This window comes from Eucalyptus grandis, chromosome 3 (assembly GCF_016545825.1).
Source record: "Eucalyptus grandis isolate ANBG69807.140 chromosome 3, ASM1654582v1, whole genome shotgun sequence".
In the NCBI taxonomy this organism is placed as follows: Eukaryota; Viridiplantae; Streptophyta; class Magnoliopsida; order Myrtales; family Myrtaceae; genus Eucalyptus; species Eucalyptus grandis.
In genome coordinates this window covers 5,935,480-6,007,568 of record NC_052614.1, presented here as the reverse complement: position 1 = coordinate 6,007,568, position 72,089 = coordinate 5,935,480, and the positions used below count along the sequence as shown (strand labels likewise).

The window sequence follows — 72,089 nt, the reverse complement described above, 5'->3', positions numbered from 1 at the left end:
CAGTCCAGCTCAGAAGCAGAAGACAGCAAGAAGTTCCAGACTTCGTGGCCCGTTTTCAAGCCCTTCCCGGCCTCCGTTGGTGTCGCCGCTTGGGGTTTATCGACCGCCTTGGTGTCGTGGTCGCCGTGAACTCACCGGCGCGCAAAACCGGTGAGTTTATCCTCTAAACCTTGCTTAGTAAGTTAATCATGCTTAAGGGGTGTTTAGATTAGTCTAATTAGGTTTAGGTGGTTAGATTAGATTATTTTAATGTAAATTAGATTAGTTGTATGATTAGTTTAATGGATGTTTAATTAGGGCTAATTGTATGTTTAAATTAGTGTAATCTAATTTAAGCCCTAATTAATTATTTTTAATTAAATAATTATTTCGATTTTTTTTTAAATATTATTTTATTATTTTATATTATTATAATATAGTATTTAATTATTTAATTTTCGGAATTAAATTTAATTATTTAATAATTTCGAAAATTATGCCGGGATGGCTTGTCGTTAGAATTTCGCGCCGATCGCAAAGAATGTCGGTCGGTTTGTATCAATTGTATGCGTAATTGCGAAATTGAGTGAAAATGATGATTATGGTTAATTATTCCAAAGTGAGGAATTAAATGAAATTGGAGAAGTTTTGGTATTTAACTTGAAAATACCCGGTGTTAGTTTCTAGCATCGTGATTGGTTTGTATGGCCGCTTTGAATCGATTGGATTGATTGATTGATTTAATTGAGGTATGGATTGGGTTATTGTTGAATTGATAGCTTTGGCGAGCGATTGTTTATATATGTATCAGCTTGGTCGAGCAAATATTATATACATATACGCTAAAATTCAAAGAGCTATCTATACGCTACGCCCTTCGTGAGCTATCTATACGCTACAGCTTCAAGGTGAGCTATCTATACGCCCAGCTTCAAAGGAGCTATCTATACGCTAGGGTCCACCCGAGCTATCTATACGCTACGCCTTCAAAGGTGAGCTATCTATATGCTACAGCTTCAGCGAGCTACCGTCTATATAATATAGCTTTGAGAGGATTTGTCGTATTAACGACGGTTTGATAGACGGTATGGAAAGATAGATAATGGGATTGAATTGAATCATTGTGAATGATCAATGTGATTGAGAATTGAATTGTGCTGACGTGCAGGAAGGACTGAGGCAAGGTAAGTCCTCTATTCTCTTTGTGTGGCTAGAGCACCCTGGGGCTTATTTTCTTCCTAATTGAGTTTTAGAGGGTAGGACTCATCCGAGACATCGTCTCATCCCGGTTGTGGGATAATATTTCAGGTCCCTAGATGGCGGATCCTCCGGAGCTTTTTGGTAGACCAAAGTGAGGGTCACCGAGAGGATTTTTTGACTATGCCGATCCCGGAAGTCATTGGGTCTATGAGCTTGTGGTGACTACCATCCGGGTTGATGAGAACCTTCCCGGTAGGGTCCTCATCGATTTAGAGCGTGGTATCGCTATAGACCCGATGGATTCTTGGATGGCCCTCTCGGTGTTTTGATATTCCCCCAGTATTATAGATGCCGCTCTAGGTGAGAGTGCTTTGTTGATCCTCCGATGGGTTGGTGGAAGACCCGATGCCCCGATGCCCGTGGAGCCCGAAGAGCCGGCGAATGGACTGTCTAGCTGGTCTTAGGACAGCTTTGTTTTTGAGGACCGATCTTCTATAGATCTTTTGTTAATAGCCTAGTCCTGTAAATTGACTGGTTGATATGTATAAAGATGTGTGGTTGGTTTTGAAAATGTGATCCTGCTTTTCTATCCCAATTGAGTTTTGTCTCGGGGATTATTTATCCGCTTCCGCATGTGTAATTGAAAAGAATGGGTCGGCGACGTGTCCCGGGAAGTCGCATTTCTATCGACCACAAGTGGGATGTGCGCGTGCTCGAGGTTCGGGCGTGACATCCCCGTTTAAGTGGTATCGAGCGGGTCTGTGATTGGAGTGATAAGGTGCGATGGTTTATGGGATAGTTAGTAGGAATGACTTTGATTTCATGCTGGTGCATGTGATTTCTAGTTGATTGGTAAATTGTTTGGTAGGTCACTCAATTCTAATTCAATGTGAATTGGAAAGCAGGTATCTGTAGAGAACTTGCGTTATGAGTGATCAGGAGAGAACTCCTAGGAAGAAGACCATGAGTCTAGTCACTCGGGGGAGGACGCCAACAAGGGTCGGTACCCGAGGTGGACGTGGTCGAGCGCAAGCTGAGGCTAGCGCTAGTGGAGTAGCACCACCTCTTGTTGGTGCCGGGGTAGCAGCCGGTGATCCGAGGATCGACGGGATCCCGCGATGCTTGAGGCCATGGGGAATCGGTTGGATCGGCGGGCTCGAATCAAGCCGCCGCTATTACCGCCGCCGTTGCTTTGCCGCCACCGCTACCGCACCCGCTTTGTTGCACCCGCCGCCGCACCCGCCTGCCGCGCCCGTTGTTGCACTCCGCCGAAGTCCCACCTAGGGATGTGGTCGCTGGGAGACCAATGCATAAGTTGGTGGAGCATTTCCCGGAGGTTGAATCCACCGGTTCACCGGGTCGGAGACCCCGCTGATTCTTTGGACCAAGGGCTTAGAGAAGGCTTTTGCACTTTGCTAATGTGCATCAAGTGGAGAAGGTAGCTCTTGCGGTCTACCAACTAGAAGGTAATGCTGAGATTTGGTGGGAAGCCGCGAGAGACACAGTATTCCCTGAAGGCGTAGTTCCAGAGTGGAACGCCTTTCTCGAAGTTTTCAACGACAAGTACTTTTCTGAAGCTGCCAAAGAAGTGAAGATGGTAGAATTTCAGCGTCTTCGCCAAGGTACTATGACCGTAGACCGATGAAGCGAAGTTCACGGAACTATCGCGGTATGCCCCCGAATTGGTCGAGAATCCGGTGAACCGAGTTAGGAGGTTCAGAGATGGGCTTAGGCCGGAACTGAGGAGTTCGCTGATACTACTGAACTTGGGGAACTACAATGACTTGTACAAACGAGTCCAGATGATTGAGAGAGATCAAAATGAGAGAGCCGCCGCATCTGGGTCGCGGTTTGGGTCGAATAGAGAAGGTAATCGGTTTGGGAAGAAACCGATGTATGGAGGAAAGTATCATGTTCCGCCCAATAGGAAGGGTGGAATTGGGAAGTCAACGCCAAATCGGGGAATGGTGCATGTCGCTTCAGGAAGGCGACATGGTACAGCCCCATGTTATATTAGGATGGGTGCTTGCTACGAATGTGGCCAACAAGGTCACCTAGCCAAGGATTGTCCTAGAAAGCAGAGAGGACCGCAGCAGTTACCGCCGCTTCAGTTGGGTCAGAATAGGGGGTTTGTGCCGCAGATCGCACCACAGGGTGGACCGATTAGACCTCCAGCTCAGGGAAGGACGTATGCCATCACAAGAGGACAGGCGGAGGAAGCGCCTAATGTGATTACAGTACGGTTTCGTTGAACGACCATGCTGCTTATGCTTTGTTTGACCCCGGCGCCACTCATTCTTTTATAGCCGAGCGCTTTGTTAAGCTGATAGGATTAAGTCCTGAATTGTTGGAGTCGATGGTTAGCATATCTACACCATTAAAGGATAAGGTGTTAGTTGCATTGGGTTGTTCTCAAGTTGCAAGTTAGTGATTGGTGAGCGAGTGGGGAAATAGATCTGATAGTCCTAGCCATGTATGATTTTGATGTGATTATTGGCATGGACTCGCTCACCAAGCAACGAGCTAAGATGGACTGTTATCGTAAATCGATTCAGTTTAACCCATTAGGGGGTGAGAGTTTCGAATTCATTGGGAGTCGAGGAGGACCCTCGATTGCTCTGATCTCGTCGCTTGAGGCAACCCGTTTGTTAGACGGGGGTTGTCAAGGTTACTTGGCGACCCCGTAGATACGACAATCGAGGAGCTGAAGCTAGAAGATATATCGCTGGTTCGAGAATTTCTAGATGTGTTTCCTAAAGAGTTGCCAGTCTACCGCCGAGAGAGAGATCGAGTTTGTGATTGAACTAGCACCCGGACAGAGCCAATCTCTAAGGCTCCTTACCGGATGGCGTTGTTATGAATTGAAGGAGCCGAAGGTGCGAGATGCAAGAATTGCCGGATAAGGGATTCATACGCCCTAGCGCATCGCCTTGGGAGCACCCGCTTGTTCGTGAAGAAGAAAGATGGTTCGTTACGTCTCGTGCATCGATTACCGTCAACTCAATCAAGTGACGATTAAGAACAAGTATCCACTTCCGAGGATTGATGACTTGTTTGACCAGCTTTCAAGGAGCGTCGATATTTTCAAAGATCGACTTGAGGACGGGGTATCATCGCTTGAGAATCAAGAAGGAAGACATACCAAAGTCAGCGTTTCGTACTCGATACGGCCATTATGAATTTACTGTAATGCCGTTTGGTTTGACGAACGCTCCAGCTGCTTTTATGGATCTGATGAACCGTGTGTTCAAGGAGTATCTAGATCGTTTGTAATTGTGTTCATCGACGACATCTTGGTGTACTCAAGAAGTCTAGAAGATCATGAAAGACAAGATTGAGGATAGTGCTACAGACTCTGAGGAATCATGAGCTGTATGCCAAGTTCAGTAAGTGCGAGTTTTGGTTAACTCGTGTGGCGTTTCTAGGTCACGTGATTTCAGGTGAAGGAATAGCAGTGGACCCGTCCAAGATTGACGCAGTGATCAACTGGCCGAGACCGACGACAGTAACAGAGATCAGAAGTTTTCTGGGTTTGGCAGGGTATTACAGAAGGTTTGTGGAAGGGTTTTCAGTATTTGCGTCGCCGTTAACTCGTTTACTGAGGAAAGATGAGAAGTTCGTGTGGACAGACAAGTGCGAGTGTAGTTTTCAAGAGCTTAAGAAGAAGTTGACTACCGCACTGCGTGCCGACCATACCGTCTGGTCCCGGGAGGTTATGAGATCTACAAAGATGCGTCTTTCTGGGCTCAAGGTTGCGTGTTGATGCAACATGGTAGAGTTGTTGCATACGCGTCCCGTCAGTTGAGGCCTAATGAATTGAATTACCCGACGCATGACTTAGAACTTGCAGCTATCATCTTCGCTTTGAAGATTTGGAGACATTATTTGTGCGGAGAAAGATTCCAGATCTTCACTGACCATCAGAGTCTTAAGTATTTATTCTCTCAGAAGGAGTTGAATATGAGACAGCGTCGTTGGATGGAACTCTTGAAGGACTATGACTGTGATATTCTGTATCACCCTGGAAAAGCAAATAAGGTCGCTGATGCTCTAAGTCGGAAGTCTTCAATAGCTCAGATGGTACTCAAGGAATGGAGATTGATCGAGAAAGTTCGAGATTCGGGTTTCAAATTTGAGGTAGGCCACCTTTCGAACCTTATGGCCACCCCTCGAATTGAGCCGGAAGTTCGATCGAATCAAGACGCTTCAATGGACAGATCCGAGAGATTCAGAAGATTCTGCAAGAGACAGAAAAGAAGAATGCTAACTTTCAGATTGCTGAGGATAGAACACTGAGGTTCCAAGGACGATTGTGTGTACCTGACGATGTGGAGCTTAGAGAGGAGATTTTATCGAGGCTCATCGTAGCGATTCATGAGATTCATCCCGGGCAAGACGAAGATGTATCGTAATCTGCGTCAACATTATTGGTGGTCTCGTATGAAGGCGGACATCGCCAAGCATGTCGCCAAATGTCGACTGTCGGCAAGTAAAGGCACAAAGACCGTAAGCCGGGAGGACTTTGCAACCTCTCGAGATTCCTGAGTGGAAATGGGAACATATCACGATGGACTTCGTGACTGGACTACCAAGGAGTCAAAGAGGAAATGATTCGATTTGGGTAGTGGTCGATAGATTGACGAAGTCGGCTCACTTCATTGCAGTACGAAAGGACCTTAGTTTGGATAGACACGCGGACCTGTATGTGCGTCAGATCGTTCGTCTGCATGGAGTGCCAGTGACGATTACTTCGGACAGAGACCTGAGATTCACGGCCGCTTTTTGGAAAAGCTTGCGAGTGCTTTAGGTACGAAGCTGCAGCCGGTGATGACGGCTGACTATCATCCTCGACGGATGGCCAAAGCCCGAGAGGACTATTCAAACCTCGAAGACATGCTGCGAGCTTGCGTCTGGATTTTAAAGGGAGTTGGGAAGAGCAGCTTCATCTCGTCGACCCGCCTACAACAACAGCTTATCGCAGAGTATTCGATGGCACCTTTCGAAGCGTTGTATGGCGAGCATGCGTAACACCCGTGTGTTGGGATGAGGTTGGTGAAAGAAAGCTTACAGCCCCGAGTTAGTTCAGCACGGAGGCAGCGGTTGCGTGATCGAAGCGGTGCACCGCTCAGAGTCGTCAGAAAAGCTATGCAGACAAGCGTCGAAGACCGTTGGAGTTCCAAGTTGGTGATCACGTTTTTCTAAAGGTGTCGCCAATGAGGGGTACTTCGCGCTTTGGAAAGAAAGGAAAACCGAGTCCGAGGTACGTAGGTCCCTTTGAGATTCTAGGAAAGAATCGGGATTCTAGCGTATCGTCTTGCATTACCGCCGAGGTTGGCGCAAGTGCATGACGTCTTTCACGTGTCGATGTTGAGGAAGTATGAGCCTGACCCGACCCACGTGCTTAATTTTGAGGAATTGGACGTGGACGACAGAGTGTCGTACGTTGAAAGCCCGGTTCAGATTGTGGATCGCAAAGAGCAAGTTCTGCGCACCAAGACCATTCCATTGGTCAAAGTGGTCCAACAACACCACGGCACCGAAGGAGCAACCTGGGAAAGTGAAGAGTCGATGAGAGAATTGTACCCCCACCTTTTGATTCAAGGATTGTAATGGATTAAATTTCGAGGACGAAATTTTTATAAGAGGGGAAGAGTTGTGACATCCCAAATTTCTGATTCTGTTTTCAATTAAATGAGACGGACTTTTCATCGACGTGCTTATAGTTCAATTCTCTCGAGCTGATCACTCACGAGATAACTAGTCTATCCGTGAAGCCGTTAAGGAATTTAAATGCAATAGGCTTGAGAATCTGACCATGAACCGACTGCTCGACCGTATAAATCTGCAAGGATCAATACGACACTGTCAGAATCGAACAGAGATCAGTAATAGGTCGATTCGACTGAGATATGTAATTAGAGTGTGGGTGATTCCACCTGATTTCAATATCCTCGTCGACCGGCACCGAACCGATTATTCTGGCTGTTTTGGGTACCCTGTGTCCGTATTTGAAACCTTGAGATTTTCACGACAATCGGGAGTCGCTAATGTGTCGAAGATTTATGTCGTGGCTTGAAAATAATCAACCACGGTCAATTGCACTGAAAATTTCCTAAAAGCTACCCGGTAGATTAGGACGCGCTCAAATCGCGCCAGATTGAAATTAACCGTGATTTTAAACCCGGATTCAGAAATTGAAGGTTCTGGCATGTCACAATTCATTTTAGGAACGTCGACTCATCTCCAGAAGATTTTTCTACAAACCGAGATTTTTGGCGGAAAAGCAAAGTAAGGCCGTTTTTGTTCGGGATTGTCAAAGGGCCGTTTTTAATCAAATCTTCGGGATGCAAGTTGGATCATTTGGCAGGGAAATGTCATGAGAAGGCCGAGGACACATGGACCGATTTATTTGAACTTCAATTGAGCTTCAATTGATTGGAATTAAGAGAGAATTGAATGGATTGAATGGGGGAATGTCCAAAATTCGTAGCTCCCATGGCACACCACATTTTTGCACCTATTGCTGCTTGTAGAGGAAGATTGGAGGAGAGAGAGAGTGGCTGAGGTCATGTGGTGTCATGGTGGGGCAAAGCCAATGAGAAGATGGCAAGTGTTGAGCTCTAGAGAGCCCAAGGAGACCCCACTCTTCAGCAGCTTCTTCTCCCTTAATCCAAGGCTTTCTCCATTGTTGTTGTCCATCTTGAACTTCAAAGAACCAGAGGAGATCAGCCCTCAGCCGCCCAAGACCGTCGCTTGCTCGCCGGACCTCTTTTTCCCCTTGTTTTCCCCTCGTTCCAGTTTCTGCTCCAGCCGACCTTTCGCCAAAGATCCGAGTAAAAAGTTAACTTCCCGATTGAATCAGCGAACGAGCCACCCATCGCCGCGAAGAAGACATCCAGCCCGTTCCGGAACACCTCACCGCTCGCCGGAACGATTCTCCGGCTGTCCCGTACGGCCGCCCGAAGCCGCCGCTCGCCGGACCGTCTGGACTGGCCTGGTTCCGCCTGTTTCGCTCGTTTCGCGGTTTTCAGCCATTTTCTCCCCATTTCTACCCTACCTCCACCCATACCAACCTCCAATAAGATTTCCTTGACCCCGGAGCCGCCGGTTGCCAGCCACCCGCTTGCCAGAGCTCCGATCAGCCCGTTTTCGCCGTTGAAGTTGCTGGTTTCTTCTCTGCAGTTCAGTCCAGCTCAGAAGCAGAAGACAGCAAGAAGTTCCAGACTTCGTGGCCCGTTTTCAAGCCCTTCCCGGCCTCCGTTGGTGTCGCCGCTTTGGGGTTTATCGACCGCCTTGGTGTCGTGGTCGCCGTGAACTCACCGGCGCGCAAAACCGGTGAGTTTATCCTCTAAACCTTGCTTAGTAAGTTAATCATGCTTAAGGGGTGTTTAGATTAGTCTAATTAGGTTTAGGTGGTTAGATTAGATTATTTTAATGTAAATTAGATTAGTTGTATGATTAGTTTAATGGATGTTTAATTAGGGCTAATTGTATGTTTAAATTAGTGTAATCTAATTTAAGCCCTAATTAATTATTTTTAATTAAATAATTATTTCGATTTTTTAAATATTATTTTATTATTTTATATTATTATAATATAGTATTTAATTATTTAATTTTCGGAATTAAATTTAATTATTTAATAATTTCGAAAATTATGCCGGGATGGCCGGTCGTTAGAATTTCGCGCTGATCGCAGCAGTCCGGTCAGTTTGTATCAATTGTATGCGTAATTGCGAAATTGAGTGAAAATGATGATTATGGTTAATTATTCCAAAGTGAGGAATTAAATGAAATTGGAGAAGTTTTGGTATTTAACTTGAAAATACCCGGTGTTAGTTTCTAGCATCGTGATTGGTTTGTATGGCCAGTTTGAATCGATTGGATTGATTGATTGATTTAATTGAGGTATGGATTGGGTTATTGTTGAATTGATAGCTTTGGCGAGCAGTTGTTTATATATGTATCAGCTTGGTCGAGCAAATATTATATACATATACGCTACAGCTTCAGTGAGCTATCTATACGCTACAGCTTCAGTGAGCTATCTATACGCTACAGCTTCAGTGAGCTATCTATACGCTACAGCTTCAGTGAGCTATCTATACGCTACAGCTTCAGTGAGCTATCTATATGCTACAGCTTCAGCGAGCTACCGTCTATATAATATAGCTTTGGAGAGGATTTGTCGTATTAACGACTGGTTTGATAGACGGTATGGAAAGATAGATAATGGGATTGAATTGAATCATTGTGAATGATCAATGTGATTGAGAATTGAATTGTGCTGACGTGCAGGAAGGACTGAGGCAAGGTAAGTCCTCTATTCTCTTTGTGTGGCTAGAGCACCCTGGGGCTTATTTTCTTCCTAATTGAGTTTTAGAGGGTAGGACTCGCTGAGACATCGTCTCATCCCGGTTGTGGGATAATATTTCAGGTCCCTAGATGGCGGATCCTCCGGAGCTTTTTGGTAGACCAGTGAGGGTCACTGAGAGGATTTTTGACTATGCCGATCCCGGAAGTCATTGGGTCTATGAGCTTGTGGTGACTACCATCTGGGTTGATGAGAACCTTCCTGGTAGGGTCCCTCATCGATTTAGAGCGTGGTATCGCTATAGACCTGATGGATTCTTGGATGACCCTCCCAGGTGTTTTGATATTCCCCCTGGTATTATAGATGCCGCTCTAGGTGAGAGTGCTGTTGATCCTCCAGATGGGTTGGTGGAAGACCCGATGCCCCCGATGCCCGTGGAGCCCGAAGAGCTGGCGAATGGACCTGTCTAGCTGGTCTTAGGACAGCTTTGTTTTTGAGGACTGATCTTCTATAGATCTTTTGTTAATAGCCTAGTCCTGTAAATTGACTGGTTGATATGTATAAAGATGTGTGGTTGGTTTTGAAAATGTGATCCTGCTTTTCTATCCCAATTGAGTTTTGTCTGGGGATTATTTATCCGCTTCCGCATGTGTAATTGAAAAGAATGGGTCGGCGACGTGTCCTGGGAAGTCGCATTTCTATCGACCACAGTGGGATGTGCGCGTGCTCGAGGTTCGGGGCGTGACACTGACTCTCTTCTTCTCTATCTCTAACCTCTTTTTTTGGTCTGTTCTATATCTAAACTTTGCTCTCATCAACTTAGCTTGTGGCTCGTGGACATCAAGAGTCGGTCGTTTTATACAGTGTCAATACTTGGGTTATGGAATCAAGCTGTTCCCAGATTTCCAAGATCCTCCTTCCACGTCTCTTGTTCGGATTATTCGTTTCACCATACTCAAAAAATTGTCACCTATGTTCCCTATGTTCACGATATTAATTTATTAGCCAATAATGAAATGAGAGAATAGAATACACTTAACGTGAAGGAAAAAATATGATACTACAATTTCAATATAAGATCCGAAAGTTTACATATTATTTATCTATAATAATATGGAGAAACTTGACAAATGTTAATGGGCATCACAAGCCCAATCTAGTGTAAAAGTCCTAATACTGAGTCATTTTATTTTTCATGTGGCATTTTCTATGTTAGAAGAAAGTGTGATTAAATATATAATTATATTATGTTGGCCACCGCCAGCTATTCTGTTATTAAATGAAGACGTGCCGTACTCAAAAAGTTGTCACCCAATATTTAATTAAATGGTCAATGGTTCCCTACGTTCACGATATTAATTTGTTAGCCAATAATGAAATGAGAGAGTAGAATACACTTAACGTGAAGCAAAAAATACGATATTGCAATTTCAATGTAAGATCCGAAAGTTTACATATTATTTATCTATAATAATATGGAGAAACTTGACAAACTTTAATGGGCATCACATGCCCAATCTAGCGTAAATAACGCGACTTGCATCTGGTCTATGTTCCTAGGAAAGTCCTATTAGTGAGTCATTTTATTTTTCATGTGGCATTTTCTATGTTAGAAGAAAGTGTGATTAAATATATAATTATGTTATGTGGGCCACTGCTAGCTATTCTGTTATTAAATGAAGGCGCGCTATACTAAAAAAGTTGTCACCCAATATTAATTAAATGGTCAATGGTTCCCTATGTTCAAGATATTACTTTGTTAGCCAATAATGAAATGAGAGAGTAGAATACACTTAACGTGAAGCAAAAAATATGATTCTGCAATTTCAATGTAAGATCCAAAAGTTTACATATTATTTATCTATAATAATATGGAGAAACTTGACAAACGTTAATGGGCATCACATGCCCAATCTAGCGTAAATAACGCGACCTGCATCTGGTCTATGTTCCTAAGAAAGTCCTATTAGTGAGTTCATGTGGCATTTTCTATGTTAAAAGAAAGTGTGATTAAATATATAATTATGTTATGTGAACCACTGTCAGCTATTCTAAAATGAAGGAAGATCTCTATTGAGACTGAAAGCTAGTAGAAGAGAGCAGAGAGCAGAGTGCTGTGACTGCCACTTTCACAACTGATGAACCTTTCTCCTCAACTCCTAAAGTTCGGCCAAGACTCTGCTCAGCCTCGGCCACGTCCAACCACGCGCCGGCCACGACACAACCACTACTCGACACCTGCCCGAGTCGCCACTGCTAGGTCGGCTCAACTCCTCTAGTCGAGAGCCCCACTCCTGGCCAGACACCAAAAATGACGACATAAAGAGAGGCCGAGACAAAACGACACCACGAATGGCCGCAAAAACGCCGGACAGGATTGGCCCCCAGAAAACCTAGCGAACGCCACACGTTCACTGGACTTGAACATGAACAAAGAAGACGGACAATGAAATTCACATAGGCATTTCATCGAACACCCGCTATACAAGAATAGAAAGAGGAAAATCAAGCCGATTAAAGCTCGACTCCACGCCTACAGTTGACACCACAACAGACAATAAGGCTTGCCAACACTCGAGAAAAGGAAAGAAAAGAAAAGGAGCTGGGCCAAGAGGAAGCTTGGGCCGAGAAAAGGAATAGAGAAAAGAAAGGGTCGGGCCTGGCAGGGGGAAGGAAAAGGAAGGAGGCCAGCTGGTATGTGGGCCGAGCCTTAGCGTGCCAGGTCAAGCCGGCTGGTTCCGGCTTTTTAAAAAATTATTTTCTTTATTTTCTTTTCTTTTTTCTCTTTCTTTTTAACTAAATTTTAGTAGATTCTATTGCTATTAATGCCAATACTCATAATATCTATATGCTTTGCAATTTAATGAAAATTATTTTGCTCAAAGGCTAAAAATTTATTCATAATTTTAGATGCAATTAGTAAATGATTAAACGGATCGTTAAAATTTGGATGTTAACAGCTCACAATTGTTTATATATTAATTTTTTATTTAAAGAGTGGTGGTATTTAAGAAAGCAAACATGTTTAGAATGTTAATAAATAACGGAGAAAGTTTAATTTCCTTAGAAGTTATGATCTGATAATTCTTATTGTAGTTTCACCAATTACAATTGAAATTCTCATCAAACAATTAGCTTAATTATAATGTTGCTTCTATATTTTAATTATGATTTCATTGACCTGCGCGAGGAGAAAAACCTAAGATTAGTACCTCATCAATGTTTGTCCGTTAATGGTGGAAGAAAGGATGAAAGATGCATTTGGACTAATATATTAGTGGTGGAAAATGATGAAAGGATCATTTGCGATGGCAAAGGATGAAATGATGGGTAACTCAGCAGTGTCTATCGATTAGTTGTGGAGGAAAGGATGGAGACATGTACACTGATGATGGTGATTGGTCCAATGAAGAAACAATAATGCAGAAAAGCATCCATTTCTATGACTAAAGAATTGATAACTGCTTAGTTAAGGCCTAACTCAGGTTAGGTTAATGAGCACCATAGTCTAAACTGAACTCCTCTTTCTTCCTCATGATTTGGCGATTTGGGTCTTTGCTAAGGTTCTAAATTGTTTGATCTCTAGTACTAAAACTCAACTGTTGATAATTAAATATTCCAGTGAAAAGTTTTGTTTCCATCACCAAAATCCCAAGACCATGGACATGTCAAGAACCAAAATACGACTCACTGTGAAAAGAAAAAAAAAAATGCTTAGATATAAAGACTCACCCTCTAGCACCATTTATTGAGAATAATAGACATTAATGGAATCCCTTCAGTCCAATAAATTTGGAGTTAGACCCCCTGGCATTCAAAGAGAAGGAGAAGGAGAGAGACTAGGAAGCACCAACACTTTTCAAGAATTTTCGTGTAATGTGTCCAACATGCTTCGACATGTAATTAATAGATGTTAGAAAATCCAATAGATGGTCAACTCTCCCGATATGCAAGTCTAGAATTTTAACACGTATGGAGCCAATTTTAAAAATTTTCAATAATAAGGGGTTAAAATGTAAATATCTAAAAAAATAAAAATAATAAAGGGAAAGAAGAAAACTTAATCTTCTCTTTTCTCTAACTTTCACTTAACATGACTCACAATTTTTCGTGTAAATTCATTTTAGGCTTTTTTATTATTATTTTTTTTTTTTGTGAATTTGAATCAAATTAATTTGATTGAAATAATTATAAAAATGACAATTTATTGTGTATATATAAAGAATATACATTTAATATGCGTGTCCAAAATGTCGAGATTCTTTATTTTTTGAGAAATGCCGTGTCATGTTACACATTGTATGTCCGTGTCGATGTTACTTTGAAGAGAAATCGAGCTTTCGGTGAAAATGAAATGGACTTTTTATCTTGCCAAAAGGGCAGTTGCCAGAGACAATCACAACATACAAGTTTCGAAGAAGACCTCGCGTAGAGCTGGAAATAGCAAAATAGATTTTGCTAATTTAAACCATAGCGTAGGGTAGAGATTGATCCGAAGACGCTGGGCTTGGTCGGAAGGTGCATTTCGACATCAAATGCCACGATTGCGCTCGCCACAGCTAGCAAAAACACTCGGCGAGGGTCTTTAAAAGACGATACATGAAAAGTCAAGGCTTATTTTAAACTAATAATCAATATTTTTAAATTTATCTTCTTTTATTTTGGGTTAATATCATGAAAAATAAAAATTTAGTATTCTTTTGACAAATTTATTCCAAATTAATATTTTGACCCTAAAAATCCTATATTAATACACTAAGAATAAATTTACCTTCTATTAACTTCTATCAAATTTAATCATTAAATTTACTGACTCAAGTGATGCATGGTGACGGGTTGTGGTCCACATGGAAATCCATAGGATAAATATCACGAAAAATTCTAAATTGACACATTTATGACAAATTTAATGATACTCATATGACAAATTTAACAATATACTTATGACAAATTTAGGATTTTTTGTGACATTAACTTTATGGATTTCCACGTGGACTTGCCACATCACCATAACATGTCATCTACGTCAGCAAATTTAACGAAAAGACTTAACGGTAGTTAATAGATGGTATAATTGTCATAAGTATATCAGTTTGGAATTTTTGCAATAAAAAAAATTAGTTTTGAGTACATTTGTATGTACTAGTTCCTAATTTTTGATGGTCACATAATTAATTTGAATTAAATTTATCATAAATATATCAATTCAAGATTTTTCGTGATATCAATCATTTTGTTTTTTTTAATAAGGACAACGTAAGAGCTTTGATTTCAATGGAAAGACGCTCTTCTCGGCACATGTGCCGGACTTTACTATGATTTTTTATTGTGATTGTGATTTTGGGGTTCTATTCAGGTGGGCTTTAACCAGGGATGGGTCGTTCTCTTTTCTAGGTTTGTCTTCTTTTTGGCACCGTAGATGAGATTGACTCATTTAAAAAGCAGCTTTAGGTAAAGGCTTCTCATTATTGAAATGAGGAGTGCTTTGCCAATAAGAAGATATAGGGTCCAAGTTAAGCCCAAGACTAATATTTCAATAAATAGAATATCATCCAAAATTGCTGTTGGAGACACAAATTTACATTTTAGAACTATGTGATCTGGATTCAATTTTTTCTTTTCAAATTCGATTAGCTTGATTAATTTTCTTTTATTTTTGTATGATTTCATTGCTTGTTCGAGTCTCACGAATCACGTGCAAATTATTCGAGTTAGAATAACCAACAAAAGCCAAAAGCATGAGATTAATCGGCTCTTGGGGTTTACAGGACCTTTACGTCATTTTGATGCCTCTGCACCGAAAGATGTCGGCACAGCCGGTAATGACGGTCAGTGAGAATTACACATTTCCTCCGCAATAAACTCAGACTCTGTGTTCTCTTCTTTTCTGGCTCATAACCTCGAGGTGTGCATGAAGAAGATCCGTTGAAATACCTAAACGGGTACCGAAGCGATCTGACAGTGTATCAAACATGATGGTCGAAGTACAGTCCAAGAAACTGGTCGAGCCATCTGCTCCGACGCCGAATCAAAGTCGAAAGCTCGGCCTGTCCTTCATTGACGACCTTTTATTTTCTGAACATGCCGGCATCATTTACTACTATCGAGCTCGCGAAAGTACGCACGAGATCCATACGCTTCAGAGGCTTCACCGCTTGGAGGAGTCGCTTTCGGAAACACTAGCCCTCTTTTACCCTCTAGCCGGTCGGTACGTCGAAGAAGAGCTCTTCATCGACTGCAACGACCAAGGAGCGGAAGTTATCCAAGCCAAAGTGGATGGCACTCTAGATCAGCTCCTCCAGGGAGATCTTGACCATGACCTTCTTAACAGCTTGTCGAAATTCCCGCCGCCAGCAGCAAACAATCCACTGGTCGTAGTTCAAGTGAACAGCTTCAATTGTGGCGGATTAGCGATTAGCCTGCGCTTTTCTCACAAGATAGGCGACATGTACACCATGGCCATGTTCATGAACTCGTGGGCCACAGCATGCCGGAGCGGAATCCAGGAAGTAGTCCCGCCAAATTTCGAGCTGCCATCTCTATTCCCGGTGAAAGAACCCGCACTCATACAATGGCCCACACTCCCCTTCAGAAAAAAATTCGCACTGGCTAGACTCAAATTCAGCGGCCAAGCCCTGTCGAGAATGAAAGCCGCTTCCGATGCTTCCGACTCATCGGATTCAATAGCTAATAACAGCCAAAGGTCACGGGTGGAAATCGTGTCTGCGCTGATATGTAAGGCTCTTATCACCGTTGATCGCGTGACAAAAGGCCTGCTGAGGCCTTTTGTGTGTTCCACAGCTATCAACTTGCGTGAAAGAGTACAATTAAAGACGCCGACGAACGCGTGCGGCAACTTCTTTGCTCAAATCACCACTCCACTTGCTGTAGAAGAGACAGAGCCCTCTTTCAATGGAATACTGAATCAGCTAGGCAACGCGCATAGGAATGCCAAATTGAAGTACGCCGCGATAGCAGACGCTGGTGTGTTGTGCTCGGTGGTGGCAGATTCGTTCAGGGAATTGGTGAGTGTATTAGGCAGAGATGGAGCAGACGTGATTCTAATCGATAGCTGGTGTAGATTCCCGCTCTACGACAGTGATTTTGGGTGGGGAGCCAGACATGGTGAGCAACTCAAGCCCTCCTCTGAGGTCGGTTGGTCTTGTGGATAGTCCAGTTGATGGTGGAATTGATGCTTGGATTACTCTAAACCAAGATGAGATGGCTCTTTTCAAGCAAGATCCTGACATTGTGGCTTGTACTTCCTAGCCACTTCTTCCCAGGAATGCTCTTAATAAAAGTGGGTTTTTGTCATATTCTGCTTATTTTCTGAATTTTGAATACTTTTGGGTTTGCATAACAATCCAAAAGATAATCTTTCTTTGTTATCATGTCCTATTATGTCAGCTTAAATTTATGAATTGTGAGTTTTCAATATTTATTCTGAATATTCATTTTGAATAGTCTATTGATTTCAATTTGGGCAGTTAAAAATACCATGGATAATAATAGAAAATACTTCATCTTTTGTCAAGCAAGCATTTATCTTCCATCAAGTTATATGACACACAAGGAGTTTAATCCAAATGATCTCATTGGTTTCGACAATCATGTTCATGTGGTGATGACTCAATCGATAATCATGCATAAGATAACTTAATAATACACATTATAACTAAGAATGATGTATAAATTGGTTTCCTTTTTGTATACATAAATGTAAACAGAATTAGTACCTAAGTCTGCTCATCTAGCAGAGAAAGGCAAGTCCATACTTTAATACAACTACAAACAGATTGCAAAATTGTGGCCTTTTCTTGGCAACATTGACGCATGGTCGTAATCCAACCAAGCGCCCAACCAAGTACTTCGTGACTTTCCGCTTGGAAGCTCGTACCTCATCAAGTCCTTGATGCATGAGGCGAGGTCGAGAACTTAGGCTAAGATCAACCTTGGAATATATCTCTTGGAGACAAATTTAGCTATCACCAATCCAGCAGCTAATGAAGCTCCGAACAAAGCATGTAACCTCACGCAATAATACTTTGCCATGAAAATTGATCGCTTGTCCTTTACGATGACATTTTGAAGAAAAAGGAACATCATTACTCTTCTACTTAAATATGTAAACGAAGCACAAAATATATATTCGACAAAGCTAATAACCTGCCCTCAAAGAAAAAAAGAAAAAAAACTCAGCTTTTGTGATGTTCTCTGCTTACCTCATGATTCTCGTCCACAAAGCTAACGACCCGGTTTCCCATAGGTAAGGTCAGAAGGCACAGTATCTGGAGTAGATTGTCATCAAGATGCAAATTAGTACAACAGAGTAAGAGATTTAGGAAAACACAGATTATTTCAACATATCCTTGAGGATGAGATACTAAGAGATTTAGGAAATATGCAGTCAACAAGACACTCACAACGCAACTAGAGGGAAGATCTCTGCTGAGACCGAAAGTTAATAGAAGAGAATAGAGTGCTGTGATCGCCACTTTCACAACAGATGAACCTTTCTCTGTGCCAAGCCTAACCTGCACATGAAATTGCAGCATTAATGTTTGAATTTGTTTCACCAAACCTCATACTACAAGGGACAACTAAGTCACCAGAGGGGATATTTTCCCAACTGTCGTATCTTCTTCCACCTGAAAAGATAAAATGACCGACAGTGAGCCTTAAGTTGAGAACCCGAGAATTTCAAGAAACTGTGGATCAAGTCGAAAGTACCTGATGAAAATGACTGCAGAAGAGTATTAAAGAGGTTGTGAAGCCAACAAGGAGAGACGCGCACAGAACAGTTCCAGTTAAGGGAAGATAGTTCACGCTACTGTCAAATGAAAAACATAAAAGGGCACCTGTCATGATAGTGGAACAGCAGATTTTGGGACGAAAATCAAGTATAATTACCTGTTGTTGCCCATTAACCAGTAAAAGCCCGTAGTAGCAAAAGGTCCAAATGCTGCGAAGCACAAGGGCTCTCCAAGTCCATGGTAGCTTAATCGAAATGGTGGACACTGCAGATGAGACAATTTTGGGTAAATGTGAAAGAACAGTCTCCAAGATGGATCAAGGGGTGATCAAATTTTTAAATACGAAGTTGTGCCCTTTGAACATCAATCTTATACTTTCAAGCTCACAAGATCGGCTCAGATGCTTGAGCACTCCAACTAAAGAAAGTACAAGTTTATAAGACACTTCACACTACCTACCTGATATATATAACCACAGACGATAGCACAAGTCAGTAACAGCATCGCACGTAAATGTCCTGCCTCTAGGGACACCCATGTCAGACCTATCAAGCCAAGAACAAGAAACATATAGGCTGCAAGAAGAGTTCCTGTTCGGCTGCCAACATGTATACAGAAAAGCAATTGACAACAGTTAGATGTGTGATAATAGGAAACGTAAAGGATGCAGAGGCAAATAGTCAACTGATCACCTTCCGATCAGGTTCACAACTGATTCCCTCTTATTTTTATCTGCTCCTGTATCGAAATCATAAACATCATTGCTGCGCAAGTACATGTAAGGTCTTCAATACCTGAAATGGAATTGGATCTAGTGGTACAAATTTGTAATGATATGATGAGTGTAGCCCTTGTGCTTTAAGATTCTGCAATTTTTCCCCTTTTTTTTTCCAGAAGAAGTTCCTACTCGGTGGTTTTTAACCACTGCAGTTAATGTACTCCCCAAAAAATGATTGCCATATATCTAGGAAGGGACACTCAGGCACAAATTATTAGATTAGACATCACTCCGCAGTTCCCCCAGACCAAGAAAAAATCAGTCCATGAATAAACCACCACATACCATGAGCCAATAGGATCCAAAAGCGCTGGAGTACACACGGAACAAAACAATTAACACACAAAATATCATTTCAAAGACAGTCAGACCAGCTAATGCAGTTCCCACAGAAGGGAGCACATATGGATGCCACAGAACAAAAACCATGAACAATCAGCATCTGCCTCATGCGTGACATGAAATTTAGAAAATGAATAAGATATTCTCAGACTAAAAGAAACACTCTATATCAGAGGAGTCAGGCAATATCTTCATCCAATCAAGGTGAAACTGCTTCTTACCACTTAGTCTAAACACAAGATAAACGAGCACTTTACTAACCTTAAATTTAGCCAAGTGATCACAAGAATTGAGGAAACCAAGAGCACAAAGTAACGCGTTGCAGGGAAAGTGCTTGACTGCAGATAGGCTGATGCACTACCAATCTGTTTCAAAAGATATAATCCAGCAATAGAAAATTCAAAAGAGGTAAAAAAGTAAAACAATGTCATGCTGGATAAAATTGAAAAGGCTGCCAAAAGGTTGTGGGCTTCACACTTCATCTAAAATAGCCAAGGACAGAGAATGTCACAGGAATATTAGAAGCCAGGGGAAGAGAGGGAGGGGAGGCCATATAAAATTACTGTCATATTTATTAAGCCAGAATTATGTTACACCATTAAAATTTTTTGTTCCATTAACCCTAAGGACACTCTCAAGCCCAGTATTTCTGGTAAATTACTTTTATGACAGACCTGCAAAAGACTGAATTAACTGAACTTATAGATCTCTGTAGGTTACAAGCGTTAGTAAGAAAAGGACCCCTCTGAAGGTTATTATTTGTGGTTGTGTAGCAATATACTCGATTTCTTTTTTGAAATCCACATCAGAATTTAGAATATATATCTCCACAGACAGAAGCAACCATACACCAAAACTTGTACTCCTTTTATGTTCCCTCATCTTCCTGCATCCTTCCATCGACTTCTCATTATTCTAGGCTGTACTTCCGACGCACCGATGCAAAAGAAAATTGGCTAAATTCAGCATTTATTGAAAGTTCTCATTCTACGTGTGTCTGACAAAGTTTGTCAAGCTTGTGCTAGACTGTGAATACTACAAAATAGAGGCTTCTGTGTCAAATAATCATCGATGAAGCATAGAAAAATCCATCTCTGGAGTATAGAAAAGCTCACCGTAAGAGGAACAAGAGCAACAGAGTAAATTGGCAACTTGATTGCCCTCCATATCAATGTTGCCATGGAAATATCATCTTCTTTTGCCAATTCAGAACTATGAGCATTCTTCCCAGAAGAAACTTGGTGAAGCTTAAATCTTCGCTTGACTTCCACTTGCTTAATGTCTAGTCTTTTGAGATATATATGCTGCTTAGAATAGGAACATAGATTTTGGGCATGTGCATGAGACCTACAGAAAGAGCATATGTGACATCATGAAATTGACTAGTATCTGCTCTTCCACCTTTTTTTTCCGCACATATCAGGTGGAATCAGAACATCCTTGCTCCCCAACAGACACGTATGAAAGGATGCGAAGATATAACTGATAATGCAGGGCAAGTATCTCTTATCTTTACAGCAGTGGATGTAGAACCCGCTGTAGTGAAGTAACCAAGTGAAAGAACAACGCAATCACAACAGAGGAGCACAGTTTTTCAACATATCAAAGAAACATTTATTTAGTAAGTTGTAGATCACATAAGCTTTACTCAAATATAGAATGGTCAATGTCTATTCGCCATGGAAGTTTCTTGGTCAATGTGGATATAGATCAAAACTCATTGATACATTATTAGTTCATTCAAACAGTAAAAATGAAGCTTCTGATTTGATTGCTTTTGTCCTTTCATATAATCAATATGGAAGATTCCAGTCATGGAAGGCCACTCTATTTCCCCCTGTGAAAGTACTACCCTCCTGCAATAGAGATAATACTTAAATATGAGAGTATATAGTACTCTACCTCTGACGGGTCATGGAGGATTACACTTATACATGATAACAACACTTGGATCGGCCAAAGGATTAGCATCTAACATCCTTCCGGATAAGGTTAGCACCAAATTGTTTCCTTTATGATGAGGATGGTTGGTCATCAGACCGTCACTCACATCCAAAAACTAAGGGATGTCCAATTCCTCACATGATAATCCATAGACAACATTAAATAGTTCTACGTCCCATGGGAAGCAAAACACATTGACTTTCTTCAAAAGTATAATTCAACAGCCACACGGGGTGTATAGCCAAAATGAAGAGGAAATGGCACCTTGTCTTCCCATTCCGGATTGAGTGGAAGTCATGGAGCTTGCGAAGACCACAGCCCAGGTTGACATCACAGAACGAGGCAGCCATCAGCATCATTCACGAGACATTCTTCCAACTGCGACTGCCTACTGAAAACAAACTGTCTTAAGATCACCTATTCGATATAGCAATACGAAGCAGACACGCATTCCCATGAATTCCACATTGAAATTTGCATACCAGGTGAAACGCTTGGCAAACGTAGCCCGATGAAGAAGATGATAAAACAGAGGCACTAGACCAGAACAGGAACCGAAAGTATGGAAGAGTAGGAAGAGCTCGACTCACCGTTTGGGTTCTTAGTTCTGCCCCATAGAATCTCAAACGATGATGTCCGGGACAGCTTAGACAGGGCAGGGACGAAGAGAGCTCCAAGGCGAGAGAGAGAGAGAGAGAGAGAGCAGCATATCCATATCTGCTGTAATCCAAGTCTGCTGATGAGGATAACGTTAGAGCGGCGGTGCACGTGCATAATTGCATTTGCACGTGACTCATTCGTATTCAATTTCAATTGTCATTTATGAGTAAAATTCGTATAATAAAAATGACTATCCGTATGCAAAAGAAATAAAATAGGTTCCATTTTTTTTTGGCAAAATAGAATAAAAACGTGATTTTCATTTACATTTGCATAAAATTTAGAAATCTTATAAAAGGGAGGAAGAAAAAACACTTCCTTACGAATATAATGCTATTGGTAAATTTAGAAAATTAATTGATCACACAATTTTGTAAGGGTGTTTAGAAAAGAAAAGAAAAATATCCAAAAAGGTAAGAATCCATTGTCCCATCACTCCATCATCGTCTACTAGTAGTAGTAGTAATAATAATAAGTGTGTGGGTGCGTGGAAAATGAAAAAAAAAAAAATTACTGAAGAAAGAAATATACAACTTATCTTACTTTAAGAAATGATCAAGAGTAGCTCTTAGGCCATTATAAGCTCATGGCTTTTGTCTCTTAAGCTTGTGAGCTAAGTTCCGCTTCTCATTAAGTTTTGTGCTTAATATCATGAAAAATTCAATATTTAGGCCCTATGAATAAGAAAGTCAGCTCAATGAATTTGAGAATACGCTTTCCAAAAATATGGGAATCCTAGGGTCTCGGACAGTAACCCAAATGGTTTCGGGATTGTGAGAGACAGAAAAGGTCTAGACTTAACAACTAAGTGCATCTCACCGCATGACAAAATCCTGGGCACTCACGACCCCTGAAATTCACAGCCACATCTCCTTATTTATGGCCTATGCGCATCTCGCATGACTAATGCTCACACGCCTTGAACATGACTCGACCAAGCGCCAAACTCGTGCCAAGATCATGTGCCATTCATACAGCTATTCCTCTACATCTCCATGAACCATCACACACTAGAATAGGTGCCTAGCATACGAGGTCATGTGCCGTGCGCATACCTCTAATCATGCGTTGCACTTATAACTTCTCACATGCTAATCACATGACCTCGCTGTGGGTGTTATTACCAACCGTCGCACGCACAATCAAAGCCCTTAAGTGGCCGGCCATAAAGGGGGATTTCCCTCTAATGTGTTGCACATTATTGATAAGATTTGATTGCTTAATTGTCAATTATCCAACAGTGGTTTTGGATTGCTTAACTCTCCCCATCTGCACACATCGTTGAATTAAATTGCAATCCTATCTTCCTGATTCGATTGCCCACCATATCTAAAACTCATCGTCCATCATACATTCATTTTCATCTCGACCATTGATCCAATATTGTGCACACTAGATATAATTATCATAATTCCTTTAAATTTCTATTATTATTTCTCTGATTCTAATTTAAGCTAACCTCTAGAGCCTATAGATAGATCATCCATCAACCATTATGAGAACACGCACCCATTCAGAGCTAGAGAAACTCTGAAATTTTCTACTCTCTCTCTCTCTCTCTCTCCTCCTCCTGCTTCGTTTTGCATTGCTGGCAATCCTTTGAGCACTGGCAACTTCTACCCTCTCCCAGTAGTTCCTCAATCCTTACGAGTCCCCTCTGTTGTTCCCGAAGCCTCTTGATGGGAGAACGGTAATAATTCGAACAATATCGAATCAACACAGCGAAATAAAATAATCTCACATCTTGTATAAACCTAATAGGAATCCATATAGTAGAGTAAAATAAATATCAAGCACACGAACACAAGACGATTTTTTTACGTGGAAAACCTCCTCGATATGAGGAGATAAAAAACCACGGGACCAGAGTCCACCCGAAAATCTTCACTATCAATAAAATTGTTATTCTTTAGCAAATACTAGAGGTATATAGCAGCAAACACCTCAAGAACATAATTCTTAGCAATACACATGAACTTCACAAGAGATCAAGGATAAATCTGAACAAAAATGCAGGTTTTGATCAATCCACGAAAAACCTAATGTAGGGAGCTTCAAACGAAAATCAAACCGTTCAGATTCAATAAAATTGCGACACGAACATGCTGACAAAATTTCAGCTCAATCAGACCACAAATCGACCTCTGACACCAATTTGATGTAAATCAGATATTGCCCCAAACCCCGATTTTCTGCTTTCTTTTTCTCTTATTCTTGTTTCCTTTTTTTTGTGGTTACCTCTTTATATAGATAGTGAGAAATCATATTTCCTCATATAACTTATCATATTGGCTCAAGCCCTTTTTTGGGCTTGCAATTCATTGAGCCTCCTCCACATAGGAGTGAACTCAGCTAACAAATCTCCCCATCATGACAATGTGGAGGGATTCAACATCCCTACTATCAATCGGCAATGTTCAAGCTTCGTCATCATATCAGAGCTATTATGATCCGTATGAATTTTCTCAAGTTCCAATAACTTTTCATCTAGAATATCTCTTATTCAATGATATTTAACATCAATATGTTTCGATCTAGATTGAAAAGATGAATTCTTACCAAGATGAATTGCGGTTTGATTATTACAAAATAGCACATACCTCTTTTGCTTGAACCCAAGTTCTTCTAAGAACTTCTTCATCCATAGCATATCTTTACTAGCTTCAGTTGCTGCAATAAATTCAGCTTTGGTTGTAGAAAGTGCAACACACTTCTACAATCTTGACTTCCATGATACAGCTCCACCCGCAAAAGAAATCAAATAACCAGAAGTAGATTTACGAGTATCAATATCTCCTACCAAGTCGGAATCTATGTATCCAACTAACTCAATTTTCCCGGTCCCGAATTTGAGTTTCAAATTTGAAGTTCCCCGAAGATACCTCATAATCCACTTCACTGCATTCTAGTGCTCTCTGCTTGGATTTGATAAATAGTGACTAACAACGCCAATTGCGTGCGCCAAGTCTGGGCGTGTACATACCATCGCATACATTAAGCTTCCTACAGCTGAAGCATATGGAACACTTTCCATATCTTTCTTTTCTTTATCAATTGTAGGACTTTGCATCATATTTAACTTAAAGTGGGCAGCAAGAGGAGTACTAACCACTTTAGCCTTGTCCATGTAAAATTTCTGAAGGATCTTCTCGATATATTTCTCTTGCGACAAAAATAACTTCTTAACATCTCTGTCTCGGGTAATGCTAATGCCAAGAATTTGCTTCGCCGAGCCCAAGTCTTTCATGGCAAAAGACTTGCTCAACTGCTTCTTTAATAACTCAATTCTTGAAGCATTCTTTCCAACAATCAGCATATCATCAACATAAAGCAAGAGAATAATAAAGTCATCATTAGAATTTTTTTTGACAAACACACAGTAATCCGAGGAAGTCTTCTTATAGCCTTGTTCTATCATAACTGACGCAAATTTCTTATACCACTGCACCGGTGCTTGTTTTAGGCCATAGATACTTTTTTTCAATTTGCACACATAATCCTCTTTCCCTTTCACTTTGAAACCCTCAGGTTGTTCCATGTATATCTCTTCCTCCAAGTCACCATGTAGGAAGGCTGTTTTAACATCCATTTGCTCAATTTCCAAATCTAGGCTAGCTGCCAAGCCTAGTACCACACGGATAGAAGACATTTTCACTACTGCAAAAAATATATCATCAAAACCAATACCCTTTCTCTGACCGAATCCCTTAATAACCAATCTAGCTTTGTACCGTGGTTGTAAAGTATGTTCATCTTATTTCAACCTATATACCCACTTGTTCTTCAAAGCTCTTTTACCTTTAGGTAACTTCACCAACTCAAAAGTATGATTATCATAAAGTGACTGCATCTCATCTCGCATAGCATCAAACCAATTGCTTTTGTACTCTTCTTCTATTGCTTCTGCATAGCACTCTAGTTCACTTGCATCAGTCAATAATACATACTCATCTTCAGAATTCTTGGTGGAAGGTCGTCGGTCTTTAACGGATCTCCAAACTGGAACATCCAGTGGAACATCTAATTGAGCCTATGGTTCTGGAATATTATTATATGTTTCAACATGTTCAGGAACATGTGCGTTATTTGGAACATTGACTTCCTGTTGCTCTTCATCAACCTGTGTAGGAATATTTGTAAGAGGAACTGGATCTAAATCAACCAGATTATCACTAACCTGTGATGCTGAAATCATCTTTGATTTCTCAATATCCTATATTGTTTGATCTTTCATAAACACAACGTCTCTGCTTCTTACAATTTTCTTTTCAAGCGGATCATAAAATTTGTAGCCAAGCATATCTTGTCCATAACCAATAAATATGCACTGTCGTGTTTTCACATCAAGTTTAGACCTCTCATCTTTGGAAATATGCACAAATGCTTTGCACCCAAAGACACGCAAATAATCATAAGAAATATCTTTGCCTGTCCAAACTCTATTAGGAACATCAAACTCTAAAGGAACGTATGGAGTAAGATTTAATACATGTACAACTGTACTTAAAGCCTCACCCCAAAAAGATCCAGGTAGCTTTGACTGTGAAAGTAAGCATCTTACCATTTCAACCAATGTTCTGTTCATTCTCTCAGCTAAGCCATTTAACTGAGGTATCTTGGAAGGTGTCTTTTGATGTCGAATACCTTGTTGTCTGCAGTATTCATCAAAAGGTCCAATATACTCTCCCCTGTTATCAGTTCTGATGCATTTCAATTTCTTTCCAGTCTGTCTCTTAACTGAAGCCTAAAATTGCTTAAAAGCATCTAACACTTGATTTTTAGTTTTCAAGGTATAAATCCAAATTTTCCTTGAAAAATCATCTATGAAGGTAACAAAATAAAGAGAGCCACCAAGTGATTTTGTTTTCATAGGACCGCAAACATCAGAATGCACTAAATCCAATATACCTGACTTTCTTGAAGGAATGGAGCTTTTAAATGCAACTCTGTTCTGTTTTCCTGCTAAACAGTGAGTACACTATTTTAGCGCTGAACTTTTCAATCCTAGAAGGAGCTTCTTCTTAGCCAATATTGACAAACCCTTCTCACTGATGTGACTGAGCTTTTTATACCATAATTCAACTACATCTTCGCTATCTACTGCATTAATTTTGTCTATGGACAACTTTGCCTACATAATGTATAACGAAGAATATTTTTCACCTCTAGCCACAACAAGAGACCTTTGGTGAGCTTCCATTGACTATTATTGAAGGTGCTGCAATACCCCTCATCATCCAACTTGCCTTTGCTTTTGTCTCGACTTTTATCTCTATTTCTCGGACCTCGAGACTCACTTCTCCCCCTTTTCTCAACAACCAAGGCATCAAATGTGAAGAGGACGATCCCCGTGTCTTCATTCTCATCTCTTCATTCAAAATACTACTCTTGGCCAAATCCATGGTAATTGTACCATCTAGGGTAGAATTAGACAAAGATGTTCAGAACGTCTCCCATGAGTCCGACAAAGTACCAAGCAACCATAGTGCTTGTATCTCATCATCAAATGTGATTCCTATCGCAACTAACTGATTTATAATTCCTTGAAAAGAATTTAAATGATCAGTCAAACGAGTACCATCATGATATCTTAGAGCCATCATCTGTTTTATCAAAAACAACTTATTATTCTCAGTCTTTTGAGCATATAACTGTTCGAGCTTATCCCATAAACTGCGTGCATGTGTTTCCTCAATAATATGATTCAAAACATTATCATCTACCCACTGCCTGATATAACCACACATTTGACGATGAAATATAGACCATTCAACATCAGTTTTATTCTCCGGTTTCTCCTCAGTAAATACAGGCAAATAAAAATCTTTCACATATAAAAGATCTTCCATCTTCCCTTTCCAAATATGATAATTTGAACTATTTAGTGTAACCATTCTACTCATATTCGTTTCCATTGTTTAACACAAGGCAGAAAAATCAAGCAATAACCTGATGCTCTGATACCACTCTGATGGGAGAACAGTATTTATTCGAACAATATCGAATCAACGCAGCGGAATAAAATAATCTCCCCTCTTGTGTAAACCTAATAGGAATAGATATAGTAGAGTAAAATAAATACCAAGCATGCGAACACACGACGATTTTTTTTTTTTACGTGGAAAACCTCCTCAATGTGAGGAGATAAAAAACCATGGGATCGGAATCCACCCGAAAATCTTCACTATCAATAAAATTGTTCTTCTCTAGCAAATACTAGAGGTACATAGCAGCAAACACCTCAAGAACATAATTCTTGGCAATACACATGAATTTCACAAGAGCTCGAGGATAAATCTGACCAAAAACGTAGGTTTTGATCAATCCACGAAAAACCTGATGTATGGAGCTTCAAACGAAAATCAAACCGTTTAGATTCGATAAGATTGCGCCATGAACATGATGACAAAATTTCAGCTCAATCGGACCACGGATCGACCTCCGACGCCAGCTTGATGTAAATCAGATATTGCCACAAACCCCAGATTTTTTGCTTTTCTTTTTCTCTTGTTACCGTTTCCATTTTTGCGGCTACCTCTTTATATAGATAGTGAGAAATCATATTTCATCATATAACTTATCATATTGGCTCAAGCCCTTTTTTGGGCTTGCAATTCATTGGGCCTCCTCCACATAGGAGTGAACCCAGCTAACACCTCTGCTAACTATACCAACTCTTCTCCAATTCCCTCACCAGCGGACATCTTTGCTCACCGGCGGCTCCTCAAGTTCCACGGCCATCCCTTAGCTGTGAATCCTTCCTTGGTGTCCCTAGGTTAGTCCTGATTAAGGTAAGACTAGTAATTGCATGAATAATTGGTTAGATTTGATGTTATGCAATGATTTGATTGTCAAACCTATAGTTGTTGAACCTTATTTTATTTTTATTCCCTTTTGTTTATACCTTGCATTAAACATGAAATAAATTGAGCCATCGGAACTTTGAGCCGAAAGATCTGCTCAATTTTAATATTCATGCATGGCATATTGTAATTTGCATCTAGAATTAGTTAAGAATATTACCTCTGCATTATAATATCAAAATTTAGTAATTATTGCATCTTTTTATAGATATTGATGATTCTTAAATGGTATTGTAGAAATTTCATGAGCATTAATGCATAATAATAATTCTTGAAATTCCTGAGGTTATTCGCCCATGTTGCTGTTCCATCAAACAGTTTGCACTTTCATTAGATTTTACGTTTTTATCAAATATTCATGCATGCTGCATATTTTAGGTTATATTCATGTTTTTGAATTTAATATTTAATACATTAGATGCATTAGAATTCATGAAGTAATTTAGGAAACCATGAAGTTCAGCTCATGCATGAACAGGATTAAATTAATACACGTTATCTCCTAGTCAATTTTGGTCATCATTCTAATTCATAAAGAAAATTGAAAATATTTCACTAATGTCACTCGTAGATTGCATTTAATTACACAATTGATTCTTGATTAGCTCTATAGTATTCATATTGCTTGTCATTTAGTAAGCCACGTGTTAGGAATTGATTTTGATTGGCATCTTATATTTATTGCATTCAGGATTAATGCATTGCATATGGTTTAATATCTATCGTGCATGTCATTAGTATTTTAGGGATACATGTTTGCTAAGATTATGTACGTCATGTCATCTAGAAATTTAAGTTATGTCGTATCATATTGCATTAGATCATGTCAGTTAGCATGCTTGGCATTTGTTCTTTGGGTTTCATACTAAGTAATGTGAACCTGCCTTAATTATATCATTCATTTAAGGCATCTTAGTCTAATTAGGATTTTCATGTCATTGCATCGTAGTACATGCATATTTCAGCCAGTAGTATTTTAGGGTTAATTGCATATTCATCATGGCATTTAAATGAGAAGATACCAAAAGATTAGTATGGTTACATACTAATTAGCTTTGATAAATAGTTGTCGATTTATATGTAAACATGCATAATGCATTTTATATGTGTTTTGCATATCATTGTCTATTTGTTTCTTGAGTTGTAGTTCGCAAAAACCTCGTTTCAATGGACAAAACGCAATTTAGCATATGTTTGCTCATGCATCCAGGTTCTTCATATTTTTCATAATTTATTTACTGCTTTAATTATTGAGTATTATTTTATTTTTTGTGCACCTGCATAATCATATATCACATGTTAATGACATAGGATAAAACCGACAAAGATTGCAAGCAAAATATTTTCAAAATAAATACAAGATGTACCGAAGTGACGTTTGAGTAATTTAGCACAATCAAGTCCTTGTATCTATCTAGTTCGTGAAAGTAAGGCAAACTCCTATGTTTTATTTGGATGTTTAATCAAGTCCTTGTATCTATCTAGCTCATGAAAGTAAGGCAAACTCTTGTGTGTTGCTTGGATGTTTAATTGACCTGCAATTAGTGGTTACTTGAAAAAGTAAGTTTAATAAGGAAAATTTAAATGAAATCCCAAGTTGCATTGGGTATAGGCTTAAAAGAGCCCGTGCTACCATTCGTACCCATTGTAGTTATCTATTATCTTTCTCTTGGTGGTTTACCTCGAGAAAGGTCGTGACCTAAGGGTGTTGGATCTCTTTAAATAAGTTGATTAAGATGACTTTTAAATAAACTGAAGAAGTTTTGAAAAACTTAAGACCTATTGATGATCTTTACCATAAGGTGGACCCCACTAGTTCAAACCAAAAGAAAAGGGTAAAGAAATGTAGTAATAATAGAATTTGTTTTTCAAGTTAATCTTACTACGAAAGAAATGGAGTAATGATAGAATTAAATGCTTTTCTTTTGGTAAAGAAATATTGAACAAAGGTCAAACCAAAGGAAAAGCACTTAATTGATTTGATGTGAATTGCACCTGGATTATCAGTCATATGATGTATTAGCACTAGTGTTCGAATGACATTCTTCATCTTGTGAGTTTAAGATATGAAGAGCAGCCAGACCGTGAGGTGTATTAACAATCTAATAAATGTTGTTGAAACAATACCAAGCTATTCAATGCATCATGCCCTTTCTTCTTTCAAATCTAACAGATGAGAGATGGCATTCCTATGTTTGAATTTGGTAGTGCACCAATGGTTTTGATTTGGTGGGTATTATGGTAGTTTCTTCAAAAGTGCCGACTATTCTAGTTTGTTTGAGAAAAGCCACAATCCTAGAATTAAATGTGGATCCTCTACCTCTTCCTTTGGGTTTGTTTTTGTAGCCACCATTGTGCCGTTGTGAGATAAATGCCATTAAACTATTTAGGAGAATGGTTGAAGTGTGCTTGTTTCGTAACTTATAACTTTGAAGTTGTGCAACCTCTTCAACATGAGATAAAAGAGGTCTGAACATCGTCGTTTTGAATGACTCATAGTTGTCATCAAGTCCTTCAAGTAATTAGAAGACTTTATTAGCATCCGACACAGGTTTACCAAGCTTATTAGCATCCTTCAAGCAACAAGAATGCATTTGATCACAAATAGATTTAAAGCTGTGAAGATAAATAGATGAAGGCTCATTTTCTTTCCTAATGTGTTGAAGTTCTCTGAGGAGGTCAAGTTCACGAGCTACCAAGCTTTGCTCGAAATGATCAATGAGAGCTTGCCATATTTCCACTACAGTTTGAAGTCCAACAGCATGTCTGAGAACCTCTTCTGAGGGTGTGCCCATGATTCAAGACTTTATAAAGCGGTCACTGCACACCCGTTACGTATATTATGGATTATTTTCTTTGGTTACATTTTCTAATGTCGAAGTCTCTCCGCTAAGGAAATAAAGGAGGTTCTAACTTTCAATCAAAGACAATACTTGTGTCTTCCAAAGTAAAAAGTCATTTTCGTTGAGCTTTAATGTAACAAAATTTTCCACATTGATGTCTAAAAGAAATGGAAATCTTGGCTGTAAAGAAGGTGGCGACATGATTGTAACAATTTCCTTTTTTTTTTTTTTTTTTACAAGAAAGGATCAATGGCCATTATACCATAAAGAAAATAGAGAATTGAGTCGTTGAAGAATTACATTTTCATTGATAAGTTGTACAATATAAATAGATATATCACCACCTATAAATATGGTAAAAAATAAATATAAAAGATAACAATCTGATGTACGTGGAAATTAAATAAAAAAAAAAAAACCTTAAAAGATCTTGAAATGATCAACTCGTGAACACTCACTTGATTAGTAATTCTCATGTTGTTTTATAAAAGATTCTGCACTGCAGCCTTTGTGATCTTTTACTTTCTAATTTGATACTTCAATACTCCCCTTCAAACTGGTCAAATGGGGAGGACTAGAGGCCAAGTTTGATTCATAAATCAGCAAACCTATCTTGAGTCAATGGTTTGGTGAAAATATCAGCAACTTGTGAGGAAGACGGAATATAGCGAGTTATAATAGAACCTAGTGCAACTTTCTGCCATACAAATTAATAGTCTATCTCAATGTGTTTGATCCATGCATGAAAAACTATGTTAGTAGTGAGATACAATCCTAACATGTCGTTCGAGAAAAGTAATAAAGGTTGACGTTGGTAGATCCCAATGTCATGCAATATGTATGAAATCCAAGTGAGTTCAATAGCTGCAAAAGCAAGAGCTTGGAATTCAATCTTCAGCTGTGGACAACCTTAGACTTGTTTCTTTGGCACACTATGGAATACAATTTGAGTCAAGAAAAATACAATAACCAGTGTTAGAATGTCGGGTGAGTTTGCACCTAGCTCAATCTGCATTGACAAACCCAAATAAATGGAGAGAACTATGAGAAAAAAATGTGAAGCCCAAGGTGTAAAGTTAAGGATCAGTACATCAATAGTAAGAATATGCCATAAATCAACTCGATGGTCGGTTATGACAAACCTAACATCTTTGATTTTAACCATTATTTTGGTCTCGAATAGTACGTTAAGGATCAGTACACCGATGGCAAGAATATGCCATAAATCAACCCGATGGTCGGTTATGAACCAGGGACTAGCCACAAGACTAGCCAGACAACTGACTAGTGGACCAACTAAAGGATTGCTCGATTGACCCAAGGCCTGGCCCTTGGACCTAACCGTGAGCCCTTCACATGATAAATAGAAGTCCAAACTCGGTCTCGCCGATTAAACCTAGTTATATCTAGTTTTGTCCTATCACAGGTTAGGCACGAATTTCGAGCCAAATAAGGTAGTTGGTTGTGGTTAGACTTGATTAACTCCCGCCCAATGAGATGAACTTCAAACTTAGATATTTCACTTGGTGCATTTAATGCTCCTAGAAGGTAGTTAATTAATACTTGATGACTAAGTAGACACTTGGCACAAATGGTCTTGCCCTCGGGAGGTAATCATGAAACTTTGGATTTTTGTACATTAAGAGAGGGTGAGTCATAAGCCTCTTAAGAAGACTTGGAGACTAAGCTAGATAGGCCAATTTTCTCTTAGATCAAGAGTTGAATGCATTAAATGGGGACAATGAGCATGGAGGCTTTAGTGTCTCAAGTAATTAATGAAAGATGGTGACTCATGGTCTAAAAGAATAATGACAAGTGATATTAGAAGACAAGTACAGCACCATCACTCCTCCATAGACTTGTCACCTTGAGTTTCATAGGTTTTGACTTCCCAGTTTTTCAAAAAAGCTGGACCTTTCCTACTTTCCAATTTTATAGAGCTCTTTTTCGTTCAAATTTGAGAAAATTCATTCATGAAAATTGTTCAAAACATCTTGGCCTACGACATACTTTAATGTCATATTTTTATAAGGTGAAATGGTTGGTACAAAAGCCTAGCATTTACCATATGGAACTTGTCCAATTCAGTAAAAATAGTAATCAAGTTATCTTCTCGAATTTTCATAAAATTTTCCTTTTCAAATATGGATATGCTTCCTTCATAAAAGTTTTAGAGGATATCCATTCCTATAACATATTAAAATTTCAAAGTGTTTTGTGAATATTTCGATTTCATAATAGGTCTTTCCCTGCGACCATTGGATTTGCTTAACCAACAAATTGTTGGGTTGTGTTCAATGATCTATTGCTATTTCCACAGATAGTATTAGACTTGGTTTCCTTTATGAGAAATGTTATCTAAGATCTTCCATACAACATGTTAAACTTTTATAATTTTTTGAGCCCACTTGATAAGGTAATGATGCTAATTTTCATAATTGCTCAAAACTATTTTTCACCCTAGGATAAAAGGGTCACATGCCCAACTTGGAAGGAAAGAGGGCTGCACGTCCAACTTGAGAAACAAGCTAATCTATAGTCTTTTTGGTCTGGAGATAAGAATGCATTAAATGCTTTTGGACCTTTGTGTGTTAAAAAGATGAACTTGGAGAGCAAGTATTCATTTCATCATTATAAGACTTGGGTGGCCCAATAAGAGAAAGAACAAGTGTGGCCCTAGGGATTAGGCTTGCCACATCTTTCTCCTCAGCCTTGCCACCTTATCAACTTAAGCTTGCCACCCAAAGAAATTCTATTGATCCATTTGAAAAGATCATCATCAGGGGTTTGCCTATAAATAGAAGCATTTGCCCCCAATTTCCACACTTCCTCATCTTCCTCCCTCACTTACACTCTTTTTTTTTTCTCTCATGCCCTCTCACTGTCGCCTTCTCTCCCTCTCTCGGCCTTGCTCACCCACCGCCTCATCGGACAATCCTCTATTAATAAAACCACATATAGTTCATCAAGGTTCATTAAATGTAAGTAGAATCTCTAACTCTTGACTAGGGCGATAACCTAGTCGTCGAGTTTAATGGGGTGCTCACCCATGTAAGCTGGTGTATTTTGTATTGTTCTTTCATATGGTTTTTCCATGTTTGCATGCTTGAGTGTGTTCACACCCTAGGACGAGATCGAGGTTCGCTTGGCTTAGAGTCAACGTTAAGTCGCGATGGCCTAAACCACAGACCTTAGATTGTTATTGAAGTGTGCCGATTCCAAGTCTTGCTTGGTGCGGACGTTGACCTAGGTGTGTGACTCAAGTGATAAACCAAGAATCGTGTCTAGTATATCATATAGTATGATGTTAAGAGTCATGGCACACTCACTTGAATGAGCATGCTTTCAAGCCATGTATGTGACATCCCAATTTTCTAATTCTATTTTCAATAAATTGAGACGGGCATTTTGTTGGCATGCATATAGTTCTTTTCCTTGAGTCGGCCACTCATGTGAAAACTAGTCTATCGGGTGAAGCCGTTAAGAGATTTTAATATATTGGACTTGAGAATTTGACCAGGAAGTGACCTTTTGACCTAGCTAATCTGCAAGGGTCATTACGACACAATTAAAAATCGATTAGAGATCGGAGATAAGTTGACTCAACAGAGGCATGTGATCAGGTGTGGGTGATTCCACTAGATCACACAATTCTTGTCGATCGGCACTGGACCGACTTTTTTGTCGATTGGGTACCCTATGTTCGTATTTGACATTTTGAGATTATCCCAACAACCGAGAGTTGACAATGTGTCAAAGATGTACATTGTGACTTGAATTAATCAACCACTGGTCAAATGCATGAAAAAAACTAAAAGCTACCCAGTAGATCAGGACACGCTAGTATCGTGCCAGAGTGAAATTAATCGTAAAATTAAGATCGAATTTAGAAATTGGAAGTCCTAATGTGTCACAAATTATTTTAGGAACATTGACTTATTTTCGGAAGATTTTTCATGCAATCAGAGTTTTTCAGCAAGTTAATCAAAGTTTGGCTAATGTGGATTGAGAAATTAGTAGGCCCGCTTTTGGTCGTGCTTTTGGGACTCAATAAAATTGTATGGACAAGTGAGGATGTGAATTAAAGTGTGGTGACATTGGATTAATTTTATGGACTTCAATTTGGTTCAATTAGAAGAGAATTGAATGAAATTGATATATAAGATTTCATGCCACGGCGGAAAAAGAAATTGCAACCATTGGAAGATGTTGTGGATGATTTGGGTTAGTAGATTGTGATATCACCTTATGTCATGGTAGTTGAGGCCAAAGAGAAGGAGATGTGGACAAGTGGAGGGTGAGGATGTGCTCTCAAAAAGGTGGGATGTCGCTTCACATTTCTCCATCATCTTCTTCCTTGGTTTGGCTTCTTGGAACTTGGAGGAGAGAGAAAGAGAGATCCGAACGGAACCAAGCCGCTCGACCGCCCCTTCTGCTCGCTCATCCGGTTGTTCGTCGCCTGCTGATGGCCACTCCTTTGCCGTCACACCACCCGAACACTAGCCAGCATTTTGTTGCTAACCCGCGTGCGTCCTCATGCCAAGCTGCCGGTTTCGTGTTGTCTCGCCGTCCTCCAGAGCCCCCTAGACATCGTTGAAGCCGCACCACCGCAGTCCTGTCCCCAAAGCAACCGAAGTCGCCGTCGCCCGCCCCACGCACCCGCTCGTCGGCTAGCTCGCTGCTCCGCTCCGCCTTCGTCCGTGTGCCAACTAGCCGTCGTCCATCGTCTCGTAGCTGCTTGCCATCACCGGAAGTCCCGCCTAGCCGCCATGAGCCACTGCCCGAACTGCCGCCCCTCTCCTCCCCTTTCTGACCCAAACCAGCATCGGATCCGCCCTCTTTCGGCCCTAAAATAACTGGAAAATAGGTATTCCAGCTCGATTTTAGCCCATTTTGGCCAGCCTCCCGACCTCGGATGCTTGGCTTGGCTTGAGGAAAGCCGATCCCCATGACGTCCCCGTTGTTTTGGTCTGATCGGTTTGTTAATCGGGTGAGTTTAACTCACTAAACCTTGATTAGACGGTTGATGATGCTTTAGGTGTGCTTAGTTTATGTTACGTGTTGTTAGGTGGTTAGTTTAATTTATTTAAGTGTAAATTAGATTAAGAGTATGATTAATTTAAAGTAGGTTTAATTAAGGCTAAGTGGTTTTATATTAGAATAAGCCTTGATTTGACATAAATGATTTATTTCTTTATATAAATAAATATTTCGAAATTATTTAATAAATTAATAATATATTATTATTCGAAATTATTAAAATATTATTATTTAATTAATTTCGGAATAAAATTAATTATTTAATAAATTCTAAAGAAAAAAAAATTTGGGACCTTAATTTCTCAGAATTTTGTGTTGATCGTTGCTGTGTATTCAGATTTTGAATTTGATGAATGGATAATGCAAATTGAATGTTGATTGTGAAAAATAGGGATTTTATTCATAAAATCCCAAGTGTTGGGTTTTGATACAAAAATTGGATTTCAAGAATTATTTTAAATAGTGGGGTTTGAAAAAGTGAGATATTGATTTCCTGGTTCGAAATTAACGTGCCCCCACACACGTGAATAATTTCTAGAATATTTTTAATATGAAAAAAAGAGGCCGGGATCACTATTTTAAATTGAAACATTGAGTGAAATGCAAAGTGTCCTAGGCTGAGTATGAATTGATTGTGTGATAATTAAGAGGAATTTGTCCTGGGCTATTGAGCCGGACTTGCTCCTATATGGGATGCCCCACATTGTGGATGTGGGTCGCAATTGATTTTGGGCCCATGCTCCTTCGGGAACGCCCTCAACATATTGACGAAGTTGCGCTCCAAGGTGGGGAGGTGACACCTGGCATTAATGTCAGCAGATAACTAAACTACAAGTAGGCTATACCCTTGTGTGGCAGTGAATAACAATTGGAACGCATGCTGAATGATTTGTTGTGTTGGATTATGGGGTGGAATTGTGTGGCATGGTATGGGACATAATCAGGACTCCGATGGTTGTTGGTTATGTGAAAATATTTGCGTTCCAGTTGTTTAAGTTTGTATTACTACACATGATCGAATGATATGAACATGATTGAATGATTTGAATTGTGCTAACCTGTAAGAAGGAACTGAGGGAGGTAAGTTCTCTGTGTGGTGTGGCTAGGCCATCTTGGAGTGTATTTTCTTTCTAATAAAGGTTTAGGGGGTGAACTTGCTAGAGACAATGTCTCACCCCAGTTGTGGGCTTACATTTTCAGGTCCCCAGTGGACGGAGTGGCCAGATCCTTTTGGTTGGCCTTGAAGAGTTGCAGAGGTGAAGTCATGAGGATTGGAGGATGTGTTTGAATTGGTCGTAGGACAGTTCCTTTTTAAGAGCCGGTCTTTTGTAGACTTTTGGATGTAGGCCTTTGTTTGTAACTCCGTTGATTTATGAAAGTGTTATGTTGTGAATGCTTCCTGCTTTTATATCCCGTGTTTTATTGTCAAGGGTTTTATAATATGCTTCCGCATGTGCATTAAAGAACTGAATGGGTGGGTGACTTAACCTGGGAACGTCACATTTGAATGACCATGGTGGGATGTTCGAATGCTCGGGGTTCGGGCTGTGACAATGTATGAGTGGACTAAGAAGAAAAGTAAGAACCAACTTATGTGATGCACTTTTATGATGCACTTATAAAGGAAAAAAGCGCCTGTCATCACATAGTGTTGGCAGCGATACCTCATCCATTGAATGTGATGCCCTAGTTAAGCTAGGATGCTTGGGTTTTAGCTTGGATGCCTTGGATAAGCTAGCCCTATGATGCCCTGGTTGATCCAGAATGCCTAGGTTGAGCCCGAATGCTTTGGTGAGCTAGCGTTAGGATGCCTTGGTAGAGCTGGGATGCCCTAATTGAGCTAAGAAGCCTAGCAAGAAACTAGAACCCCGATTGAGCCGAGAGGGCTTGGTCGAGCCAGTACGATGATAAATGAATTTGCATGAGTGCCGGTTAAGCATAAGTATGATATGTCGATATGTTTCATGATAAGCCAAAGGTAAGTATGCATTGGAGCATATTGTGATGGGCATCTGCATGTAGCCGAGGTTTAGTAATAAGTTTATCATTGATCTGTTATCGACATTGTATTGTGAGTGTTGTACCTGATGGATTTTGATGATGAGATGTCCTCCTATTAGAGAATTAGAGGTTTTACTTACTAAGTCCATGACTCATCCTATTGTTTTTTAAAATTGTAGGAATTGATAAGTTGCAGTCTCAATAGAATAGTTAAGATTTACCCTGTCCTTTTTTAGTATAGAGCATGTAGTGGTTATAAAACAAATGGCCTATGACAAAAGGGCTTGTAAATATAACTGATATAATTGTGTGTTTGCAAGTGGTTGTTTTGCTAGCTACTTTGTCTAGGTATTGTATGTACGCTTTCACATGTGCTTAATGAAAAAGAAATAGGATGGCGACATGCCTAGGACATTATAAAAATAACCCTTATAGCTCGAGACCTTAGAGATGGAGTTGGGGACGTTACAAAAGTACTGCAAACATATCATTGAATACATTTTACCAACTAATAGTAAGCAACAGTTGGGGCATGCATACATTGGCAAGCTTTGTCGGATGCAAGCAAGTGATTCGGACGAATGAGGGTAAGAAACTAAAGAGCGCCTATAGTGCTTTTAAAATGGGCTGAATAAGTATGGGGCTTATGACCATATTTAAGGAGTGGTTGCTTGGTAACTATTAGAGTAGCAATTGGCTTACATTGTGCCATTGGTGCTCCACTAAAAAAATCTAATGCAAATTTTTGTTGTGAGAAAAAAAGCCCATCAGTGGAGTGATTAGCTTCCATGCCCAAGAAATAATGAAGAGCACCAAGGTCTTTCATAGAAAACACTTGACTAAGTGTCTGCACAAGATAGTTCAATAATTTCAAGGAATCACTAGTGGACTATATCATCCATGTGGAGCAGTGAAATAATAGTACGAAAATGATGATGATAAACAAATAGAGATGGATCGGCAATGCTGCAAAAGAATCCATACTTGAAAAGAAAATTCTCAAACTTGTTGAACTATGCCCTAGGAGCTTGTTTGAGGCCATGTAGTGCAATCTAGAGTAAGCAAACATGATTAGGACAAGACAAATCATGGAAACTTGATGGTTTTCCAATCTAAACAAGAACATCAAGATCACCATGTAAGAAGGCGTTCTTGACATCTAATTAACGAATTTCCTAAATCTGGATAGTAACAACATATAGGACAATGTGAATTGTGGCATGTTTAGCTACTAGACTAGAAGTTTATAGGAAGTTAATGCCCTCCTCTTGATGAAAGCCTTTTGCAACAAGTGAGATCTTCAATCGGTCAAGTGAACCACCTGCATGTAGCTTTGTCTTGTACAACCATTTACATCCAACCACATTCATCAAGGGATGACGGGGAACAAGTTCCCATACTTTGTTGATCGCAAGAGCATCTACCTCCTCTAGTGTATCGGCTCTCCAATTAGGGTGTTTTAATTTTGAATGGATAGTGCATGGCTCAGGAAGGATAGATAATACCAGCATATTGGCAAACTTGGGGTTTGACTTCGAGATATCAACCTTAGAACATGTAATCATGGGATGCATTGAGGATGTTGAAGTTTCAGATGGAGATTAAACTAAAGATTCACTCTTCGTTGGTTGTGGCACATGATTAGAGAGTAGCAGACGAGGCATTTGAATCTGGTTCTATCTTAGCAAATAAACGTGCATGTTCGCTTGTAAATTCAAGATCTGAGTGAAGCAATATTTTGAGCAATTTCTGGAATTGGTTAGGGCATAGTCCAGTGATCACCAAAAGCTTTTGTCTATGATGAAGTGTAATTCCATTGCAATAGCTCTCCCTCAGTCATAGCATAAATCTGAGGTTAGCACTTTTAGCCTTTGATTTAAGTTAAGGTCTATTTGTTTGGCAGAAAATTTGGGAAATATATTCCTAAAAATGATCTCTTATTTTTCTTACAAAAATCATTGAATAAAAAATAATATTATTGTCTACGAATATGTATAAGCATGAATTATTGTTGGCAATGGAAATAATTTTTATTAGCTTATCATTTTAAGCAATATTTAGCCCTAAATGGCCATTAATAGATCAAACTATCACCTCTTTTTTTGACATTTTCCTATACAGTGAACTTGTTTAGGTTAAAGAAGAGAGAGGCTAAGAATCCGGAATCTTTCTCTTTGCATTAACCAATCACTTTTAGTAAAATGTTTTCCAAAGATGTGCATTTTCCACGAAACAAATGAACCCTAATTTTTATTCTAATAAATTGCATTTTGTCTGTAACTTTCAATCTCACTTTTCGAAGTCAAGTCCACTATTGGCTCCAAATCCTTTTCACCATCTCAATTCTCATGCCGAAAAGAAAACATCAACAAGAATTGAGAGAATCAAAAGCGACATGCGACGTGCTCTCCTGGGCAACTTGAAGATTGTCTTCACATGCCGATGGGAATGGCACGTGATCATTCAATGGAGTACAGAAAAATCCCAAGTAGTAAATGATCTCTTAGCCATCCATGCATGAGAATTAATCCGTGGTTTCAAACCATCACATCAGTGGCTGATGTGGCATGTATGTATCTTACTAGATCCACTCACAAATTAACACCTGTCCATATTGCCACATTAGCAGGTGACATGGAATCAAATAAAAATCCATCACATTTCATTAGAGATTAGGACACTACAAGTGTTATAACTTTCATATGTTACTTATTTGAGTGCCGTAATTTTTTTTTACCACTTGAGTGCCATAACTTCTTAAAAACATTCACTTTAGTATCATAACTTTCGATTGATTATTTAAGCGCCAAATTTTTTTTAAAAATGTTCACCCAAGTGCTGGAAATCTAACGTGGCACAGTATTTGTCGTTAATGTTTTAAAATGTTATAATATTTAAGTAATTGATTAAAAAGTTATAATACTCTAGTGAATGTTTTAAGAAGTTATGATACTCAAGTCTTCAAAAAAAAAAAAAATTTATGGCACTCAAATAAATACTCTATGAATGTCATGGCACTTGTAATATTCTAGTCCTTAATGATATGCGATAGATTTTTATTTGATTCCATGTCATCTACTAAAGTGGCAATGTGGATTGGTGTTAATTTGTGAGTGAATGTGAGTAAGATACATATATGCTATATCAGTCACTGACGTGATGGTTTGAAGCCACTAAATATTTTCTCATTGATAGGTGGCTGAGAGATCATTTACCATTTGGGATTCCGTACTCCACTAAATGATCACATGCCATCCCCATTAGCATGTGGAGACAATCTTCGAGTTGCCTTGGAGAGCACGTCGCATGTCGCTTTTCATTCTCTCAATTCTTGTCGATGTTTTCTTTTCGGCATTAGAATCGAGATAGTGAAAGAGGATTTGGAGCCAATCTTGGACTTGGACTATAAAAAATGAGACCGAAACTTATAGACCAGATGCAATTTATGAGACCAAGAATTAAGATTTGTTTATTTCACAGAAAAATACATGTTTTTGGAAAATATTTTTCCTAAATATTATTGGTCATATCGCTTGAAACAATTAACCAATAAAAACTATTTCCATTGCCAACAATCACTTATGCATATACATTTTCGTAGAAAATAAAATTATTTTTCTTTCATTTATTTTTATAAGCAAAAATAAGAGATCATTTTTAGGAATATATTTTATATATCATTAATTATCTGCCAAACAACTGGACCTTAACTTAAATCAAAGGCCAGAAGTGCTAACCTTAGATATTGGTTAATCTAGTGAATTGTCTCCACATCCCCATTGGCATGTGAAGACAATCTTCGAGTTGCCTTGGAGAGCATGTCGCATGTCAATTTTTCATTCTCTCAATTCTTGTCGATGTTTTCTTTTCGGCATTAGAATTGAGATAGTGAAAGAGGATTTGAAGCCAATCTTGGACTTGGACTATAAAAAATGAGACCAAAACTTATAGGCCAGATGCAATTTATGAGAACAAGAATTAAGATTTATTTATTTCACGGAAAAATACATATTTCTGGAAAATATTTTTCCTAAATATTATTGGTTATATCGCTTGAAACAATTAACCAATAAAAACTATTTCCATTGCCAATAATCACCTATGCATATACATTTTTGTAGAAAATAAAATTATTTTTCTTTCATTTATTTTTATAAGCAAAATAAGAGATCATTTTTAGGAATATATTTTCTAAATCATTAATTATTTGCCAAACAACTGGACCTTAACTTAAATCAAAGGCCAGAAGTGCTAACCTTAGATATTGGTTAATCTAGTGAATTGTTCAAGCGATAAACACTATTTTCATCATCTTTAACGCCTGCCTTTAAATTGTGTCGCAAACATGTTTGTTTTGTAATTTTTTTATTTTCTTGACAAGAGACCGTTACAATAAGAACTGTTGTCGAAAAACAAGTTATTCAGCACAATAAAGTAAATAGGAAAGGAAATAAATCATATTTGAGATTTTTTTTTAAATCTCATATATGATTTATTTCATATAGGGTAAAAGCCACCAAAAATTCCAAATTTTGCTTACCATGACACTTTTGCCCCAAACTTTTTTTGGTGTAAAAAAAACCCAAACTTGTATCCATTAACACATCTACCCAAACTTAAACAATGTGACACATTTACCTCAAACTTATTTTTGTGAAACCAAAAATCCCAAATTTTTTTAAGAGACACTTAAAAAAAAAACCCTAAATTTGTATTTATATGACACATTTACCCTGAAAAATTGGTATCATAGTTAAAAATTTGCGAGTAAATATGTCATACAGGTAAAAGTTTAGGGTATTTGGTGTCAAAAAAAAGTTTGAGGTAGATGTGTCACAGTGGACAAAGTTTAGGATTTTTTATGTGATAAAAATGGTTTAGGATAAATGTGTCACTTTAGACAAAGTTTGTGATTTTTTTAACTTTTTCCTTTTCATATATGGGATATATGTGATTTGATCAAATTAGTCTATATGACCAACTCCAAGGGAAGAGTAGCACATAATTTTACTATAAATAAAGCGATATAATAGATATTACAACCGTGTTCAAATCCCTTAAACCTTCTCAAGTCCTCATAATTGCTCATCAAAGTATCTCTCAATCTCACAAATGAATCTACATATTTTATCAAAAATTTATTGGCTACCGAACACTCTCGCGCCACACCCCCCACCCCACAAGGTACATCTTGCGCCTATGAGCTGCTATAACTATCCAAGAAGACACTCGAAACTGGAAGGAGAAAGAAATCCACCCGGTGGACTGCCGAGCTGGACTTGCCACCCGGTGGACTGCCGAGCTACAAGTCAGGAGCGGGATTCTCTAAAAAGCCAAGGTCGTGGGTGGCCAAGAGGGCTCACTTGGAGACTTGGGATCTCAGCAGGAAGAATTCCCGCTTGAAGGCACTAGTAATTTGTACCTTGCATTCACACTCAACTACAGCACAGGCAAACACACCACTCCGCACCACCTGCCTAAAGACCAAAACCCATGATTGGACATAAATGTATGCCTCTAGCAAAATTAGTGGATCCAACGAGAAAAGTGGTTTCCTTGTCTATCAGGAAACTTAATTCAATTGGGACTTTCTTTTGATTTCCAAATTTGGACTAACATTCGAAATTGGATATCTATCCTATAAATTTAGACTTTCGCTTGGGGCTCAAACTCAAAATTTATTTTGATTGTCTCCACATTCAAATCACAATAATTTCGGTGAAACCTAATCATTGCTACCTCCTATAGCCCCTCATAAGTTCAGTCATCATAGAGATCTTTCAAGTCCGAACAACATTTGAACTTCGCCACAGCCATTGATCTCATTAGATTAACAACTCTACTTGCAACTTTAACCACTCCACAATGATTTGCAAACATAAGCTCATCTATACCAGATAAAACAAAAACTGCTGATGCATTATTTGTCAGGAGACTGAACACGCGCTTTGTCAAACACAAAAGTTACAACAATCGTTGGCTTTCAAGGTTCTATCTCGCCACATGCCCTATTTGTGTCAATTACCACACAAGCATCCATTATCTTTGAAGATTCTAGTTACAAATTCACCTTGAGTTGTACACAGTCAAGATTCACATAAACACTGCCACAACCAATCTTAGAAGTATTGGAGATTTGTCGAGATAAATACATTAGAAGTGTCAAAAGTTGTGTACGACATACACTTTAGTGCCAAAAGTTTTATTTTTTTTATCACTTAAGTATCACATTTTTTTAAATTAAAAAAAAACAGTTAAGTGTAAGCTCCGATCTAAGTCACCGGAATCTGATGTGACTATATTTTATAAATTTCTCAGTCCTACATGACTCGCTAGCATGCCTAGTCAGCAAATAACCCCTAAATAAGGTCATTTAAAAGTTATAAGTAGTGATCACTTCATTACTAGTAGTTATTAAAAAGTGATCACTTTAGTGCCAACCCTGCCATATAGACTAGAGTTTTTAAAAAATTTACCAAGTCATATTATAGTTTTAATTATAAATGCCACATAATCAATTTAGTTGGAATTTCTTGCCGTGGCATTTAAGTGATTGTTTTTTCCTCTGATTTGGCACTTAAATGAGCCAGTAAAAATTTTTAGAGCTAAAGTTAGCGCCATGCATAAATTTTTGCACTTTTGGTGTACTTATCTCGAGATTTGTTAAGTGCAACTTCTCTACTGACAATGATGAGTTTAGTTCCAAGCACCACGACACAAAGCCCTGCTCACCATGTGCATAGCCTACCATTCAAACATTTTAAGAGCAACAAAATATTCAAAGAACGTAACTACCAATAATGTTACTTGACCACACTTATATGGAAGCCCAACATCAATAGCAGTCGATGGGATCTATAAACCAGGTAATTCATTGTACTAAGCACATCTATTGAGAATTTCTTAGGCATACCAACTTTCAACTAGTAATGGTTTGCTCATTAACTTTACAATCTATTGTGATTCACTAGCACTAGTGCAATGCCTTACTATGCATTCAAGCAGAATTCATTCAACAGCTCCAAGTAAAAATCAATGCTATTATCAATCCCCACATGCTTGATCATCTTATCAATCTCATTTTCAACCAAAGCTCTAAACTTATGCCTTAGCACAAACACGTAGGTCCTCGCCATCAACAACCGTTGGCATAAATCAAACATTCTTCATTGAAGAAAATCATGACAGCCACAAACACCGAAGTGAATTAATTCCACAATCTCCATGCTTTCTCTAATACTTGTAATATAATACACTTTTTACGGTTTGCCTAAGTCACAGCACTTGCATAAATTCAATTTATCAGCCACATAACTTCACAATTGATTCACTTCACTCAGAACCTTGATGCTTCTTTCGCCAATATGTCCCAAACATATATGATGCAATTCAGATACTTGAACATATGCACCCAATGTCTTCGAGCAAAATCCGCCACTCTCATCTTGAAGCTTATACAGTTCTTCTTATCATTACTAGGGCATCTTAAATGGCCTTTGGAACATCACATTTTGAAATATACCAACGCCCAACCAAATTCGAGACTACTCAAGAAAAATTCAATTCTGGAACATATTTTAGTCCCCTCTATGTCCCACGATGACTTTATGCATTCTAGTTCTGACATTTGCTCCATGAAGAAGTTGCTCCTATCAGGTTCCCTTCCCCCCAGGGAGAGAATCTTCGAGTTTCCCTGAAGAGCACATCGCATGTCCACATTTCACTTTTCCATCCTCTCATTTCCGTCTGTTCTCAGGCATCAAGTATTGAGACGGTGAAAGAGAATTTGGAAACAATCGCAGACTTGACCATGAAAAATGAAAACGGAGATTATAGACCAGGTGTAGTTTTTTAGAACAGGAATTAAATAAATCGAAGGTCCGTATCTGGATGTCACTAATATATCTGTTTCTTCACAGTCCACAAATTTCCTATGCGCTACGCACAAACCTGAGAAAGAAATTAAAAGTGATTTAATAGGCAAATTTTGGCAAATGTCTCCGTCATATGTCAAAAGAATAGTCATCTTTTTCTCAATAAATTATGTGTAGCACGGCTAGCGTGAGGGCACCGCCGTTCACTTAAAATGACAGCCGCGTTTCAACCTCTAACCCAATTCTGACGGATGGGAGCCGGCATCTTGTAAAATGACAAAAAAAAATTTGCGGGTTTCCAAAGGGCAACGTACAGACAGCAACTTGAGCACGTTTGAAGTTAGATTATGATAAACAGAATTAGTAGTTAATTATTGGTATAAAGGTGTCAACTTAAAGTCCAACTAATCAGTATTATACTGTTAAGGTGAAAGCGGCTCTTTGTTATTTTACCGATATAATCTCCTCCACCCAACATTTTAAGCTCCAGGCATAGATCCATTGATGTCGCCATAGAAGCGGATCACTTCTCTGCTGTTCTTGCTGTCGCGAATACGAAATCAAATCTTCATTGCGTAATTGTCGTCCATCCGAGCAACGCATGTTGAAGTTTCCAAGTTTGCCACTGAGCTTGAAAATGTCGTTTGTATCCCGGTTTATCAATAGTAAAATCTTGGTCCTAATTTCATCAACTCTTGCTCTTGCACATCATTTAATTATGATTTTACGTGGTTTAGGTCCAACATTGCGGCCAATTCCTGTTTTATGGAGCGACAAAGGGCCTGTTTGGTTTGGCTTTGGGGAAATGCCCTTGGAAGAATGCAAATACCTTTGAGGTAAATGAGTTTTTCGAAATGTTAAATTGTTTGGTAAATTATAATTGAAAAGTGTTTTAGGGAAATGTAAGACTGTTTGGTAAATATATATTTGAAAAGCCCTTTAGTCTGACAAAATTAAGTTTTTTAGTTTTAGTATTTTTAAAATTGTAAAAAAAAAAATAATAACTATATAACTTTTTACATTTTCATGTTGAGAGTAATGTAAAAGATATATATTAGTAAATTTATTTAAAAATTATATTAAAAGAATTTGATTATAGATTAGATGCAAAGCTCAACTTTTGGCTTAGGGTTCTTTTATGTTTGTTTTCAATTTTGAATATTTTTTTTTTAATTATTATAGTATTAGTCATCTTCGCTAATTAATGATCATTCTAGTATATTGATAAAAAATTTAGCTATTAATTGTCAAAAGATAAAAATGACAAAAAAAAAGGTGAACCCAACATTTGTAAAGGGTTTTTATTATTATTTTTTTAAAATAAAAATAAAATCTGATGAAACTCCGTCGCTGATCAACGGTGGTTGGAGTGTGGGGAAGATGATCGGTTTAAAAAAAAAAAAAGTCAATGGATGAATGGTAGAGATGGACTTGCATTTCCGAAATCTTTGAATGCTTTGGGCTTTCAGCATTTTAAAGGCCAGCATTTGGCCAAGGACATCTCCAGATGCTAAACCAAATACCTTAGAAATGCTGAACCAAATGGGCCAAAATCAGACAGAAGATTTAACCAGCCAAGTTTCCTCTCCTCTTTAATTTCCTCCTGAATCAGAAGTCAGTTTAGCACTGTATCAACTGAACAACATCTATGGAGTCACGCTTTCCAATTCTTCTACGCAGCTTGTGCTTCATGTCCCTCGTGTTGCAGCTAAGCTATGCATTGGACTCCATATCAGCTGGCCAGAACATCACAGATGGCCAAACGATAGTCTCTGCTGGCGGGAACTTTGAGCTAGGATTCTTCAGCCCCAGCAACTCCAAGAATCGGTATGTGGGCATATCATACAAGAAGCTATCACCCGGGATGGTGGTTTGGGTCGCAAACCGTGAAAATCCCCTGAAAGACTCTTCAGGAGTCCTAAAGCTCACTCCTCAGGGTGTACTGACTCTCCTGAACCATACCGATGGGGTCGTCTGGTCCTCCAATGTGTTGAGATCGGCCCAGAATCCAATTGCACAGCTTTTGGATTCTGCCAATTTTGTCATAAAAGAAGGAAATGACAATGACTTGGCTGATGCAATCTGGCAGAGTTTTGATCACCCTTGTAATTCGTTTTTGGCTGGCATGAAGCTTGGTATAGACCGAGCGAAAGGCCTGGATCGGTACTTGACCTCATGGAAAAGCACAGATGACCCTTCCCCGGGTGATTTCACATTTAGGCTTGATTCTTCAGGATATCCGCAGCTGATCATGAGGAACGGATCAGTAGTGCAGTCAAGGTCAGGACCTTGGAACGGCATTCGGTTTAGTGGGTACCCTCAGTTGAGGCCGAATCCAGTTTATAGCTTTGGCTTCGTCTTCAACCAAAACGAAATTTACTATTACTTCAGTCTTTTGAACAGTTCCATCCCATCGATGCTGGTTTTAAATGAGAATGGGATGGCTCAGCGCTTCACTTGGGTAGACCGGACACATGGTTGGATAATGTATTCGTCTGCTAAAACAGATGACTGTGACACTTATGCTTTATGTGGAAGGAATGGGAATTGCGACATTGCTAGCTCTCCAAAGTGCATGTGCTTGACAGGGTTTGTGCCCAAATACCCGAGTGAATGGGAATTTGGGGATTGGTCAAACGGGTGTGTCCGGAGGACTGAACTGAATTGCCCGGGAGGAGATAAATTTCTGAAGTACACCCAAGTGAAGTTGCCTGACACGAGGCAATCGTGGTTCAACAAGAGCATGAACCTTCAAGAATGTGAGCAGACATGCTTGAGGAACTGCTCATGCACGGCTTATTCAAACTTGGATATTAGAGGGCAAGGAAGTGGATGCTTACTTTGGTTCGGTGACCTGATGGATATCAGACAGGTCAACGAGAACATCCAGGGTATTTACTTAAGGATGGCTGCATCAGAAGTCGGTACGTGTTCAAAACCTGAGTTACTTTCGACATGATGACAGAAGGAAGAGAATGAGTTCGAAATAGCTGTTAGATTCTTACTGACTTCTATTTTCAATTTATTGTAATGTGTATCAAGGCGGCAGTTTCAGCAGAAATCCTGGCACAAAGAAAAGCACGGGCATCATTGTCAGCACCGTGCTGTCTGCAGTGTTTCTTCTCGGCATCACGGTTTTTTACATAAAGTATAGGAGAGATGGTAAAGTCGTTTTTATCAGATAATTACGGTTTCCACTCAAGATGCCTTTCTTGATCCACAAGAGTTGTTTTTTGATCTTGTTAGCATAGGTTTTAAATATTGCTGCTCTGCATCAAATGCAAAGTTTCGTCAGATCATCCCTCTTTGAAAATTTCAATCAAGTGGCCTGAAAAATATAAATGAACCAAATCTGTATCACTTTGAATTTTGTTTTGGGATTTTAAACCTCAATTATGATTTTCTTTAGTTGATGAATTTACTCTAATTTCTACTTGTAGGACAAATCTTTGGATTCTCCCATCAAAGCCGTGGTGAAGATCTAGACTTACCTTTGTTCGACCTCACAACCCTAGTGAACGCGACGAGTAACTTCTCTGAAGACAGCAAACTCGGAGAGGGAGGCTTTGGAGCTGTCTATAAGGTGACTATTCTCATTTTTTGAAATTCTAAATCTGCTCGTACATATCCAAATGCACAATCGAAAAAGGAGCCAAAAAACTTCTATCTTTTAGGGTGTTCTGAAGAATGGCCAAGAAATTGCTGTGAAGAGGCTTTCGGAAAACTCTAGGCAGGGACAGGTTGAGTTCAAGAACGAAATCGCTACATCGCCAAACTTCAACACCGAAACCTCATCAAGATTCTGGGATGCTGCATTCAAGCAGATGAAATGATGTTGATCTATGAGTTCTTGCCCAACCGAAGCTTGGATTGTTTCATTTTCGGTTTGATTCGCTCCAGTCCCTACATTTTAATTGCTTTTGTCATAAAAAAAGAGTGAAGAAGCTTCCATTTCATAACTCATAACGCCTACAATTTGGCAGACCAAGAGAAGGGTGTTTCCCTGGATTGGCCTAGGCGCTTCACTATCATCAACGGCGTAGCTTTGGGGCTTCTATACCTTCACCGAGACTCAAGATTAAGAATTATTCATAGAGATCTGAAAGCTGAAAACATCCTGCTCGACAACGAAATGAATCCAAAGATATCAGACTTTGGTTTGGCGAGGAGTTTCGGAGGTAACGAGAGCGAAGCAAATACAAAGAGAGTGGTGGGAACATTGTGAGTTCTCTTAACAAATGATCTCCACTGATTTTGGTCCAATTGCTCAAAGAACTAATCATTCCTTTCAATGACTTCTTTGCATAGTGGTTACATGTGCCCAGAGTATGCCATCAACGGTTTTTATTCCGTAAAATCAGATGTCTTCAGTTTTGGTGTTTTAGTACTGGAAATCGTGAGCGGGAAAAGAAACCGAGGTTTCAATCATCGTGACAAGCGTTTAAGCCTTCTTGGATATGTAAGCGTAAAGATTTATCAGATCTCTTTGCTTATTTATCTTCAGTTAGTTTCTACTCTTATTCTAGATGACTAACACAATAATGCAGGCCTGGACACTGTCAAGAGATCAAAAGTTTATGGAGCTCGTCGATCCGTTGATTGCATCCACATTTAACCCCGTGGAAGTTTTACGATCCATCCATGTGGCTTTGTTGTGTGTTCAAAATAATCCGCACGATAGACCAGAGATGTCATCTGTGGTTATGATGTTGAACAGTGAGAGCACATTGCCTCAGCCTAAACAGCCTGGTTTTTTTGAGGAGACATCTGCATCCGAAGCAAGTTCTTCAAGCGACAGCAGGCATAAGAAATATTCAGCCAACGAAATAACTATTTCACATTTACTGCCTCGATGATATTTCTGTAATTTCAATTATGTTTATATTGATCCCATATGAATACGAGAGGATCATGGCATTTGTATGAGAGTCGTCTCTTAATCTGGAATTGAAAGACCTTACGGGGACATGTGAAAGATTGTGCCTTTTGTTCTTCCAAAATTTGCTGGATTCCAGTCAGAAAACGAAGAATGTGTACACGGACCACAAAGTGAAAATTTCAGGGTCTTTTCTTGGTATGATATTCTAGCAAAGAAACCCTTGAATACCTTATTAAGAATATCGGTGAACTTAGAGAAGTAAACTTGCATTTTTGAAAGAATCCTTAATATTTCAATGTTTGATTCAGTTTGAATCGACAAAAATATAAATTAGGGAAAAAGTGGGCATAACTACAAGTGAGATCATAATCAGTACTAAAACCGTTGCTCTATCAAGGTTTGCACAGTGATGTTTCTTCTATTCTATCATGCCAAAATAACCATGTCCTTCAAATCACATCATGCATTACGGTGACATCAACAAGCTCAAATGCACCTAAAACAGTAGGGGTGAGCAGCGGTCCAGGACTCAACCCTGCTCAACCCTCGCTAGTCCTGGTCCAATTTCTAAGGAGACTGGGTCGGTCCTTGGTCCTAAAATTCCAAAACTAGTATTGTGTGGGTCGATCCTCTTAGTCTTAGAGTTTCGAGTTGATCCAATTCGGACCAACCCTAAATATATATATATATTTATTTATATTTTTTTATATAAAGAAAACCTTAAAATAAATGTCAACAACATTAAACAGCTATTTAGCGAGGAAGTAATTTTACATTATTCTTTAATATTTTAGATTTTTAATGTTTTTTACGGTATTAATAGTCATAATTTACGAAGGAGGAAAATGTTTTTGTAAGGAGTCCTCACGGCATCCAAAAAGGTATAGACAACTCCTTATGGCATCCTCCTCTAGTATTAGTTCCTTTTGTCTTATTTGTTCACTTAGTTTTTAATTTGCCAAAATCAAATAAAAAATTTATCCGCTCACCACTCGACACTCGCTTTGCTCGCTTTGGGTCACTCGTGCCGCTCGCCACCCAATGTTGGCTTGGCTCGTTGCTCCCTGCCCGGCATTCCATGCTCATTCTGTTCGACGCTCACCCCACTCGACCCTCACTGCTTGCTTTTCTTAGTTGACCTTGCTCATCATCGAACCCATTGGATCGGTACAATCCTCGGTCACCCTTTCAAGGAGTACAAAAAATGAAATAAAAAATTATTGGTTAGTCCTAAGTTGACCTTGAAATCGGACCGAACCTATTGGGTCAGTCCAATCCTCAGTCGTTTTTTTTTTAAGGAGTACAAAATTAAATAAAAAATTATTGGTTAGTCTTGGGTTGATCCTAAAACCGAACCGAACCCATTAGGTCGGTCCAGTCCTCGGTCCCAAGCTCAATAAGGTCAGTCATTGGTCCCAAAAGTTGAGGATCAACACTGTGCGGGTTGGTCCTAGGGTTAGGAAGTAGACCGGCTCAACATGGACCATGCTCACCTCTATAAAAAGGGGAAAAGGAAAAGGAATTTACTTCCCAAAACTGTTGGCTATAAATGAAAGATTCTTGTATCATCTTAAGAGCCATTTTTGGGACTCTAGACGAACAGAATAAGCACTGAAATCTTACACAGCATAGAGGTGTTGGAAAATGCATAAAGAAGTAGGAATTGGGTGGGAATGAGATTGATTGACCTCCTTGCTACTGTAGTCAATGGGCACAACCCATTGCAATCACTAGATTGGCCCAAATAGTTCACTATCATCAAGGCAATGAGAACGGAGCTATTCTAGTTGATATTGCAATGAACATGAAGATATTGGACTTTGATTCACCAAAATGTTTCTGATGTAATGAGAGGGAAGGAACCAAACATAGAGACTAAGGGAGTTGTCCGAACATAGTGAGTCCTCTACTGAAACATCTGAATTATGCTTAAATTTGCTTCAAGAACTAATACTTCTGTGTGATAATTGAATGTTGTATTTATAAACCCTCTCAGTATGCCATCGATACTGAATAGACTCGGATTTCATCGGTCCAGTTATTTAGCCATCCCAATCATAGGCCCGCGGGATGCCTCTGTGGTTATGATGCTTCGAGTAGAGCGCATTGCCTCAGCCTAACTGGTTCAATAATTCCATAGAGGAGATTATATTCAAAACAAGTTCTTCAAGTTACGGCAAGTACCCAAGATTTTCAGCCTAATTAAATGACCATTTCCGGTAAAATCTAGACAGACAAATCTGCTAGCTCCTGCTGACCAACCATCATGATTTGGTACAACACAAAAAACTGATGGTGTTTAATCTAACATTATGAAGTTGTCACTTCCATTTATTATATCAAGAATTTACATTACAAAAAGGATCAGTTCACATTCATGAGTGCTGTGGGCGCTTGTACCTTGCATCACATTATATTAAATGTTCTATGAGGTTGCACTCCAGAGAGTTTTTTTTTTGTCAAAACACTCTAGAGAAGTTTAAACAGTCGAGAAGGAGAACCTAGTCACACGTATACTTTTTACATAATACAGTCTAATAGTTCAAGCTGCACAAAATTATATCTTTACCCATTCTAGGCCCGATTTCCCATCTGGTGTGTTGCTCTGTTGAAGTTCCAAGTAATCCTTGTACTTCATCTAGTTGTCCACGGCTCAGTTGTTCTCACCATCCACCAGCTGCTCCACTGGCATGACAACAATGTCTAGCGACGGTCCACTAGATAGAGAGATTGATAGCCTTGTTCATGACAGCTCGATGCAGAATGCTCTTGTATTTCCCATTGCTCATAGCCTTGCGTGAAAAGTGCTGAGAAAAAGAAAAAGTTAGTTGCAAATAAGCTTTATGGTAACAAGAAGAACTATATGTACCATAGTTTATGTGTAATAACAATGTCCCTTCCATGAAGACCCTTGTCGTATCTGCATCTATAAACCAAGGCACACTTTACACTTCACACACCAAAATTTGAAACAAATTGGACCTCTCTTGCAAAATTTATGGGGGAGATTTGAAAGATGAAACATTAATTCCTATCTATGTACCTCGAGGTGACCACCAGTGTTGGCCAAAAAGGCGTTTGGAATGGGATCGACTTCGACCCACTTCCAGCCGAGGTGCACTTGAAGGCCACCAATTCCATTCTGCATGAGGATGGTCAATAGGCCCGTCCAGGTGTCAGACCATGCCCATAGCTCGTTCCGGCTGCGGGCACAGCGGATACTGATTCGCCGTTAATATCTGTAAGCTTGAATCCATGTTCACTGCCTTGTTGATATAGCCTATGTAGCACGGACACTCTCCGGAAGCTTTCATATCGTGTCCGACACTCCGACACGTATCCAACACGCGATCAACGAGTGTTGAAAAATCTGACACGTGGTCAACTCTCTCCGACGCGCGAGTCCAGAATTTCGACACGTGATTCCAATACACATGGGGTCAATTTAAAATTTCTAATACTTGAGGGGACAAAATATAAATATACACAAAAGAAGTAATAAAAGAAGTATAAAATTGCTATAAATATACACGCACGGGGTCAATTATTTTTTCAGTTTTGTTTTTTTAATAATTGTTTTAGTTTTTTTAAAAGTCTTTTACTATGAAAGAAGTAATAAAAAATGATATATATGATAAATAAATAAATTTAAAAATATCATTTCTGCATTTTTCTTTAAATAATGTTTTTTTCCTCTAAGTTTTATGTATTGTTGTAACAAATTAAAATAATGAATGATATTATTTAATATTTTTTGTGTAAATTAATTCTATGCTATTATTATTATTATTATTATTATTATTATTATTATTATTATTATTATTATTATTATTATTATTATTATTATTATTTAAATATGTATTTATACATAAAAATATATTTAATATATAACATGTTGAAACGTGTCGAAATTCTATATTTTAAGAAATGATGTGTCGGTGTGTCGTATTGTGTCGTGTCGCGTGTCGCGTGTCCGTATCGGTGCTATGTAGGATATAGCCCAATTGGAGTCTTGGGATTTCTCATATACCCTCACGGAGTTCCCGAAACAATTTCCGGTCCACCCCAGAGTACTCTCCTAAAAATTCACTGCAACAAACATTGCTTTCATTCATCAGAGGAAATGCCACGGTGGTGTTCTTTTCATCTGTAGGGACGTCGACAGTTAGTGTTAATCTTTTATCTGGTGCGTTACTAGTTGTCTTGCTCTACCAAATTGAATCCTTACTTGGTTGATTATCTCTAGTGTACAAAATTGTTATTGTCTAACATCAAGATTGTGAGATTTTGCGGGACACATTTTTAAAAAAAAAAATTAAGCTGAACGCATGATTTATTATTTGAATATTTTAACACTCCCTTTTATACTTAATTTGGTCTTTTGCCTAGTATTAAGTGTAGAAATTAAATTTGAGAAATAAAATGGGGTCTAAAAATATTCAAACTCAGAACCTCAAGCTTTGATACCATGAAAGTTTTTGTGGGATTATATCCAATTATTCTAAAAGCTTATACTAATAGATGGATATGTTGTTTATTATTTAAATATTTTAACAAGGATGATCCAAAATAATGATATCTTAACATAAGAATCATGTAGTTTCTATTGCTATGTTTCAATTCCCCGGACAAGTTTATGAGCAAAGAAACCCGTTTGATAACGACTCAAAATTTCTATTTCTGAAACAGAAATCTGTTTGATAACAGCACAAAATTTCTATTTCTAAGAATAGAAATTGATTAAATAACAATATATGAAATCCTCAAATACAAAATAATAATGGAAATAATACTAAAACAACATAGGAAATCCTCAAATACAAAATGATAGTAGAAATAATACTAATATTGAAAATACAATTTCATGGAATTTCCGGCATATTATTATCCCTTGCCATTTTATTAGCAATCGTTTTCCTATGCGTATTTATTTGGTTTCCCTCCTCGGTCAATGTATCATTTGCAAGCTCATCCTACGTAGGTTCAGACAAGTACTGCGGAAGCATGAATATGGGTGACATCAATGACGCCTATACAACCTTGCCATTTTATCAAAAACTAGTATTATACAAGATTATCAACAAATTAAAATTAATGGTGTAAAGAAATATATGAGAATATTACCATAAAGTAACGTTTATGGTTAGGAACCAATCGGAGGAAGGTCGATTTATTTTGATTCTCGAATTGAATTTCCAGTTGCTCATCCCTAATTTTTTTATTGTTGTTCAATAAACCTTTAATGGCCCTTGCATAGCAAAGAGAGAGATTCTCTTGAATCTCTTGCATTCAAATTAAAATTCAAGATTGTGTAACAATCTAATTATTTTGATTTTGCAAGAATTTTGAATCCGTAAAAAAAATAAGGTTAAATTTTTAGGCACGTTTTTTATTCATCTATTACGTAAGAACTTTTTCTTCAATTGGCCATGCGCGTGCTTTTTCTAGGAGGAAAGAGCCTCATTGTTTTTAAGTAAGCATTTAAGAACTTTGGTCGTTTTTGAAAATTGGGGACCATTCGATTGCCTTTCATCCTAAAGAGTAAGTTATAAAAAAAATGCAAAAAAAAAATAAAAATAAAAATAACACAAGCAAAAAGAAAATTAGCAATAATTTGTGAAGTTGTGGTTATGAGTGAATTAAGTTAGCAAGAAAGCGCAAGGTTCTTTTATATGGTTTGATTTCAGTTTCTGATTTCTATTTCAAAAACTGAGAAGTTAAAAATTTCAGCTTTTGGTTTCTTTAATTTCTCTATTTCGGAATAGAAATCTGTTTCAGAAATAGAGAAATCAAATTGCGTTACCAAACGGATTTCTGTTATAAACCTGTTCCTAGGGAACAGAGAAATAGAGAAATCGAGAAACATAAATTTTGTCATGCATGCCCTAGATGTCCGGGTCGATAGATCTACTATACAAAATTAACAAACCGGAGCCAAAAATGCTAAAGAGCGACTCAGATGGATAGAAGTTGCTCAAATTCAAACGACGTCATTTCCAAACTCTCTTTCTCTTTCTCTCTCTTCTTGTTACTTAAGTGGTCACTTTAAAAATATATTATAAATTTAAAAATTTATAGCTATGAAACAATCACTCTTGAAGTTATTAGAACTTTTGTTGTCCTTCAACACACGTTCAAGCAATGTTGTTTGCCTTCTCAAGTGTTGACTTCAACTTACTAAAATGCCATGTTGAGTGATATATTATAAATTAATGCCACGTTGACTCTTGTCGATGGCACTCAAGTAAACGAAAAAAAAGGTTATGGCATTCAAATGAGCGTCGTACAAAAGTTATAACACTCTTAGTGTACTTATCCCAATGCCCCCACCACCTCGTGACAGAAGTGACAATGACATTCCGTGGTTGTTGAAAGAGGAAATGACTTTTACACTGTTTATGATGCATTGAACTGTTCAATCCACTCCTCCAGCCTTGTCCATGCAAGCCCTTTCACTCGCTTTTATGAAGGGTCGGAAGACTCAAAAATCCCTTAACCCGTTCTGATTGTCTACTTGACACGATATGGTTATTTGATGCAAACGAGTGTCGCGACCCGCCCTCCGCAAGCTCATTGGGAGGGACAGTGTTTAGGGATATTTGCTCAAGAGTTCTCACTCAAGGTCATGTCCACCAAAGGCGTCATCACCTCGCATTGAGTTTGAAATCTACACGAACACGAGTTCTCCCAAACCTATACCCTGCGCGGCAATGGAAATGTGTTGTGATTCGCTTCTACACATACGATACACCTTAAAAAAAGAGATTGAGTGTGAAAGGCGATTTTAGGGATACTTGTTGACACTTAAATTTTACCGTACTTAATTGTGTAGAAAATTAGGGATTAGTTTTTAAACCTTAGATAAAATTAGGGCAAGGGGTTGGGCTTGCTCGGCCCTCCATTTCCTCCTCTTCTTTCTTCTTTTCTCTTTTTGTGTGGGCCGGCTCATCTCTCTTCTTCCTTCTTTTCTTCTTTTCACAGGGACCGGCCCATCTCCTATCATGTCGGCCCGGCCCGCGCGTGGGTCTTCTTCCTCCCTCACGCCCTCGCGCTGGCTTTGCTTTTGCAGAAAAGAAACGTACAAACCAAAGAAGGAGGCAGAGGATCGCGAGGGCAGACGGCAGCATGATCTGCAGATCGGGGCCAAGCCGGCCAGTAAGCTGCCGATGGCATAAGCCATAGGCGCTGGCCCGTGGCCCTCAGAAGGGAGAGAGAGTGAGCGAGAGAGGTCTGGAGAGACAGAGACGGAGAAGGAGGGATAAGTTTGGGAGAGCTGATGTGGTTGTTTTGGTTTGTCATTTGATGGTTTACGTTGGGTCTATATCCGCGGATTTGAATGCGAAAGATGTTCAATATTTCCCTTTTAGCCGCTGCATACCACTTGCTTGACTGCAGATAGGCTGATGCACTACCAATCTGTTTCAAAAGATATAATCCAGCAATAGAACATTCAAAAGAGGTAAAAAAGTAAAACAATGTCATGCGGGACAAAATTGAAAAGGCTGCCAAAAGGTTGTGGGCTTCACACTTCATCTAAAATAGCCAAGGACAGAGAATGTCAAAGGAATATTAGAAGCCAGGGGAAGAGAGGGAGGGAAGGCCATATAAAATTACTGTCATATTCATTAAGCTAGAATTATGTTACACCATTTAAATTTTTTGTTCCATTAACCCTAAGGACACTCTCAAACCCAGTATTTCCGGTAAATTACTTTTATGACAGACCTGCAAATGACTGAATTAACTGACCTTATAGATCTCTGTATTTACAAGCGTTAGTAAGAAAAGGACCCCTCTGACGGTAATATTTGCGGTTGTGTAGCAATATACTCAATTTCTTTTTTGAAATCCACATCAGAATTTAGAATATGTATCTCCACAGAGAGAAGCGACCATACACCAAAACTTGTACTCCTTTTATGTTCTTTCATCTTCCGGCATCCTTCCATCGACTTCTCATTATTCTAGGCTGTACTTCCGTCATGCCGATGCAAAAGAAAATTGGCTAAACTCAGCATTTATTGAAGGCTCTCATTCTACGTGTGTCTAACAAAGTTTGTCAAGCTTGTGCTAGACAGTGAATACTACAAAATAGAGGCTTCTTTGTCAAGTAATCATCGATGAAGCACAGAAAAATCCATCTCTAGAGTATAGAAAAGCTCACTGTAAGAGGAACAAGAGCAACAGAGTAAATTGGCAACTTGATTGCCCTCCATATCAATGTTGCCATGGAAATATCATCTTCTTTTGCCAATTCAGAACTATGAGCATTCTTCCCAAAAGAAGCTTGGCGAAGCTTAAATCTTCGCTTGACTTTCACTTGCTTAATGTCTAGTGTTTTGAGATATATATGCTGCTTAGAATAGGAACATAGATTTTGGGCATGCGCATGAGACCTACAGAAAGAGCATATGTGACATCATGAAATTGACTAGTATCTGCTCTTCCACCTTTTTTTTCCACATATATCAGGTGGAATCAGAACATCCTTGCTCCCCAACTGACACGTATGAAAGGATGAGAAGATATAACTGATAATGCAGGGAAAGTATCTCATATCTTTACAGCAGTGGATGTAGAACCTGCTGTAGTGAAGTAACCAAGTGAAAAAACAACGCAATCACAACAGAGGAGCACAGTTTTTCAACATATCAAAGAAACATTTATTAAGTTGTAGATCACATAAGCTTTACTCAAATATAGAATCGCCAATGTCTATCCGCCGTGGAAGTTTCTTGGTAAATGTGGATATAGATCAAAACTCATCGATACATTACTAGTTCATTCAAACAGTAAAAATGAAGCTTCTGATTTGGTTGCTTTTGTCCTTTCATATAATCAATACGGAAGATTCCAGTCATGGAAGGTCATTCTATTTCCCCCTGTGAAAGTACTACCCTCCTGCAATAGAGATAATACTTAAATATGAGAGTATATAGTACTCTACCTCTGACGGGTCATGGAGGATTACAATTATACATGATAACAACACTTGGATCGGCCAAAGGATTAGCATCCAACATCCTTCCGCATAAGGTTAGCACCAAATTGTTTCCTTTATGATGAGGATGGTTGGTCATCAGACCGTCACTCACATCCAAAAACTAAGGGATGTCCAACTCCTCACATGATAATCCATAGACAACATTAAATAGTTCTACGTCCCATGGGAAGCAAAACACATTGACTTTCTTCAAAAGTATAATTCAACAGCCACACGGGGTGTATAGCCAAAATGAAGAGGAAAGGGAACCTTGTCTTCCCATTCCGGGTTGAGTGGAAGTCATGGAGCTTGCGAAGACCACAGCCCAGGTTGACATCACAGAAAGAGGCAGCCATCAGCATCATTCACGAGACATTCCTCCAACTGCGACTGCCTACTGAAAACAAACTGTCTTAAGATCACCTATTCGATATAGCAATACGAAGCAGACACGCATTCCCATGAATTCCACATTGAAATTTGCATACCAGGAAAACGCTTGGCAAACGTGGCCGGATGAAGAAGATGACAAAACAGAGGCACTTGATCAGAACAAGAACCGAAAGTATGGAAGAGTAGGAAGAGCTCGACTCACCGTTTGGGTTCTTAGTTCTGCCACATAGAATCTCAAAAGATGATGTCCGGGACAGCTTAGACAGGGCAGGGACGAAGAGAGCTCTAAGGCGCGCGCGAGAGAGAGAAAGAGAAACAGAGAGAGGGAGCAGCATATCCATATCTGCTGTAATCTTAATTCTGCTGATGAGGATAATGTTGGAGCGCTGGTGCACGTGCATAATTGCATTTGCACGTGACTCATTCGTATTCAATTTCAATTGTCATTTATGAGTAAAATTCGTATTATAAATTTGACTATCCATATGCAAAAGAAATAAAACAGGTCATTTTTTTTTTGGCAAAATGGAATAAAAACATGATTTTCATTTACATTTACATAAAATTTAGAAATCTTATGAAATGGGGGGAAGGAAAAATACTTCCTTATGAATACAATGCTATTGCTAAATTTTATCATTGTGTTTATGTAATTTGAGAAATTTGGTAAGGCTATTTAGTAAAGAAGAGAGGAGAAATATCCAAAAAGGTAAGGATATATTGTCCCATAATAATAATAATAATAATAATAATAATAATAATAATAATAATAATATTGAATTAAGTTCCAAAATTAATATATATATATGTATGTATATATATATTTGTCATACTCTACTTCTACTCCAACTCTCCTTAAAACTACTTTTTTACAAAATATAAGAGTCAAAACTCATATTTGATATTAAATCGTCCCACCCTAACCTTCCTAAAAAAATGTGAATTTGAACCTCCTACCTTCCCCGTCTCATAAGAGAAGGATGGCCATTAGGCCAAACCTCAATGGTTCACTTAATTGAGTTGATGCAAATTGTACCTAGATCGTTAGTCATATGAGAATTAGTACCAGTGTCCGAATGCTACTATTCATCTTGTCCATGCACGCCTTTCTTGCTTAAGCCAAGGGGCAGAAGACTTGAACATCTCTTAATTAGTACTCGATTGTCTACATGATGCGACGTGGTTAGCTAATACAGACGAATCGACCAAATGTCCTCATATGTCATGGTTTTTGAATGTGGTTATGATAGTAAATCAACACTAGGGGTGCCAAAACTTTCGTATAATGCTCACTTGAGTGCCATAACTTTTTTTTTTCGATTACTTGAATATCATATTAATGTAAAATTGATCACTTGATTGTCATCTTCGATAAATCATCCTCCATGGATTTTTTTTTCTTAATTTTCCATTCCGGGATAAATTTTTTATAAAATACTAAAGTCTAACGTGGAAATTTTTGTCAAGCATAACAAGAGTATAATAAACGTTGTCATTTCTTGCCGTTTCCTTAAAAATCTTCCATGAGAAGACGACATCATTTTAATTTTCAAACCCTCTCTCTCTTCCTATCACTTTAAAAAATTTGATAATCCTAAATGTTTGCGACACTGAAACGATCATTCATGATATTATTAAAACTTCTCCTATCCTTCAACCAAACACTCAAGCAAAGACGTTTACCTTCTCAATTGCTAATTCAACTTTGTGACATGCTATGTTGGATGATAAATTACAAATTAATGCCACGTAAGCTTTTTGGTGAGACAAATCATCGATGGTACTCAAGTGAGAAAAAAAAAAGTTATGATACTCAAGTAAGTGTTGTATGAAAATTATGACTCTCCTAGTATACTTATCCCTAGACTCCATCACCTCGGACATAAGTGACAATTACATTCTTTATTTGTACAAAGAGGAAATGACTTTTACATTGTCTATGATGCATTGAACCGTTCAATCTACTCCACGGGTTTGTCCATGCAAGCCCTTTCTCTTGCTTAAGCGAAGGGGAAGAAGATTTGGAAATCTTTTGATGAGTGCCTAATTGTCTACATGATGCGACGTGGTTATTTGTTAAAAACGAATAGACGGAATGTCCCTATACATCGTGGGTTTTGAATGTGGTTATAGGCTCGATTCTTTGGGTTATCCGCTGCCGATCCTGAGGGACAGATCGGCAGTGCACTTCCGGCCGAAACCTTGGAATGGCATTTTGTTTAGCGGGTCCCTCAGTTGACGCCTAATCCGGTTTTTATGACCAAAAAAAAAAAAAAAACAAAAATCCGGTTTTTATGTTTGGCTTCGTCTTCAACCAAATGGAAATCTGCTATTACTTCAACATTTTGAACAGGTTCATCATGTGGATGTTGGTTTTAAAGAACGGGTCCCTCAGCTTTTCCCTTGGATAGACCAGACGCCGTTGGACTCTGCATGCGCCCACACAAACGGATGACTGCGACGCTTAAGCATTCTGTGGTACGAATGGGAATTGTAACATTGCTAGCAATCCAAAATGCATATGCTTGAAAGGGTTCATGCCCAACTTTTTTACTGACTAATTAATTCAAGTGATATAAATAATTATTTTCAGGAAGATTTTTCCAAATCATTTACTTTTCATGAAACAAATGGACACTTAAACTTTGACTATGAAAAGTGAGACTAAATGTTATAGACAAGATGTACTTTATTAGAACAAATAACTTAAATCAAAGGCCCGAAGTGCTAACCTCAGATTTTGGTTAATCTAGTGATCGCTCGAGTGATAAACACTATTTTCATTATCTTTAATGTCTGTCTTCAAATTGTGTCACAAAAATGTTTGTTTTGTAACTATTTATTTTCTTGATACAGGAGACCATTACCATAAGAATTGTTGCGGAAAGACAAGCTATCCAGCACAATGAAGCAGATAAAAAGGGAAATAAATCACAAATTGCCAAGGGAAGAGTAGCACATGATTCCACTATAAAGTAGGCGATATAGTGGACATTATAACCATATTCAAATCCCTTAGACATTCTCAGTATTTAGTCCCCATAATTCCTTGTTGAAATCTCTCGATCTCACAGAAGAATTCACAAATTTTATCATAAATTTTTAACCAAACACTTACGAATATCACTTTGCACCAACTGCCTGACGACCAAACCCATGATTGGACATAAATGCATATCTCTAGCAAAACTAGAAGACTTATGGCCGACTTTTGTATCCAACGAGAAAAGTGATTTCCTTGTTTGTTAGGAAACTTAATCCAATTGGGACATTCTTTTGATTTTTTGGGCAGATATCCGAAATAGGATATCTCCCATGTAAATTTAGACTTTTCCTGGGGGCTGAAACTCGAGATTTATTTTTACCATCTACACATTGAGTCGACATTTGAATCAAGTCACAATCATTTCACTAAAACCTGGTCATTGCTACTCTCCTATAATCCCTTAGGGTACAATCACCATAGAGATCTTCCAAATCCAAGCCACATCAAAACTTTGCCATAATTGTTGACCTCATTAAATTACCAACTCTACTTGCAACTTTAACTGGTCCTAAAGTATTTTCAAACACAAGCTTATGTATACAAAATAAAACAAAAACTATTGATGTATTATCTATCAAGAGATTGAACGTGCATTTTGTCAAACACAACAGTTATAACAACTATTTGCTCTAGATGTTCTATCTTGCTACATTCACCTTTTGGGTCGATTACCACACAAGCACCCATTATCTCAGAAGATTCTAGTTACAAATTCAACTTGTGCACCATCAAGATTCGCATAAACACTATCACACAAATGTAACTTTTCTACTAACAACAGTGAGTTTAATTCCTAGCACCACAATAGAAAGTCCCACTCAGCTTGTGCATAGTCTAGAAATATGCACATTTTCCCCTCCCATCAAACTTACCATCAGTTCGCTTGAACATATCATGAGCAACAAAATATTCTAAGAAATTATTCATCAATAATGTTACCTAAATGCACCAAGTACTAAGCACATCTACCAAGAATTTCTTCGGCATACCAACACTAGAAAACATTTTATGGGTCATATCTAATAATGATTTGCTCATTAACTCTGGAACCTATTGTGATTTTACTAGCACTAGTATAGTGTTTTAGTATGCATTCATGCGGTATTCATTCAATAGCTCCATGCAAAATCAATGCTACTATCAGTCCACACATGCTTGATTATCTTACCAGTTTCATTTTTTATCAAAACTCTCAACTGCCTAATTCTGACAATGGCTTCAAAGTTCTTTCTCAACACAAACATGTAGGTCCTGGTGGTCGACAATTGTTGGCATAAATCCAACATTCTTCTTCGAAGGAAATTGTGACAGCTTACAAATATCCCAAGTGAATAAACTCCACAGTCTATATGGTTTCCCATATACTTGTACCATAGTATGCTTTTCGTAGTTTGCTTAAGTCACAACACTTGCATTTATTCAATTTCTTGGCCACCTAACTTCATAGTTGATTCATTTCACTCAGATACTTGTTGCTTCTTTCCGAATGTGTCCTAAACATATATGCCACAATTCAGACCAGAGAATATATGCACACAACATCTTCGGGCAAAATCTGTGAAATCTTGAAATTTCCAACTCTTTTTTTGATTAATAAATCAAGCATTTCATCGATGCGCCTATAGTGCTATTATCTGAACTAATCACTCTTGAAATAACTAGACTATTTGGGGAAGCTATTAAGGGATTTTAACGTAATAGACTTGAGAATCTAGTCAGGAATCGACTACTCGACCGTGCTCATTTGCAGAGATCATTACTGCACAATTAAAAATTGATCAGAGATCAGAGATAGGTCATTTTGACTAACATAGGTGATCAAAGTGTGGGTGATGTCACCAGATCGCAAAATTCTCGCCGATTGGCATTAGACTGATTTTTTTGTCATTTTAGTACCTTGTACCCGTATTTGAAACCTTGAGATTTTCACAACCATAAAGAGTTTCCAATGTATCAAAAAGGTACATTGTGACTCGAAATAAATCGATCACGGGTCAATTGCACCAAAAATTTCTAAAAGCTATTCAGTAGACTAGGTTATGCTAAAATCGCGTCAAATTGAAATTAACCGCAAATTTGAATCTAATTTTAGAAATTAAAAGTTTTGTTATGTCATGAGTCATTTTAGGAACATCGACTCATCCTTCGAAAATTTTTCGCAAAATGAGATTTTTGGCGAAAAGTCGAAATAGGGCCGTTTTGTCCGGAAAATTCAGGAGATCATTTTTTATCGCGTTTTTGAGATACAAATTGGTTCTATTGGCATGGAAAAATGTCAATTTGGTCGAGGATACCTTGGTGGATTTTATAGGGCCGAAATTGGCTTCAATTGATTAGGATTTGGTCTAATTTTGGGGAAAATGTAAATTCGTAGTCCCTTGGTCCTCAACCTTTTGGACCACCTCAATGACTTCCTAAGGAAGCTTGGTGGCTGCAAAGTGTGCTGAGGAAGCCAGCCTAACTAGTGGGGTCATGCCAAGGGGAAAAAGGGGTGAGGATGGAGCAAATTGGGTCCCTCCAAGGCAATTGTCCCCTATCTTCTCCATTTCAATATGCTTTCTCCATTGCTAAGGTCACATGAGAGCTTGAGAGACCAGAGAATCCGGCCAGCAACTCCCCCTCCACTGTCGACGTCATTTACTGCCCATCGAACCACCAGAACGCCGCCGTTGCGCGCCCGAGCACGCCCGCGAGTTGCATGCCTGCTCATGCATCACTGCCGTCCCAGCTTCGTCATTCACTCCTGCTCACTCGTCTAGCAAGTCGCTTGAGCCATCATGGTCGTTGTCCAGCCGCCTGCCATCATCAAGCACTGCCAAGCCCTACAGCAACCTCGCCAACCTGTTCTCACCATTTCCGCACCAACCAACCTCCATCCGGCCCTCTCAGCCCAAGGAGCAAAATCAAACCCCTTTAGCCCGGTCGTGAATTGTTTGGCCTGCTTTGGACTGCTTCCGCGCCTTGAAAGGTGCTGCTGCTTTGGAGTTTGTTACCCGCCTTCGTGTCCTCGTTATTGTAAACTCATCGAATTTCAAAACTGGTGAATTTAATCACTAAACTCTGCTTATGGAGTTAATTATGCTTAATGGTTGATTAGTTTAGGCTAATTAGAGATTGGGTGGTTAGTTAGAATGGATTAGCAATTTAATTATTCATTTATACATGTTAGGTGGTTACATTGGCGTAATTAGTAAGTTAATAGGTTGTATTATTTATCTAGATAGGTTTGAAAATTTTCTAGGCCCATTTCGGTATTTAATTAGGCTTTTCCAGCCTAAGTTTGTATTTTTGGCATTTGTTGGCATTTATTTAATTAATTTTGGTAATTATTTAATTATTTATTATTTTTTGAAAATTATACGGAATAGTTGGTGACCGAAATTTCATGCCGATTGCAATGGCATGTTTGGTTTATTTGTTTGGATGTTAATTTGTGCAAATTGAGTGTTAATTGTAATTTTGGGTATTTATCCCAAAATTTAGTAATTTCAATATTTAATTAGAAAATCATCGAGTGTCGGTTTACAATAAAAAAATATTTTTATAGATTATGTAACTAGTGTGATTTTATAAAGTAAAGATATTTTATTTTTAGCTCGGCCTACCGTGTATCTACACATTATTATTTTTACCAGGTATTATGGAAACAGTGAATTTGCCAGTTGATAGGTGTGACATATCAATATTAGCTTCAGTAAGCTATAATATGCATATATCAGCTTTGGTGAGCATATATCCACTTCGGCGAGCTATACTATCTATCTAGATCAGCTTCGGTGAGCTATACTATCTATCTATATCAGCCTAGGCGAGCATTTATTTATGTATCAGCTTAGGTGAGCAGTGATCGCTTCTAAAAAGTGATTTGATAGAAAGTATCATTTGATTGAATGGAGTGAATGGTTGGTTGAAGTTTATGAAATGCATTGACTTGCAAGAAGGAACAGAGGCAAATGTAAGTCACCTATCTCTTGTAAGCATAGGTAACCTTCGGGGTATTTCTTTCCTAGTTGGAGTTTGGGGTGAACTTGTTGAGACGTTGTCTCACCCCGTCGTGGGCTAACATTTACAGGTCCTTAGATGGTTTTACCTCCCGAGCATTTTAACCAACTGAAGAAGGTCACCAAACAGCACTCTCAGATTCCCCTCCTTAGGAGCCAAGGAGCCTCAGTCTACGAACTCGTGAGATCCATTGTCTAGGTTGGTGAGGGTTTATCTCGAAAAGTACCTCGTAAGTACCCCTTCTAGAGTTTGAGATTCCTAGGTCGATGCTGGAGATTGCTTTTGGCAAGGACATGACTAACCCTCCTAGTGGTTCAGTGGTAGACTCGAGTCTTTCGGATCCAGAGTCCTCGGAGTACTTTGTGGAAGACTTGAATGCTTAGAGGATCTGTAGCCTCTACCCCTTTTTGTAGACCTTGTATATAGATCAGCTAGTAATGTATATGACTTAGTATCATGTGTATATAAGCGTGTTGTGGTTTGAAAATTTTGTGGCCTTGCTTTTCTATCCCATTTTTGTTGTTGTCTAAAAATTATTTATTCGCTTCTGCATGCGTATTAAAATGAATGGGTTGGCGACGCGTCCTGAAACATCGCAATTTATTCGACCACCGAGAGATGGGCATGCACTCGGAGGATCGGGGTGTGACATCCCCATTTAGTGGTATCAAAGCAGTTTAATAGTTAGAGTGATAAGGTGCGATAAGTTTATGGGATAGTTGGTAGGAAAGGCCTTTATTTCATTATGGTGCATGTCTGTGATTGTTATTTGGTAGACTGTTTGTTTGGGATGGCTCAGCTTCTAATTCGATGTGGACTTGGAAAGCGGGTTTTAGTAGAAAACTTGTGTCATAAGTGATCATGAGCAAAAGACTCCTAAGAAGAGGACCATTGGGCCTGTTACTCGGGGTAGGACACCGATAAGGGTTAGTATCCGAGGAGGCCGTGGTCGAGCACTAACTCAAGCTAGCGCTAGTGGGGTAGCACCATCTCCTATTGGTGCTGGGGTAGCAACCCCTGGTGATCCCAGGTTCGAAGGGATCATGTAGGCGTTTGAAGCAATGAGAGATCTAATGAGGTAGCAGGCCCAGAATCAAGCTGCCACCACCACTACTGCCACCGCTCAAGCTGGTGCTGCTGCTACCGTTGCCGTTGCTGCTAAAGTCACCGCCAATACCGCACCTGTCAGAGTTCCAGCTAAGAACATAGTCATGGAGAGGGAGACACCAATCCATAAATTGGTAGAGCAATTCCTAAAACTGAACCCTCTGAGGTTCACCGGTGCCGAAGATCTAGAGACTACATCACTTTGGATTCAAGATTTGGAGAAGGCCTTTGCGTTGCCGATGTGCACTGAAGCAGAAAAAGTTGTCCTGGTAGTATATCAACTGTAGGGTAATGCGAATACTTGGTGGAGGGCCGCTAGAGGTACAGTATTCCCGGAAGGCGTAGTTCCGGTATGGAACACTTTCCTTAGAACCTTCAACGACAAGTACTTTTCAAGTAGTGCCCGAGAATAGAAGATGGAGGAATTTCAACGCCTCCGCCAAGGGACGATGATTATTGACCAATATGAGGTCAAGTTTGCAGAGCTTTCTTAGTATGCTCCAAGATTGATTAAGGATCCAGAAGACAAAGCTCGAAGGTTTAGGAATGACCTTCGACTAGAGTTGAAAACCCGTTGGTACCGTTTGATCTAAAAGACTATAGCGAGGTTTACGACCGAGCCTAGCTGATAGAGAAAAGTTGAAATGAATAAGTCGCCTTGTCTATATCAAGGTTTAATTCGAACAGAGACAGAAATCAGTTTGGGAAGAAACCCATGACCAGAGGAAGGTTCCAGGTCCCACCCAATAGGAAGGGCGGAGTTGGCAAGTTAGCGCCACATCAGAATGGCATGTGTCGCTTCTGTGGAAGATGACATGGTTCGGCTCCATGCCCTCGATGGATGGGTGTGTGTTTCGAGTGTGGCCAACAGGGTCACATGGCTAAAGATTGTCCTAGAAGACCGAGGGGATAACAATAGTTACCACCGATGCCACCGATGGGACAAATTAAGGGGTTAGTGCCGCAGATTGCACCGTAGGGTGGACATAACAAACCCACAGCTCAAGGATGAGTGTACGCCATTACGAGAGGTCAGGTTGAGGACTCGCCTGATGTGATTACAAGTACGATTTTGTTGAACGACCATGTTGCTTATGCTTTGTTTGACCCTAGGGCAACTCATTCCTTTATTGCTGAACAATTCGTTAAGCTGGTAGGATTGAGTCCTGAATTGTTGGAGTTGGTGGTTATCATATCTACACCACTAAAGAATAAGGTGTTGTCTGCATTAGGTTGTTTTGGTTGCAAAATAGTAATTGGTGAGTGAGGGGAGGATAGATTTATTGTTCCTAGCCATGTATGATTTTGATTTGATAATTGGCATAGATTGGCTCACCAAACAACGAGCCAAGATGGGCTGCTATCATAAAACGATTCAATTTAACCCGTTAGAAGGTGAAAGTTTCGAGCTTGTGAGAAGTCGAGGAGGACCCTCGATTACCCTAATCTCGTCGCTTAAGGTAACCCGTTTGTTAAGTAAGGGTTGTTAAGGTTACTTGGTAACTGTCATTGACACAATAGTTGAGGAACCAAAGATTGAGGATATCTTGGTAGTCCAAGATTTTCCTGACATGTTTCTAAAGGAGTTGCCAGGCCTACCGCCGAGAGAGAGAGATCGAATTTGTGATCGAGTTAGCACTCGGGACAAAGCCAATCTCTAAGGCTTCTTACTGGATGACGTTGTCCGAGTTGAAAGAACTAAAGGTGCAGATGCAGGAGTTGTTGGATAAGGGATTTATATGCCCTAGTGCATCACCTTGGGGAGCACCAGTTCTATTCATGAAGAAGAAAGATGGTTCATTGCACTTATGTATCAATTTCACCAACTCAATCAAATGACAATTAATAACAAGTATCCACTCCTGAAAATCGACGACTTGTTTGACCAACTGCAAGGAGTGTCAATATTTTCAAAGATCGACTTGAGGACAAGGTATTATCAGCTAAGAATCAGAAATGAGGATATACCAAAGTCAGTGTTTCGTACTCGATAAAGTCATTATGTATTCACTATAATGCCGTTTGGTTTGACAAACACTCCAGCTGCTTTTATGGATCTGATGAACCAAGTATTTAAAGAGTACCTGAATCAGTTTGTGATCGTGTTCATAATGATATTCTGTTATATTCGAAGAGTGCTAAGGAGCATGAGAGTAATTTGAGAATGGTACTTCAAACCCTGAGGATTCATCAGCTGTACGCCAAGTTTAGCAAGTGCGAGTTTTGGTTGACTCGTGTTGCGTTCCTAGTCACATGATTTTAGGTGAAGGAATCTCCGTGGACCTATCTAAGATTGAAGTAGCAATCAATTGGCCAAGACCAACTACAGTGACAAAGATCATAAGTTTTTTGGGTTTAGCAGGCAACTACAAAAGGTTCGTGGAAGGATTTTCGGCGTTGGCGTCGCCGTTAACTAGACTATTGAAGAAAGAAGAGAAGTTTGTGTAGACAGACAAGTGCGAGCGTAGTTTCCAAGAGCTTAAGCTGAAGCTGACTACCACACATGTATTGACCATTCCATATGGTCATGGAGGGTACGAGATCTACAGTGATGCATCATTCAAAGGACTGGGTTGCGTATTGATGCAACATGGTAAAGTGGTTGCATACGCGTCCCGTCAGTTGAGGCCTCATGAACTGAACTACCCGACGCATGATACAGAACTTGCAGCAATCATTTTTGCTCTAAAGATTTGGAAACATTATTTGTGTGGAGAAAGATTACAGATCTTCACTGACCATCAAAGTCTCAAGTATCTATTCTTTCAGAAAGAGTTGAATATGAGACAATGTCGTTGAATGGAACTTTTGAAGGACTACGATTGTGATATTTTATATCACATTGGAAAGGCAAATAAGGTCACCAACATTTTGAGTCGGAAGTCTTCAGTCGCACAAATGATGGTTAAGGAATGGGTTTTACTTGAGAGAGCGCGAGATTCGGTTTTCAAATTTGAAGAGGCCACATTTCGAATCTTATGACCACCCTCAGAATTGAGCCAGATGTGCAGATTAGGATCAAGAAACTTCAATCGATAGACCCAAATGTTCAAAAGATTATGCAAGACAATACTAATAAGAGAAACGC

The 72,089-nt window shown here is 39.0% G+C and overlaps 4 protein-coding genes across 15 annotated transcripts; 3 read left to right on the top strand and 1 right to left on the bottom strand.

Moving 5' to 3' along the window:
- Positions 1-8,291: 8,291 nt before the first annotated feature.
- LOC120291096 lies at positions 8,292-10,040 on the top strand. Its single transcript, XM_039308027.1, has 2 exons — positions 8,292-8,514; positions 9,617-10,040. The coding sequence occupies exon 2, from the start codon at positions 9,625-9,627 to the stop codon at positions 9,961-9,963; it is 339 nt and encodes a 112-aa protein (XP_039163961.1). The 5' UTR covers positions 8,292-8,514; positions 9,617-9,624; the 3' UTR covers positions 9,964-10,040.
- Positions 10,041-15,465: 5,425 nt separating this feature from the next.
- On the top strand, positions 15,466-16,665 carry LOC120291590 (acetyl-CoA-benzylalcohol acetyltransferase-like). Its single transcript, XM_039309240.1, has one exon. It carries the CDS (start codon positions 15,466-15,468, stop codon positions 16,663-16,665), a length of 1,200 nt encoding a protein of 399 aa, XP_039165174.1.
- Positions 16,666-17,122: 457 nt separating this feature from the next.
- On the bottom strand, positions 17,123-61,185 carry LOC120291297 (2-carboxy-1,4-naphthoquinone phytyltransferase, chloroplastic-like). Of its 12 annotated transcripts, none has more exons than XM_039308492.1 (13): positions 61,049-61,170; positions 60,942-60,951; positions 60,724-60,850; positions 20,482-20,713; positions 19,628-19,731; positions 18,939-19,010; positions 18,706-18,844; positions 18,404-18,510; positions 18,224-18,323; positions 18,103-18,141; positions 17,917-18,027; positions 17,716-17,781; positions 17,123-17,563 (listed from the first exon to the last, which is right to left on the bottom strand). In XM_039308492.1, exons 3-13 carry the CDS (start codon positions 60,816-60,818, stop codon positions 17,429-17,431), a joined length of 1,200 nt encoding a protein of 399 aa, XP_039164426.1. In that variant the 5' UTR covers positions 60,819-60,850; positions 60,942-60,951; positions 61,049-61,170; the 3' UTR covers positions 17,123-17,428. The 12 variants fall into 12 exon arrangements, with proteins under 12 accessions (XP_039164426.1, XP_039164425.1, XP_039164424.1 ...); XM_039308491.1 differs by having other exon boundaries at positions 60,724-60,847; positions 61,049-61,166; XM_039308490.1 differs by lacking the exon at positions 60,942-60,951 and having other exon boundaries at positions 60,724-60,847; positions 61,049-61,185.
- LOC104454708 (G-type lectin S-receptor-like serine/threonine-protein kinase At4g27290) lies at positions 48,114-51,609 on the top strand. Its single transcript, XM_010069623.3, is given in 8 exon segments — positions 48,114-49,515; positions 49,634-49,753; positions 50,032-50,174; positions 50,266-50,350; positions 50,353-50,475; positions 50,575-50,812; positions 50,900-51,050; positions 51,139-51,609. Coding segments are annotated over 8 exon segments (2,445 nt in total). The 5' UTR covers positions 48,114-48,239; the 3' UTR covers positions 51,448-51,609.
- Positions 61,186-72,089: the final 10,904 nt, after the last annotated feature.

Coding starts and splice junctions, on each gene's coding strand:
- LOC120291096 (XM_039308027.1), top strand. CDS start 9,625: ATGGCGGATCCTCCGGAGCTTTTTGGTAGACCAGTGAGGGTCACTGAG.
- LOC120291590 (XM_039309240.1), top strand. CDS start 15,466: ATGATGGTCGAAGTACAGTCCAAGAAACTGGTCGAGCCATCTGCTCCG.
- LOC120291297 (XM_039308490.1), bottom strand. CDS start 60,818: ATGATGCTGATGGCTGCCTCTTTCTGTGATGTCAACCTGGGCTGTGGT. Junction 19,011..19,627: donor ATCACTTGGCTAAATTTAAG/GTTAGTAAAGTG, acceptor GTACTTGCGCAG/CAATGATGTTTATGATTTCG. Junction 18,324..18,403: donor TGGTTAATGGGCAACAACAG/GTAATTATACTT, acceptor TTCATTTGACAG/TAGCGTGAACTATCTTCCCT.